At 43.4% G+C, this 69,451-nt stretch overlaps 9 protein-coding genes and 1 pseudogene across 14 annotated transcripts in view; 8 read left to right on the plus strand and 2 right to left on the minus strand.

The window, feature by feature from the left end:
* The window catches only part of LOC127765055 (protein DEEPER ROOTING 1-like), a 1,376-nt gene extending 1,215 nt beyond the window's left edge, over positions 1–161 (plus strand). For both annotated transcript variants that reach the window (XM_052289854.1, XM_052289853.1), the window contains one exon: positions 1–161. This exon is cut by the window's left edge and continues 81 nt beyond it. In XM_052289854.1, coding sequence (XP_052145814.1) covers positions 1–81 — 81 coding nt within the window. In that variant the 3' untranslated portion in view covers positions 82–161.
* LOC127765054 (UDP-glycosyltransferase TURAN-like) lies at positions 79–5,126 on the minus strand. Of its 2 annotated transcripts, none has more exons than XM_052289851.1 (17): positions 4,941–5,126; positions 4,273–4,444; positions 3,654–3,687; positions 3,439–3,494; positions 3,231–3,365; positions 2,637–2,785; positions 2,461–2,550; positions 2,277–2,343; positions 2,145–2,208; positions 1,947–2,055; positions 1,671–1,837; positions 1,482–1,592; positions 1,352–1,413; positions 1,218–1,270; positions 1,041–1,116; positions 797–925; positions 79–634 (listed from the first exon to the last, which is right to left on the minus strand). In XM_052289851.1, the coding sequence occupies exons 2-17, from the start codon at positions 4,381–4,383 to the stop codon at positions 623–625; spliced, it is 1,425 nt and encodes a 474-aa protein (XP_052145811.1). In that variant the 5' UTR covers positions 4,384–4,444; positions 4,941–5,126; the 3' UTR covers positions 79–622. The 2 variants fall into 2 exon arrangements, with proteins under 2 accessions (XP_052145811.1, XP_052145812.1); XM_052289852.1 differs by lacking the exon at positions 79–634 and adding an exon at positions 678–703.
* A 3,526-nt stretch (positions 5,127–8,652) lies between these two features.
* Positions 8,653–9,688, minus strand: LOC127768018 (protein TIFY 11a). Its single transcript, XM_052293519.1, has one exon. It carries the CDS (start codon positions 9,579–9,581, stop codon positions 9,051–9,053), a length of 531 nt encoding a protein of 176 aa, XP_052149479.1. The 5' UTR covers positions 9,582–9,688; the 3' UTR covers positions 8,653–9,050.
* A 3,628-nt stretch (positions 9,689–13,316) lies between these two features.
* Positions 13,317–14,690, plus strand: LOC127768016 (protein TIFY 11c). The gene is made up of 3 exons (XM_052293517.1): positions 13,317–13,711; positions 13,821–13,999; positions 14,116–14,690. Exons 1-3 carry the CDS (start codon positions 13,440–13,442, stop codon positions 14,292–14,294), a joined length of 630 nt encoding a protein of 209 aa, XP_052149477.1. The 5' UTR covers positions 13,317–13,439; the 3' UTR covers positions 14,295–14,690.
* A 7,277-nt stretch (positions 14,691–21,967) lies between these two features.
* LOC127768017 (protein TIFY 11b) lies at positions 21,968–22,923 on the plus strand. Its single transcript, XM_052293518.1, has one exon. The coding sequence runs from the start codon at positions 22,189–22,191 to the stop codon at positions 22,741–22,743; it is 555 nt and encodes a 184-aa protein (XP_052149478.1). The 5' UTR covers positions 21,968–22,188; the 3' UTR covers positions 22,744–22,923.
* A 9,587-nt stretch (positions 22,924–32,510) lies between these two features.
* LOC127766817 (protein WHAT'S THIS FACTOR 1, chloroplastic-like) lies at positions 32,511–33,907 on the plus strand (annotated as a pseudogene).
* Positions 33,908–38,360: 4,453 nt separating this feature from the next.
* Positions 38,361–43,247, plus strand: LOC127766816 (3-ketoacyl-CoA synthase 10). The gene is made up of 2 exons (XM_052291969.1): positions 38,361–38,847; positions 41,771–43,247. The coding sequence occupies exons 1-2, from the start codon at positions 38,437–38,439 to the stop codon at positions 42,986–42,988; spliced, it is 1,629 nt and encodes a 542-aa protein (XP_052147929.1). The 5' UTR covers positions 38,361–38,436; the 3' UTR covers positions 42,989–43,247.
* A 1,071-nt stretch (positions 43,248–44,318) lies between these two features.
* Positions 44,319–50,133, plus strand: LOC127767617 (protein FAR1-RELATED SEQUENCE 5-like). Of its 4 annotated transcripts, XM_052293007.1 has the most exons (8): positions 44,319–44,887; positions 45,701–45,803; positions 45,885–47,753; positions 47,839–47,898; positions 48,417–48,486; positions 48,913–49,007; positions 49,090–49,334; positions 49,500–50,133. In XM_052293007.1, exons 1-6 carry the CDS (start codon positions 44,802–44,804, stop codon positions 48,933–48,935), a joined length of 2,211 nt encoding a protein of 736 aa, XP_052148967.1. In that variant the 5' UTR covers positions 44,319–44,801; the 3' UTR covers positions 48,936–49,007; positions 49,090–49,334; positions 49,500–50,133. The 4 variants fall into 4 exon arrangements, with proteins under 4 accessions (XP_052148967.1, XP_052148969.1, XP_052148966.1 ...); XM_052293009.1 differs by having other exon boundaries at positions 45,693–45,803; positions 49,090–50,133; XM_052293006.1 differs by having other exon boundaries at positions 49,090–50,133.
* A 1,052-nt stretch (positions 50,134–51,185) lies between these two features.
* LOC127765866 (ABC transporter B family member 19-like) lies at positions 51,186–56,599 on the plus strand. Its single transcript, XM_052290831.1, has 9 exons — positions 51,186–51,702; positions 51,796–51,850; positions 51,940–52,115; positions 52,200–52,364; positions 52,457–52,752; positions 52,871–53,187; positions 53,284–53,507; positions 53,598–55,490; positions 55,972–56,599. The coding sequence occupies exons 1-9, from the start codon at positions 51,298–51,300 to the stop codon at positions 56,317–56,319; spliced, it is 3,879 nt and encodes a 1,292-aa protein (XP_052146791.1). The 5' UTR covers positions 51,186–51,297; the 3' UTR covers positions 56,320–56,599.
* A 2,123-nt stretch (positions 56,600–58,722) lies between these two features.
* Positions 58,723–63,238, plus strand: LOC127765049 (uncharacterized). Its single transcript, XM_052289847.1, has 5 exons — positions 58,723–58,851; positions 60,437–61,122; positions 61,403–61,780; positions 61,993–62,084; positions 62,277–63,238. The coding sequence occupies exons 2-5, from the start codon at positions 60,475–60,477 to the stop codon at positions 62,878–62,880; spliced, it is 1,722 nt and encodes a 573-aa protein (XP_052145807.1). The 5' UTR covers positions 58,723–58,851; positions 60,437–60,474; the 3' UTR covers positions 62,881–63,238.
* The last annotated feature ends 6,213 nt before the right edge of the window (positions 63,239–69,451 follow it).

Below are 69,451 nucleotides of genomic sequence, written 5' to 3' on the forward strand. Positions count from 1 at the left end.
GTTCCGACGCCACAGAAGGATAAACAAGAGGGCACCAAATGGATCAGAACAGATTCAGAGTGTAAGTTCATGTTCGTCTGACAGAAAGTGAGAATAGTATATTGTAGCGGTTCTTGCAGGCTAACATATATAGAATCTGATGTTTTACATCCTTGAATTCATTCCCCAGACATTGTGTTGGATCTGGAGATATAGACACCCCCGGTGGCAGTAAAGAGGCAACAAGAACAATTTCCTGGATTTTTTTTTCTTTTCTTGAGAGAGGAGACTAGCGTTTCTTTTTTGTACGACCGTACTTCAGTACATGTACATGTCTGTTTACAAAACGTGTTGTCAACTTCTATTACAAAAAAGGGTTTCCCTTTTGCTTACCAAATAAAATATCAAAGGAGATTCGAGTCAGGTCCTATATCAAACTAAAGGGTCAGTTCTAGTTGTCATACATCCTGCGTTGGTGTAAGCAAACAAAAATATGATATGGTCTCTCCCCAACCTTCAAATGTACATATGCCATATGCTCACTCAAGTGCACAGTGCGCCTATAATCTCTGGAATGAACAGATGTTCAAGCAAGCTGTAACAAATACATGATTTGCCTACCTGTCGAATGTTATCATGCATTTCAACCTATGACCTGCAATTTGAGAAAGGGAAGGTAAGGCTTATAATCTATGGAATGCTGTCATGCATTTCAACCTATGACCTGCAACTGCAAATTTCCTTACGAAAGAAATTGGTAAGGCATACTCAGGTGACTGTAATGACCATATTTAGTCATTTAGGTTCAAGATCCGACCTGGTTCACCAAGGGGAGTGCATAACGTTCCCATTCTGTCGACCATTTGGAAGATGACCCAGTATTCAAGGCACCAACCTTGAGGGATTTCAAGTCATCGCATTCTTCCGGAAACCCCTTAAAGAGCATCTGCATGGATTTGCGATTGCAACAATTAAAATCTAGACACAGCACTTTCAACAAGTATTTAAAAAAAAGATATGAACATAAAATATGGAAATAAATAATTAAAAGTGATCATCACCATAAGTTCATCGGCAAGCTCAGAAGATGTTGAAAAAAGAAGTCCATTATTATTTATTTTTACAAGCTCATCAATGCTGCACATACAAAAAAAAAATTAGGACATACTTTTAATTCAAACGACATGAAGGTCAAAGCCCAAATGTAACAAATCAAACATACGGGAAACATGGATTACCAGGAGAATGAAGCAGCACAAACTGGTAATCCACAACCGAACATATCAACCACCTAAAAGCAAAATCGTCAAGTTACACGCAACAGATAAAAAATGCCTATTTTTTCAACAGAGCGGATGCTTATGAGTTATACCTTCATAGGTAGGTCTAGCCCTGAAGAGGAAGTATGCAATGATACACCTAGATCAGCTGATCCTGTAATTATTCAAAGAATCAGCATTTATGCTACAACATGGAATTCTTTTGGCAATCAACTAGTTTACCAAGCAAAAGAGGGTAGTCCTCTGATGCAAGCCACATAGTCCGGAAGGCAACACGCCTCAGTTTCAACCTCTTTATTTGCTCCTCATACTTCATCCTATCAGGTCCTTTGCCTTCAAAATTGATATTCATGGATATCATAACAATACTCAAAAACTGGTTACTGGAGCTAATTAGCAGAATGCACAAACCAGTGATAATGAATAGCAGTCTTGGGTAGACAAATTGCTTCCCGTTCTTGATATCAATCCAAAGCTTTCCCTCGTCCATTGAATCATCTTCTCCTAAAGTTGCAGCAACACGTCTATCGTACATAAGTGCTGCTTCCAGAAGTATGCTGAAATCTTCATCTGGTGTCCTGAAATATGTGGCAAAGGAAAAGATTCTTAATTTTACTTTCATTTTAACCACATGTGCTGAGTATAAATAATGATACAACTAGGATCACCCAGATCAAGAGAACAGACCAGCTTGTGCTGCTGACAACAAGAGCTGGTCTATTAGGCTTCAAGAAAATTTCACCATCGGCCCAGCTTGTAAATACAGTAGTGTTTTTCCTGTCTTCCACTTCTTTCTCTGTGTTGTAAGAGCAAACAGTAGAAACTATATATCAAAGTGAAATTTTCTTACAGCAATCAAATATTTAGAGTGGCTGGAGAACATACCAACAGAAATGCAATCGTCATTGCCCATAGCACTACAAATGGAGTTCCCCAACCTGCTAAACAACTATTTCATCTAATGGTCAAATAGGCAGTACAGCAAAGATGAGGAAATAAATGAAAACAGATGCTCACCTCATGTTTCTCTGTCAATGAAGCAGGATGGAAAAATTCAGGAGATTGATCGTAAAGAACTGTTGCGCTGAAATCCAACCAGTTAAGTTAATATAAACTGTAGCTAGCGACTTCAAAAATAAAAGTAGTTGTGTGCTAACACAACAGCCTTAAACATGAAAAGTGCCTGAAAGTTTGATCTTACTTGATTCCCCATTTTTGATCAAGCTCGTGTTTCATTGCTTTTGTAACACAGAAGGCACCATCAGCCATCCGTCCAAAATGCTTCTCAAACCTAGAATGCAAAGAACACACCACTATATTAACACACACAATCAGTATGCTACATCTAGCAGATAAACAAACAGGACAAGGAATTACCAGAAGTAGATTTTAACAATGATATGGCTTCTGCCATGAGACAACCCAAGCAGTGTATATCCAAAGTTATGCCAGTCCACAATAAACTTAGCACCTCTTAGCCAGCTAGCCAGTTTTACAGCAGCCAATGTTGGAACAGAGGGTGGATTCTGTTGGACAGAAGATGATCGAATAAAAGAATCAGTTCCATGCTAGTGTGTGAGATTTTCGAATTAACAAATAAATTGTAAGTATCAAATAGAAGGATTTCTAGGTAATAAAAGTCTATGTCAGTTAGTAAGGCCAAAAGATACTATACAAAATGACAAAACTTCGCCTAAGTAAAGGCTGCACTTATCATAGCTGAAATTTTGAATTGAAAATGGTGTAATGAATAGGTACTGCATAAGTATAAGTCTACAGCATGACTTGCTAATTAAGCTGTGCAATACTTTGGTAAGACCATGGATTTACTAGCGTGATTGATAGATGATGAACTATAGAAGAATTCCACACTATTGACTGATAGTAATTGCAGAAAACTATAAATTGTCCATGTAATTCTGAACCATGCATGCGACTAAAGAAGCTCAATGCAATTTTGTGAAAACTGACCTGAACAATGAAGACATCAGGGCGAGGAATCTTGAAACAAAGGTACCAAATCAATATGATAAACTGGATGGCAGCTTTAAGTAGCAGTGTCAGGGCACCGGATATCTTTAATATTCCTGTTAACTGCACTGATTTCTAGAAGGTACAATTCAAAAGTTAATAGTACACAAAATTAGAGAACAGCGTAATGCTTTCAAACAATCAGTACCATTTCGTGGATGTGAATTGATGGATTTTCTCTCAATAATAGATGCGGGTCACTTCCTGCTCATTTACCCAAAGCAGAACATAGGTCAAATTTCAACAAAAGACGCAACAGAAGGTCGAAAGTTGTTGGAAACTCAGCCTGTATGATATGCACTAAGTGGAAGGTATAAATGAATAAAATCCAAAAGTACAATGAAACTGCGAAAAGAATAATACCTCCATTTGCAACAATGTCCACTTCCATACCAGCCTGTCAAGAAAAATAAAGAATGACTAATTAACTAAAACATAGAGACATATGCACATAGAGTTGGTTCTTCCCAACACATAGCATGTCCCAATATCACAATTTTTTTGCCACTTGAAGAAAATATATATGCTTAGTAAATGCAAGGCAATTTTCTTCTCTTCATTTCAAAACCTGTCTTATCTAACAGGACTAATATTTGCACGTGTAATCACACTTTCAGGGAGAAAAAAAAGACACATTTTTAAGGGAGAACCAAAAATCAAGGGCATTAATCAACCCGAAGCTATGTCCGCTCACGCTTTCAGGGGGTGCAAATGACCACCACTGCATTAGTTACTTCATCTGTGCAATCGCACAACTGACACACACCACATCTCCTTTCTTTACTAGTTATTACCCTGCTATCTAACCGAGGACCATATGCTACACTAGAGAAGTGATGAATTAAGTGCAAAATTCATGAAGGAATATTAACTATCACAGCACATCGAAATACACCTACAGCTAGCTGGAGGGACTAAGCTTTCCCAATCAAAACAAAACAGAACTAATATGAGATGATGGGTTTGGGAAGGGGATCAATACCTGGTTGGCGAGGGAGAGGGAGTGGTACTGCATGCGCGGGCTGCGCCCAATGTCTCCCAGAACTACCACCGCCGCTCGCTTCCTCCTCCCTGCCTCTAGCGCCACGGCCATTGCCTACTAGCCTTCCGAGTTTGGAAATTTCAGATTCAACCGCCACCAAGAAGTGAGGTTCCTGAAAAGGCATTTAATTTAGCTAGGTATTAGCTCCAAACATCCAGGAAGGGAGGAGTAGATAAAAAATGGACAACGGTTCTCTTGGTTATTTTTCTGTTCACCGCATTTATGCTCAATTAGAGAATACGTCTGTACTATTTTACATCAATACAACAATGTTCTGTTGACGGAACAAGAATGTAGGGATGCAATATATGCTAGTGAGTTTATACTCATGTAAATTAATTCGTTGTTTCGCATATTGTTGAACGCAACTGGAGATTCATTAGTTTGTACGAATGATTGGCAACCAACACTCGGATAGTATCGGTACTGTGTATTCCACAGTTCTACAAGTAGCAAAGGGGACTAGTCCTAATCATCAGCAATCGCTTAGGAACATACATGAATTTCATTGTCCTAAAGTCAAGTCAGGTTGTTCTGACATTGATCTGGAATGGGCAAAATCGAGCGGAAGAGGGGCGAGTTTCTAGGGTTGGGGTGGGTGGGCATACCTGCTCCGCCGCCGCACTTCGGGTGCGTGGGGGAGAGCGGCGCCGCCTGCTTCCCCACCCGTGCGCTGGATCCGATCGCCGTGCGAGGGGAGGGGGATACAGGGGGGGACGCCGGACGACGGGACGATTCCTCCGGCTGCCTCCGACGGGCGACGGCTCGTCTTCTTGCTCCTCCCCGAGGAGTCCAACCACCGCGACTCTCGTCCTTGTTTGGCAGGCCAGAATTCCGGCCCATTCATTGTAAGTGGGCTGGGATTTTAACTAAAGGAAATCCCGTCCTATATATGCACGTGGACGGGCTGGGATTGAGGCCCATTCAGAAATGGCCTTTGCTGTATTTTTACTTTTTTAGTCAACATGGATGGTCTGGCGTCCTGGCGATATCATCAGAACTTTGTCGCATTCTTTGCACTGTAACTCCCTGACGAACACACCTTCCATCCATGGGAAGTACTTGGGATTTGGGAACAGACGAACGCTGGCAGCAGTCTGACCTTGGGGCAACGGGTTGCACAGCAGATAACTGTGCAGAATCTCATGTAATCGTGGCTATGTGACGGGCTGTGATCGCCAGAGTTTTTATCACGCTTATTGTATTGTTTCCGCAACCGCTAGCAGTAGATGCGGCAGCCAGTTGTCTGGCCGGCTACCCAACGCTTCAAGCCGAAGACGGTGGCCTGAACCTCCCTCGGGGACCGATGGCAGCCGGAAGATGGCAGGAAATACGACGACGAGACGCATCTCGTGCCCGCGATCAATTGGATGCCGGAACGCGTGTTCGCGACCACAGCTGGGTCTCTCCAAGTCCACGGGAACCATGGGGGGCTAGCTTATAGCTCTCGAGTCACGAGTCCAGACTCGATCATCCAACCGAGTATGGAATAGTAGGTAGCAGAGCTGTCCAGAAAAACGGGAGCACATGAACGTCGACGCCTCCTGTTTGGGCCTCACGAGTCGCGTCACGTTCGTTGGGCTCTCAGGTTTTTGGTAAGACGGGACAAACGTTCCGCGAGACACACAGCTAGGTACACACGTACTACGTACGTAGCGTCGTCACACGCAGCACGGTTCCTATTTATGTACGTACCAGCCGCACGGCCGTACAATACGGATCACAGGATGTTTGCCTCGTACTAATGTACTCCGTACTGTTCTTCGGAGGTGCTACCGTTCATAAGGAAAAAAAATGGAGAAAAAATTATGCAACTTGCGGTAGAACCCAGTCAGTGTCTCATACTTTCCCTCGCGAAGAGGGAAATGAGAACCGTACTCATTTGCGAATTGCGATGCGGATTCAACTAGCTGACAGTGACAATGAACACGTACTCAACGCACCACCGCCCACCGGCAGCATATCGAGCAACACATTTTTCTTCGCCCCCTCCTACTACTACCCATCAGCTCGCTCGCTCGCTCGCGCGGTCACACGAACCTTGCGTTGCAACAAACTCCGGCATTAGAGGGGACACGCTTTCTCCCCCCGATCCTGCAGGAGGCAAACGCATCCAAGCATGGTAAAACGAACTAGCCCCTCCTCTCACCGTCTCACCTTTATTCCGGCCGCGTCCGCGTCCCCGTGCACCACCCCAAATTCGCTCCCACCCGCGCAACCGCGTGGAGCTGGAGGCCGCCTCTATCGGTCTCAGCACACCGTTAAAAATCCGCTTGCTAGTTCATTTTCCATATGGTAATATAAAATTTAGAAGAAAAAATAATAAATTAAAAATGAGATAAACAGACTAAAAAAATTCGTTTGCCCGTCCCGTTTGCATCCCTACGCGTGGGTCGGTCTCTCACGGGAAACGCGCCGCGCGAGCTAAAACCCCTCGATCTGCCGCGTGATCGATGAGCGAGATCGACGGCCGGGTCGCGTACTCGCGTCGCGCACGCGGGCCATGTGTGTGTGGATGCGATCGCGCGCGCGCGCGCGCGCGTCGTCGTCTCCTCCCCTCCGTGTGCGGTGCCGTGCCGGGTTGTTAGGCAGCTGCACGGTGGCTTGGCCGCGTCGACGTCGCGGCCGGACGCGGGTCGCGGGGCGAGAGATGCCCAACAATTAGGCGCGCGCGTGACGGAAAGGCAGGGCTGGCACGGGAGGATGCCATATGCAGATATGCTAGCTGCGCGATGATTATTGATGAGTGTTGAGTGGTACGCCCAGCTGGTGCATATCTGCTTTGTCGCATGGGAAACAAAATCTAGCACCGATGGGAACTCGAGAGAGGTGCCGGCCGGCCGGCCGCGCGCACATGTAACATGTTGCCCATGATTTCGCCAGTTGATTAAGTTATTAATTAACTTCCCCTTGTTGATGGATTATTGATTGGTCCCGTACGTCAAGTTGGCAGAGAAAATTAGCGAGCAATACACACTGTCTAGCGCAAGGGGCACTTCCAGGAGTAAGGCTAACTGCTACAATTAAGTGTTAACAATGCAGGAGTATGTATGATTGTTTGGTATTAGCATCTGTTGCCGGCAATGGTCACTAGCAATAATATCAATATAGCAGAACAACTATGAAGTAGTTTTGCTCAACTGATTAGGTTTTTTTGGTAAAACGTATCCAACTATAGGAAACTATTTTAATCCTTGAGGGATGCCCTCTCATTTATCTAAAAACCATTCAAACCGTTATAAAAATTTCTTGAAAAATATGACAACACTTATACAACATATATATATCACTCCACAAAATTTTAACTTAAAACTCAACTCACACATCAATATATAATAAGGACAAATTCAGCGCATGAATAATATTTACGTCCGAATTTATCTTTTTTCCCTCAATGTGTAGGTCGAATTTTAACTTGATTTTTGGTGGAGCGGTAAATATCACTATGCTCTATATTATCATTATTTTTTCAAAAAAAATACAACTATTTATATTGAATTTGAAAGCAAAATTTATGTAACAGAACATCCACTCGAGTTATTAGAATCCATTCCCTATTCAATTGGGCTTAAGTTATAGATTTGGAATGAGGCTCACATTTAATATTTGCTATAAAATTCAGTAGCTATCAAGTACTGTACGTTTTACCTATCAATGTCTTGGAGGTCTCTAGTGCTGGCTCAATCTCTTGAGATGTGCGTTTGTGCGCTTTACGGTCCTTCAAGCAAAATTTATACTATACTATAAAAGTCGGTATCTATCAAGAACGGTAAATTCACCTTTTTCTTTTCGCGTACACTAAAAGAAAAAAGTTAGTTTAAACTCACCTTTTTCAGAAACATATAGTATCTCTAACCTTTAAACTATGTTTATTTACTTATTACTACTATGTTGTTTTAAAGGAAAATCCACAAAGCTCATTCGTATTTTCTTTGCGGGGCATTCATATGACTATATGAGAAACCGATCATACCTTCATACCTAGCAGCAGAAGAATTATAGTGCTCTATAAATCATAGAACAAATCGCCAAGCGTAACGCAGATCTATTTCACACGAGTGCTCTATAAATCGTGGATCAAATTACCATGTGTAAAGCAGAATTTCACAGGAGTGCTATGTAAAGGCTTTGTTTACTTCCTGAAAAAAGTTGGAAGTTTGAGAAAAGTTGAAAGTTTGAAAAAAAAGTTAGAAGATTATGTGTGTAGGAAAGTTTTGGATGTGATGTGATGCGATGGAAAGTTGGAAGTTTGGGATAGTTGGAGGTAAACTAAACACGGCTAAAATCACATAACAAAATCACCATGTGTAAATGCAAGAATTTCAGAACAGTCGAAGGAATTTTATATCATTAATCAATTCAGTCCCCATAGGAATCGAAAAAAAATTCAAACGGGATACAATATACTACAGTACTTGTCAGATCCATACACCCCTCTCTAGTCCTGATCTACCGACTCAAGGCCATTGCGCTTCAGTGACCGTGCTTAATTATACGCCGCGATAACTAGGGTAACTGCTAATCACGAAATCTTCATACTTCCATGGTAATCAACTCAAGGTCAGGCTCGGCGAAATCAACTCAAGGCCGTTAATGCGACGAGAACCATCTTCCAACTCGACCGGCCTTGCAGCATCGGCTACCGGGTGACCACATGGCGATCAATCGATCGAGCTCTCAATTCTCAAATCGCAGACGTGACGTCGTGGCGATGATCATCAGCGCGAGTGCACGTGTCCAAGGCTTCCCAGCGCGAGCCAATCCTCGCGCCTCTCCACGGCCGCCTTCGCTTTCTTCGCCGGCTGCTGCTCCTCCTCCGCCGCCGCAGCACGGACGACGTACGACGACCGCGCGGAGGCGGGGGTGGCCTTGCGCTTCGCCAGGAACCGCTTCAGCGACGCCTTCCTCGCGATCGGCATGTCCACCAGTGCGGGCGGTGCCTCTGGCGCGCCGCCGCCGCCCTGCGCCGCCGACGCGAACCGCATCAGCTCGGCCGCCATGGCCGGCGTGCAGCGGTCGATCACCACCACCTTCCCGGCGTAGAAGATCGTGAACTGCTGCCCCCCGCCGTCCACCTCGCATCCGGGTTCCTGGACCACAGGCGCCGCGGCGGCGGCGGCCATGAGGCCACTCACACCTTGAGCCACCGGCGCCGCCGTCGACGGCTGCGAGGAGTTGGCCTTGACGTACTGGCTGAGCACGCCGCACGCGACGGCGAAGCGGCGGGTCATGGGATCCGTCGACGCCATTGCCGTCTTCTAGCACGGACAACTAAGCACAAGCCACAAAGAGAGACGAGACGTCTAACTTTATTGCGAACGATCTGTACTGTACGTCGCTGATCACATATGGTTGGTTGCGAGGTTGGCTCAACCGCTCTATATAGAGGGCATGCGGGGCGAAACGTGTGGTCGATTGATTAGTGGAGGTTCCGCGCGCGCGCGAGCGTGAGGAAAACGTGGCCGGGCGCGCATGACGCGACGAAGACGCGCGCGCGAGGCCAACCGCCATGCAAACCCAACCCCCTCCTGATCCGGTTTGAAATGGTCTTTCCTCCGTTTCGCGTCGACGTACGGGTAACCGCCTCCTCGTTCCGGGGAGAAACACGTACTACGTACGTACACTCTCTTGCTTTTGGTTGTTACATCGATCGATAAGATCGACGGCCAGCCCACCGTTAGATATCTGTCAACTCGCCCGACAGGTTCGGACCATATCTGTTAACTCGATCGATCTGCATGATTCAGATGACAACGAATATTTCTTTTTAGATTCACAACGGATTAATCAATTAATTAATAATCTGTTGAAAATCGAAATGAGCCACTTCTATATACTCCACATGCGCAAAAGAATTTTTGCGCAACTCGCACGGTGCCATTCTATTCGAGGAACCCAGGAGGCCTAAAACCAAGCCGAACACGGCCTAACCTGCACAACCCAGCACACGGCCTAACTAGATGAGGCTACTACTAGCTACTAGTAGCTACGTTACCTGCCGCTCGCGGCCCGTCCATTCATCCGAGCCTATAAAAGAAAAAAAAAAACTTTGCCGGAAGCAGCAATGCACGTTGTTCCCGTTTGGTTCGTACGCCGCGCCTTGCCGTTCGTTCTGTCGATCGGCCGGGGAGGATGAATGGACGGACGAGTTGGGGAAAAAACGCCTACCCGGCAAAGCAGAACACAGCTGCGCGATGGCGACACGCAACGCCGGGTCGTGAGGGCCTAACCGGCTAAATTCTCTGTTACGTACGTACGAGAACGGATGGGTCGTTCACGCGGCAAAAGCGGTAGAAACCCAACCACTCGATGCCTACGATACGACGTCCCTCGCTTAATCTAATGACGGTTTTTTTTTTATCTAGGACTCGCTTAATCAAACTGATCCTCCCCTGCGCCGCTGGCCGATAGCTTAACATACTAATGGGGACAAACCGATCGCTCGTAAACTATGCTTAGCGTGTGATCAGCTTGCAGCGAGTTGTTTGTTGTTGCAAGATGCTACAGGCCGGTGCATGCGCGACGTGTACGCACTCACTAGCTTAAGCTCGTTTAATTAGTTTTTCTTCTCTGTGTTTCTTTCTAGCAGCCGAAAGCGAGAGCTGGGGGCTGCACGCCAACGCGACGAAACGTCGTCTCGTCCTAGCTAGCAAGGAACTTTCTTGCCCGGTTCGATTGTTGCCGTCATGTGGTCGTTGATCGATAATACTATGCTAGAGAACTATGGTGCGCACTGGTGCGCCATGGCCCCACATGTAAGCGACTGCGGCGCCCGGGACGATCGCCATGTGGGCCCCACATTTCGTACGCTGCTGTCTGTAACCGCGACGACTCTGAAAATTGAACGACCGGATTTTGTGACATGTGTGCCCTTTGGAGCGTGTCGTCTTCGGTAGTGTCGAGTTTTCTTCTTCAAAGTACACAGTTGAGTGCTGGCTAATTAAGCCTCGGGTGCAGTGGCCGAGTGGCGCCACCACCTCTGCACGTCTCGTGCATGGCATTGGCCTTCATGCTGTTTTCCTTTTCGATTTCTAATCGATCGTCACTTGCTTTTTCAGAGACTTTATTTCTTTGATTTACCCTAATATACATCATTCTGAGAATTTTCTGTTGTTAATTAGTTGAAGTATTTTATTAAGAGAACGTGCACTTTGCAACCTTGCAAGTACAAAATATTCATCGAGACGGCTGGTCGTGCACTCATGCATTTCCTAGAAGCTTTACGTCGGGCCAGTTCTCGTCGAAAAATAATCCTTCGCATGCATAGACTCTCTGAGGAATTATAACAGTTTGCCAGTTCTCGTCAAACCTTGGAAAAAATGGAGTACAACTATCAAATAATTTCTTTTTATTCTAAAAACATGACGCATAGCTTAACTGTTTTTCCTAAGGCAACGAGACAACTCTATATTATGCATGTATGACGGCATTGGATTTTTTTTTTCATTTTTTAGTGTCTCTGAACTATGGATTTGCTTGGTTGCGTAGGCTGTTTTTTTTAACGGCTCACATCAAACAGTGCAAAGTTTATATTGATAGAGTAGAAAAAAATATAAAATTATAATCATAGGAGGTCATAACCAGAAAAAAAATGAAGAAAAGAATCATTCATTGTAAACATTCCATCAATGCACCTAGGTGCCACATGCACAGTAACACATGTTATATATAAGTTGGTTTGATGCCAAGAAAAAATATACTACAATCGATTAAAATGCCATCTTCAACCAATCTTCACGTTTTAGTCACAGTCAATATTGTTTAGACGAAAGAAAAAGAGGGTTTCCTGTAGAAAAACGGATAGTCAAAAGAAAATCTTTTTCACCCCCACCTAATTTTGGATCGTGCACAGCCTCCAGCCTCAGACTCAACGTGCACACGGGCGCACTTGCTTGACACGTTTCTTTACACACGATGGAGCATACATGAGGCCCCAAACGGTGCCCAAACCTAACCACCATGTGCGTGCGTGCGTGCGTACGTACTGTACATGCCCCGCTAGCCGTAGCCGGCCAGAGTAAACCAAAAATTAGGCCATGTGTAGTTTTAGGGGTGAAAAATTTTGACGAGTCACATCGGATATACATACGCATATTTAAAAGCATAGACTAATAACAAAAACAAATTACATATTCCGCTTGTAAAGTGCAAGACAAATTTATTAAGTATAATTAATCCGTCATTAATAAATATTTACTGTAGTACAATATTATCAAATCATATAGCAATTATGCTTAAAAGATTTGTCTCGTAATTTACACGTAATCTGTGTAATTTTTTTTATTTAATACTCTATACATATGTCTAAACATTTAACGTGACAAGGTGAAAAGTTTTTGCGTGGGAACTAGATAGGGCCTTTAACCGATAGGAGCAAGATTAATAATATAACCAACTTACTGGCTATAAGGTTCTTTATAGTCTTCTCTCAGCGTACCTTTATAATAGTTAGCTCTTTATCATTAATATTGGGTCCACTTGCCTCTCTCACAAAGTTTCTTGGTTCTGTAAGTTTACAGCTCGCTTCTCCTCTCTCTCCTCTCTTCTCTCCTCCACCTCATCATTTAGCTGGCCTACTATTATATTTGCTCTAACCCAAAACCAACCAGACCATTTTCCCAGCGTTGTCATTTGCCCCATTCGCACGCCACCACCACCGGTGGATTTACACCGCATCGCTGGCGCGGCCGCACGACGCACGTGATCCCCCCCCCACGCAGCCACGCTGCGGAGGCAGAGGTAGCGCGCGCCGCCGCCGAAACAACCCAACCAAACCCAACGTCCCGACCCGATCGAACAACCACCGCGAAAACAGCGAGAGACGTGCGGCGCGTGCCCGCAATTTCTCGTCTTTTTTTCCGCGCGGGCGCCGCGCTTCCCTCCGCTCGCGTTTCACGTGCCGCTTTCCTACCCGAGAAACAAAGATTATACTAGGCGTTTAGGCCTCGTCTTCCTTCCTTCCACCTGTACACCTAGTATATAACAAGATGGAGACAGGCTACAGATTTACGGGAAGGTTTCGTCCTCGTTTCGTTTCTTGCAGCAGGAAGCCAAAGTGTATTTCCCGAGCTTTGATGTGAGCTAGCTGATTTTGCTAGAGCTACAACATGGCCGGTAGTAGCGAGCAGCAGCTGGTCGCCAACGCGGCGGCGACGACGGTGGCCGGGAACGGGAGCAGGTTCGCGGTGACGTGTGGCTTGCTCAGGCAGTACATGAAGGAGCACAGTGGAAGCAACGGCGGCGGTGGCTTCTTGCCGGCGGTGACGGCCATGAGCCTCATGACCGGCGGCGCTGATGCGGAGGAGGAGGCGCCGGAGGTGAGGAAGACCATGGAGCTCTTCCCTCAGCAGGCTGGGACGCTGAAAGATACGCAAGAAAGGTACGCGCAAACAGGCCGGAATACTGGCACCTAGTACGCGAGAGTTCATCGACGAAACTAGTAGCTGGTTCGATGCTAAAGCTGCAAGTGTTTTTTTCTTCTTTGTTAGGAAGGAGATCACCGAGAAGGCGCAGCTGACCATCTTCTACGGCGGGAGCGTGGTGGTGTTCGACGACTTCCCCGCCGAGAAGGCCGGCGAGCTGATGAAACTCGCCGGCTCCCGCGACAGCACGGCGGCGGCGGCCGTCTCAGACGCCGGCGCCGCAGCGGGGCAGCCTTGCCTACCAGGTAGGACTAGTACTCCAAACATACACGTACACATGCATGCACCGGCCAAACTTCACTGACGACCCGATCCACACTGATCACCTCACCAACCAACTGACGTGTCTACGTTTCTGCAGACATGCCCATCGCGAGGAAGGTGTCGCTGCAGAGGTTCCTGGAGAAGAGGAAGAACAGGATCGTCGTGGCGGAGCCACTGCCGGAGTCGGAGAAGAAGGAGGCGGAGTCGAGCAAGCGTGCCAAGAAAGACGATGGTGGCGCGTCGTGGCTCCAGGTGAACCCCACTCTCAGCCTGTGAGCCGAAGAAACTGAAGATAGCTGGATCAAACAAGGAAATATTAATTACTACTACTAGTAGTACTGTATTGATTTACCATTTGATTTCCACGTGTCTGTGGAAAGTGTGAAACCGTGTATTATTGATCGTTTTTCCCCATTTCTTACTATTTTGCAACAGTTGTTGGTTGCTTCCATGGGGAATTACTAGCTAGGTAGCAGCTATGATTGGTTAAATTAATCTGTCAGCTTATCTGTTTGTTTGAGAATTCTTTGATTATTTGAAGAATTCTTTCATGCATGCTGATCTTATATATATGTAAGGATCCATGCACACGGATTGATGCCTGTCGGATCTATGGCTTGTAAATCCGAATAAAATGGTTAACAAATGGTATTATCCTCTTCTCATGATTCATTTTCTCGTGCCATGTTTTCAATATGACCAATCCTTTACTGTCTACCTCTTAAATCTAGACGTCTCACTTGTTCTTAAGTTTAGAGCTATGTTAGAGTTGTTTAGAGCTGTTTTAGTTTGTGGGTTTCCTTCTTAACTGCGTGAGGGCAAATTTTGTTGTAATCGTTTGTCTAGGTTTCCTAGCACACTCCTATGGCTTTTAATATAAGTCGGGTCTTTTGACATTTCTCTAATAAAAAATATGATCAATCCGACTTGTCTCACGAATTTAAAGCTTTGTGCCGCTTTACAATAAGCTCTTTCTTGATGGCTCCTTTTAGCTCCGCCTTTATCCCCTTTTCTTAGTCTTGGTAGCTTAGATAGCTAGATTGATTGTAGTTGTGGTTTATGTCTAGTTTTTTTTAAAATTAATTTTGTATATTGTAAGGTTTGATCTCGTTTTCTTATTTAAAATGAGACACCTTTTTCTTTAGACGATGATCTAACCGTTCAGGAAAAAAAGTATAAACAACACTATGCGTTCATTTCTCCAACAAAACATGGATTAAATTTTGGATACTCGTGGCACGCTTTTCAAACTGCTAAACGGTGTGTTTCGTGCGAAAACTTTCTATACGAAAGTTGCTCTAAAATATCATATTAATCCATTTTTCAAGTTTGTAATAATTAAAACTCAATTAATCACAGTTATTACCATCTCGTTTTGCGTGAAACACTTATTCTCTAGCTTCATCTTAACACAATGCAGCATGGTGTTTGAATCTCCTGAAGATAAAGATGAAGATAGAGAATAAGTGTTTCATACAAAACGAGATGGTAATAAAATAACTGATTTGTGATGCGAATACGGGGAAAAATAGGATTACAATGTTGAAAATTGAAATGAATAGGGTGTTATATAAAATAACTGTTAATCAATCACAGACATGCCGGGCCTTGATGGAAAGTAGGTTCATACGTGTAAAGTTTTCATGTGCCGAGGAGTAGGAAGTAGGAACGAGTAAGAAAGAGGAGACGTGCATGGATGTGTATTATTTGTAGTCGTTACACGTCGTCTTCCCCGAGACTTGGCGTGCGTCTACATGTTTACCATTTCAAAGCTCCGACTAAGCTAATTAAGAAACATGCGTCGTGTTTAATTACGACACCGAACATGGGTCAGTGTAGCGTGCGTGAGATTGTAGTCAACAGTGAGGGGGAGTAAACTAAACGGGAGTTGATCACAAGGGAGAGCCAAATTCAACAAGCCTTCTCTAACCACGATATTCCATATTGCGCGTCTGCAGATTCTGCTGAAGCTGAATATTCGAAAGTTTCAGAGGAAAATGTACACTAAGAATCTTTCCTTTATCGCTGATGTACCAGCATATTACATCGTTAGCGTTAGGAATATATACCACTCCGATATATAGTTTGCATTTTTGAAAATGCATCATTAATTTTGCACCGTATAGTGTAGTATAAAAGGTGGAGAGGTATAAAAAATTGCATTATAATATATATTACCTTGATATCTCTTTAAATAGTTTTTTAGATGTACCTGATATTACAGTGGCAAGGGGTGTGTGGTTTTAGCTCTAAGATCCCGTATTCAATATCCAACATGCTTACAATTTTTTCTTAAAAAATGTTTGGAGCAATGCTTCTTTCTCCTTACAATATTTTTTTATACCTCTTTAGCCAGTATCAAATTCATGATGAAAAAAGGATTGACTATAGCATCCCCAAATATTTCCAACTCAAAGAGGAATTTTACAAATTTATACCTCTTTAAATAGTGTCAAGTTCATCAATGAAAAAGGATTGACCATAGCATCCCCCAAATATTTCTAATTCAAAGAGGAATTTTACAAAGAGGTAACGATCGAGTATTTCTAACTCCAGCAATGAAGTCTTTCTAGAGTCCCCAAATGGCAGCCACCTTAATCCTCCACCAGTCATGTATCAGCTTCCCCCCTGTTTCCTCCTCTGCAACCAGCTGTTGTCATGACTTATGTTCAGAATATCGGTTAAGTAAAACATATCGTTATCTTGCGAATGTTCAAACCCATTTTTTAAATTTTAAAATGTTTTTTGTGGTAACCAACAGTAACCGGTTGGTTGCCAGTATACGAGCAGTACTAGTTGTCGTTAGTTAGCCGGAAGAAAATTTAGGGAAAGACTAAAATGTAATTTTTCATACATCTAATATACATATCCAATATACTAAGAGTATGGTACTTTTTACCGGCATCTATATTCTATATATGCAGTCATTTTAATTTCGAAACTTCGTCTATCATCCAATCAAAAATTCGCTCCTATACAGATTTGAACTCAGAACATTAGATCCTACTCAGGTCACCACAACCACCAGACTATCAGAACACGTGTTCTTTCGCACCCAATATGCTAGTAATGGATCACGATAGTTTGAAAATTCGGCGTGTCTCTATTTTCCTTCCACTGACTCAAAAAAGAAAAAGAAAATCATTCGGTGGATATGCACCATTTCTGTCTGCAAATTAGAAACATGGGTGCTGCTGAATGAGCGACCTGTATAGCTCAACAAATACGACCACGGGCTTAGAAAAAAAAACAATTGAGAGAAAAAAATTGTCTGACTAGTTCAATAATGATCTACTACCTACTGTTGTAGCTGACTGGTTCGTAGCTGCGCTCCTGGAATCATGGAGGCCCTTGCGTGGTGATGATCGATCACACTGCAATTAACATGCGTGGTTGACTCCAATTATTCCCATTTACTTATACTTTTCTATCACAACAATAATACACTCATCCAATGTACTAGTAGTACTAGTATCTGCAAAATTTTCAACACAAAAGTACTACGAAGTCATGTAGCAGACGGCTGTGCTCGACGGATCAAACCAAAATAAAAAAGAACAAATCAAATACGGCCCTACCACGCCTCTACAGCCGAAAGAATCAATCCAACATCGTGTGCGCTAGCTGGTGCGAGAAAGCTAAACTTGCTCAATCTGTCTGCCTCTTTTCCCTTTTCATTTTCCCTATTAATGCAACAAATTTAATTATTTACGACTAATGTTTTTAATAAGTTTGATCATTTATATAGTTTATTAAAAACATACGTATGAATGTTATTTATTTTATTGTGACTCGTTTTATCAATTAAAAATATTTTAACCATTACTTATACTACTAACTTATAACTTGTAGTATCTGTTACACATCTACCCTAAACTTTTAAATGAGAAGAATCATCAAACAGTATATCCAAAAACCAGCAACATCGTCTATAAAAAAGAATAAAGGGAGTAATTTAAAAATTATTACACCGGCCGGCTCACAGTATCTTTTTCCTCTTTTTAATAAAATTCCACGCACGTTGCTAAACACGTGACTAATTTAATCCGGCAGCATGACGCCGACCTCACGCGGCAACTTAATTATTTTCTCCCCTCTCCTTTTTTTTCTTCTCTTCTCTGCAAGTTGGCCAAATGTGCGAACACATGACCCCGTACAAGCAAGCAGTATACCACCGCTCCAAATTAAATTAAATTAGATAAGCTAACACGGCTTAATTTACCAATCAATTAGGCCGGATATGATTATTGTTAGTACAATTAATCAAATCTATTCGATCCCTGTTCGATCGCTATCAAATTAATCGTTCACGTACTTGAGTTCCCTCGTGATTCATAAGTCGAGGCCGTGGAGTACGTGTACAGTGTACAAGAGGAGGTAGCGAGAATAAAGGGATTGAAACGGACTTTGATGGGATGAGATTTATCCCGTGATTCATGAGCAAAGATTTTAAGATTAAGCCATACACATGGACAAGTTGGGGGAGAAAAATGTGAAGGGTTTGTACGGTTTTCACTTGATTTTCGTTTGGGATCTTGACTAAAGCATATGCGCTACGTCCACGTTAATTACGGAGTGCGACGCAACTGTGTGTGCGCTAGCTAGTAGGAGTAATTGCCAAGACATACATAACGCATGCAATGGTGTGTGCAAACATAAGAAAAGAGAAAGAAATAAAGAGAAAATAGATGGACCACTATCCGCGACCAACCTCGTGATAAAAATTAGAAAAGAAAACGATGAATTGAAGAAAAAAAAATCATGTACTCCTACATGCGGTTGTTATGCTCGCCTTTTATTAGTTCTTCTTAACTTTTGGTTAATTACTCCCTCCCTTTTTTTTCGTTCTGGACATTTCTTAAGGAGCGCACTTATGGCGCATGCGCACTATAGAATGATGTGCATGCTTGCTTGTGCGTCATTTATGTAATTGCAAAAATCATGTGCACATATCAGATAATGTTATTTTGTACCATTTGCATTGTATACATCACGCTCTGATGTATAGAAAATTTTGTGTGTATTATCGACGTTTTTTCCTCAGATCCCAGACCGCCTCTATCCCTAATTCTCCACTAATGTTGTATATTTCCACAAGGTTCACCTGTTGGTGGAGAACACAAATACACAATTGTATCTCTATTTATCTTTTTCAGCTTTAATTTATATCTCCATAAATAATACATACTTCCTCCGTTTCACAATGTAAATCATTCTAGCATTTTTCACATTCATATAGATGTTAATGAATCTAGATAGATATATATGTCTAGATTCATTAACATCATTATGAATGTGGGAAATGCTAGAATGATTTACATGGTAAAACGGAGGGAGTATATTGGTAGGTTAAGACTGTTTGCCATTGAGGTGGATTGTGATAATTTGTACAATTTCTTATGATATTTTGGCTTATCCACACAATATTTTTTTATATCTTAGATATAAACCACAATATTATTGCATATATTTTGAAACAATTGGAAGGGCATGATAGATGAATAAAATATTTGGTCTAAACTTAATATGTTTTGTAATACAAACCATAATTATATGTTTCATTTCTACATTAGGTTAAAAATATAACTGTCATGTCTGTGTCCGACTTATACTCAATAAACCCCCCCCCCCCTACACGAAAAAAATATAGATGCATTTCATTTTGAATAAGTTTTTAGATGTTTTTCATAAAAATAGATTTCCTTACAATATATTGAGCCAACATTTTTACAAACCAATATATATTTTTGATTGATAGAATTGTTATATACTCCAATATACTTATAATTTGATTAAGATTAATTTTTGATGAAAATCTATACTTTTTTCTAAAATATAACATACTTCATATATTTCTATGGTGGAAGTACAACTCAACACAACTATAAATTAATCCTATGTGTAACCTAATCCGTGATCGTTCATTCACAAAAAAAAATAGATATCTCATGTGGGATTGAGGGCATTGTTTTGGAGAGCTCAAGTGAGACATGCCAATTGCATTTTAGAGTCTCGTACCATGTGACACGGTCAATGTTCCATAATAAACGGCACGAGTTCCTTTTTTACCATCTCTCTTTTCCATTGTTCTCTCCAATATTATCTAAACATATGTGTCGTAACTTTTTATTGGAGGAAGTATGCACAACTCAACATAAACTATAAACTGCTCCTAATTATAAACTTAACCCATGATCCATTCATAAAAAAATAGATATCTCATGTTGGATTGAGGATATCGTACTAAAAACCCAATCGAGACATGCCGATCACATTTTACATTTCACAGTGATATCGATGTACCGTTTAACATGGTCAATATTACATAATAAACGCCACGATTTCCTCTCTTACCACCCCTCGTTTTTCTGTTGTTCTCCTCTCCAACATTGGTGTAGTGGTAAACAAAATCGTTCTCCTCAATGCAATTGCAGCAGAGACAAAAAAAGAAAAAAGAAAAGAGGCGGTTAAACCACATTCTTAGTCTTATAAAAGAAAATAAAGAGGCAACAATGTTTTACATGAGGTACGAATTAAAAGAGAGGCAAACCAGGGACCGTGAAGTCATGCATATGTGCCTTGCCCCACAATACACACACACAACCCTACCCCTATGAACATCTTCGAAGACTGGGCCGGCAAATTCTGGAGAGATTGACGAAGTCACCACAGGCGCCTCGCTGTCGACGGGTACGTCGCCTACTACGGAAAGCACAACGCCGTTAAATCTTAGAAAATTTGCTCCCATGGGGAGTCGAACCCAGGACCTCAGATGCTACTGAGGCTCTTGTAACCACTAGGCTACATGCTCTTTCGCACACATATATATAATTTGATTAATTTTTTGTTGAAAGAATATTTTTCCCAAATATAAAATACATCGTATTTTTTATGGAGGAAGTACAACTCAATGTGATCCTACACGTGACCTAATCCGTGGTCGTTCGTTCATCTGAAAATAGATACCTTATGTGGGATCGAGTTCATCTTTCTAGAAAGCTCAAATGAGACATGCCAATCGCATTTTACAGTCTTGTACCATGCGAAACGGTCGACATTCCATAATAGATGGCACGAGTTCCTCTTTTACCATCTATCTTTTTCATTGTTCTCCTTTCTAGTATTATCTAAACGTGTGTCATAACTTTTTCATAAAGGAAGCACACACAACTCAATAAAAACTGTAAATGCTCCTAAGCATAACTTAACACATTATCAATTCATCCAAAAATAGACATCTAACACTACTCGATTGAGGGTATCGTTCCAAAAACTCAGTCAAGACACACCAATCATATTTACAGGGTTGTACCGTTTAACGCGATCGATGTTCCATAATAAATTGCATGAGTCTCTCTCTCTTACCGCACCTCTCTTACCACCCCCTCGTTTTTTTTCACTGTTCTCCTCTCCAACAACGGAATAACGGTGAAACAAAACCGCTCTCTGCATTTCTGGAAACAGTACGATTGCTTAAACCGTGGTACCAGCCGTTTTTTAGTCTTGTTAAAAAAAAAACAAAAGAAGCCGTAACGTTTTACATGAGGCGCGAATTGAAAGAGGCGCAAACCAGGGGCCGTGCTGCCGTGCGTGCGTGCGTGCCCTGCCCCCCAACTTGACAAGTGGATGGAGGGAAGGGGGACAACCCCGGTCGACATGCGAGCGGATGGGGAAAGCGGGCCGCACCACCCCCCACCACCCGATCCATGGGCAGACGCAGCAAAAAAACATCACGAATTCACGCACGCACACGCATCCACAGTTCGACCGTTCTCCCAGTCCCCTCCCCCACCCCCACCCCGTCGCTGTCGTCTCTCGCCACCGCATACCGCCCACCCAACCCAACCTCAAAAATCACGTGTTCTTCGTGCCCAACCGCACCGCACGTCGTCCGTCCCCACCCCAACCTGCCCCCCTCCCTCTCCGCTGAAAAAATAACTCGCGAAAACCCCAAGACTCTGCTGCTTCCTCCTCCTTCCCTCCCTTCCCCAACTTGCCTCCAATTCCAAGTTCCAACCCTCCACCTCCCTATATAACACAGCTCTTCCCTCCCCGTCAAATCCCACGACTCAAAACCACCAAAACTCACCAAGCAAAGCACCAGCGAGGAAGAACAAGAAGGAAGGTGAAGAGAAGCCGCGTTTTGTTTTTCGCGAAAGTGTTTGTTGATATGGCGATGGAGGGGAAGAGCAGGAGGTTCGCGGTGGCGTGCGGGGTGCTCAGCCAGTACGTGAGGGCGGAGCAGAAGATGGCGGCGGCGGCGGGGGCGGCACCGGCGAGGGCGGTGACGACGCTGAGCCTGATGCCTGGGGCGGAGGTGGTCGTCGAGGAGGAGGAGCGGAGGGAGGTTGGGGAGGAGGAGGCGGGGCCAGCGACGGCGCCGGCCGCGCCGCTGACCATCTTCTACGGTGGGAGGATGGTCGTCTTCGAGGACTTCCCCGCGGACAAGGCGGCGGAGGTGATGCGCATGGCCTCCTCCGGGATGGCGGCGGCGCCGGCTCAGCGGGAGGGCGCCGCGCTCGCGGACATGCCCATCATGAGGAAGGCGTCGCTGCAGCGGTTCTTCGCCAAGCGCAAGGACCGCCTCGCGGCGACCACCCCCTACGCCCGCCCGTCGCCGGCGGAGACCAAGGCCTCCGAGCCGGAGAAGAAGACGCCCACCTCATGGCTGGACCTCGCCGCCTCCGCCGCCGCGCGCCGCGACAGCCTCACCATCGCGCTGTGATCTGCGCGGCTTTGACCAAAAACGACTTGAGACGCGCGCGCGCTCTCAGCGCGCAAGAGGATTGATTCACTTTGCTCATACCCATGGCGACGTAGAGTTTTTACCGCTTTTGCTATACTTCTTTGTAAAATTCGATAGGGAGATTGAATTGATGGGAAACACCTTGTGCCTGTTCTTTTTTGTCCCACTGTATCAAATATTCTTTCCTGTGCAAATTAAGCCAACTTTTTAGTTGTTACCTCAACAAAAAAAATTATCTCTCTCCCGGTTAATTTTTCAACTAGCAAAATAATTCCAAAAGAATTACCACTGAATTACTCCAGATCAAGCAACACACACCAAAAAAATTAATTAGGCTTGGTATGAAAGTAAAGAAGCCCACACGTGATGAAACGGGGCACAGCATGTGGCGGGAGGATTGCGTACGCGTCAATACACGCGACACTGTGTGGATTGGAATCGGGAGCAAGCTAATCGCTTCTTCTCCTCGTCCACATTTAGGCGTATGGCCCGCCCAATCGCGCGTGCTGAAAATTCACGTGGCCAGATAGCGAGTCGTCTCGACGACCTGCTGCGCGGGGTCGGTTCCGACCACGTTTCTTTCGCCTCGAGATCGACGGATCATCTAACCGATTTGAACGCAATTTTTTTTATAATTTTGGCCTTCTTAGAGCATATACAATAACATACTATAAACCAGCTGTAAATATATTTTAATAAGATAAATGAGGAAAGAGAAAAACAGCGGATTACAGATTTATAGCCAGCTGTAGCACAGACTCCAAGACACACTATGTTTATGATATGTGGGACTAGATATTAATAGTGTAATATGTACCTAGTTAGCTATACTTTGCTCTTATACATACGAATTGCTTTTACTTTCTTGATGTGCTTTGCCGACACGAGTTACGTGCCATCATGTTTGGGATTTTTTTTTATAGTGGGGAAAGATGATTACATGCCGAACTTAATTTAGTACTAGTACAGTAGTACACGTAGGAGTAGGTTAGTTTGAACGTTCTGGCAGGGGCTAATTGATGTTGGATGGGTCATGTTTGGTTTTTTTAGATAAGGAAAGTATTCCTTGAACTTTATACCATTGAACTCTACTTGGACGTATAAATATTTTTATGGATTGTTTGATTCGACTCCAAAACTTGCCCTACCGAATCATTGACAACTACAAAGGTAATAACTCTTATGTATTTGGATTGCAACCAAACATGTGCCAAATAAATATAGTCGAGGAATCTTATCCTACAAAAACGAGAGTACCGATTCCTGCCTCGTGCAAGAAATTTGAACATTCCAACAGGGATAATGGCGCCGCGCACATAAAATCTTCTCATGAATCAATTCTGGTTGAAACGAACCGCTGCTACAATAAAAAAAAAGAAGATTATGGTTTACTAAAGGCATGCAATGATGATTAGTACTTTGTGTCTGATGGATCATTGTCATGATTTATTTCGAAGCAAACGAATTAGCTCTGCCGCCATGAGTAGTACTACTATCAGGTACTGTTAATAGTGGCATTGTCCAATTTCTGCACTGAAAACAACCCATAAAAGGTTAGACAGCGCCACTGATACACACTTAGAAGTCAAGATTGGATCTTGCCTGCCAGAAAAACACGGCGGTTAGGGGGCAAAGAAATCAGAATTAACCCCCAAAAAAAATGTCAAACTAGGCAGCATGCCTAACTAGACACGGTCGCCTGCACGGATTCACTTTAATGATGATCAAAATCTCTCTGCAAATCTTCAGAGATCGATCGAGACATAATAAAAACACAGGTGGTGCATGTTTCGTCCACAAGGAGCACTGTATGGGGAGGAGTAATTAAGTGTGATTTGTTCTTCGTGAAACACAAACCAAAGTCAAACCCATGCGTCCTTAAACAATTAATTAAACTACTCAGACTAATAATACTACTACTAGCAGCCGATGGAGAGCTAGCCAAGGCCAAGGCGACGACTGCAAAGTCAAAACGCTTCTGAAGAATATGTGCAGGCTAATGCTTGCAGCTTGCTTCCTTCCAAGTTCAGATCAGCTTCCTGCAAGAAATATGCATGCATGTGTGCCACCATCTGGACCTGGTCAGTGAGACACAGGCACAGCAGCAGGAGATAGTAGAAACTTAATTCGAGATAGTCGAAACTTAATTTGCTCGTGCTTCCTGCAAGGAAGCAAAGATGTTTTCTTCCTTATTTGAAAGATCAACAGGTGAGAATTCAACGACTGATGTTAGAAAAAACGATGACTTCAGCTAGACAGCTGCTGTACGGTTGTTTATTAATCTGGGCGATGGCCCTGATGAATTTTCGTCTCTGAGAATAGTACTGGTACGTGCTCCATCAATTTCATATTATAAATCATTTTAACTTTTTTTTCTATTTATTCTTTTTAAGTTTAACTAAATTTATAGAATAATATAGCAATATTTTCAACACAAAATAAATATATTATCAAAATATATTCAATGTTATATCTATTGAAACTAATTTTGGTGCTATATATGTTATCAAATTTTCCTATAAACTTAATCAAACCTAAATAAATTTGATTAGTCGAGAAAAGATTAAAATAATTTATTATATAATACGGAGTTAGTAGTATACTGCTCCAAATACGTGACAAAACTGACACTGTAATCCAGTAGGGCCGAGGGAAAATATCTAGCAGCTGAAACACCTCTTGTTGGTTTCGGTACCAGCCTGAGACTGCTAGTTGGGTTGCAAAATTGCAATCAACTTTAGGTGGCGCTAGCTGTGTCATGTGTGCGCGCGAGAGAGAGACTCAGAGACCAATTACAATTACAGCATGTGCAATAGGGAAAGATCGGTATGGCTCGGGTCTGGGTGCTTTCCCTTTCTTCCGACAGATAATTTTCAGCCACAGTTGCAGTTTTTTGCCGAGAGATCGAAGCAACCGGCCGGCCACTATCTCTCCCTCTCCATCTCCCTACCTTTCGTCTGGAAAAGGATGGATTTGCACGGTGACTCGGCCGTGCCGAGCCAGACGAGACGCGAGTACGCGTTACGCCGGTCGCCGCGCTCGCCTCTGCCTCAGCATTTGCCCGTTGCCTCGTTGCTGTTCGCACCAAGGCCAAGTTTAGTTCCAAAATTTTTCTTCCAACTTTTCCATCGCATCAAAACTTTTCTACACATAAACTTCTAACTTTTCCGTCACATTATTTCAATTTCAACCAAACTTTCAATTTTAACGTAAACTAAACATACCCCAGTACTACCCTTTCACCGGTCAAAAACAAGCATCGCACGGTGATGACGGGAAACGGCGGCAGGTTTCCTTGGACGATAGGTTGCTGGCACACCGCGATGTACTTCTTCTGTCTTAAAAAAGACAATTTTTATACACGAATTCAGAGAAACAAGTGGTAGGAGAGTAGCGTGGCAAAGCACAGCGAAATATTAAAGCTAGCGAGAGCTCAAAACAAACGTTTCTGTTCGAAGTCACAGTTGTACGCACATGTTTTAATTTAGCACGGATGAGGGGAGTCCCTTTAACATGTCTTGATCATCTCGGCATCTTCTGCTACATGATGAACAATAGTGTCGTTGTCCATGGGTCACAAGGGTCATATGTATGTGATATGTCCCCCACAAAAAGAAAATTGAAGGAATGGTGGAATTTGGTTATATTACGGGTCTCATGATTATCGATATTACCTAATAAGTCCAAACGGCTTATTCGGAATAAAAACTAATATATAGGTAAAACTTTTATATATTTGTTCGTATCGATTTAAAAAAGCCAAAAAAATATGCTAAAAATATCTTAAAATTAACTCAAAAATTTAAGTTAAAAAAAATGGCTTTTCCTTTGACTTATTAGGCCAACTGACGGGACTCTACGCTTCAATAGAAATTATAGAAATTATAGGTTTATTTGACTGTACTTCCTATGGCTCTATTCGTATGTCAAGGTTCTCAACTCCTACTTCTCGTTTTTCGTGCGCACGTTTTTCAAACTGTTAAACGGTGTGTTTTTTGCAAAAAAAAATTTATACAAAAGTTGCTTAAAAAATCATATTGAACTATTTTCTTTTAAAAAAGAAAATAATTAATTAATCATATACTAATGAACTGCTATGTTTTCCGTGCCGGAGGGATGGGTGCTCAACCCAGGCAAACGAACAGAGCCATGCCTGCAACTCAACTAGCCCATACAGTGACTTGTGTCAGCAACAACGGCTGCATTGGCTGCGGAACAACGGCCATCATGTAGCCGAACACGGGTTAGGGTACATTTGGTTTTGTGTTAGAATAGATCTTACCAAATGTTTTGGTATTAGTGTGAAGAGAGACATGGTGCGAATGCTTTTGGAGCTACTGAATTTTGGAATGGTTGTTCGTTTGTGTTTCTTTGCAGCTGGCTGTGGGTGCGGCCGTGCGGGTGTGCTGTATTACAGTGCAGGCAGTAAAAATTATGTTGGGTTTGGTGTTGTTGTTGCGGCTGCACAGTTGCAGCAATCTCTTCGGATCAACCCCAAAGTGTTTAAGCAATATTTAGTTTGTTTCTTTACTAATTATTTTTGCTAGGAATTTCTTTACTAAAGTTTGATAATACTGAAATATTACACCGATACTCTCTTTCAGACAAAGGCATGATCCAGAATTAACGTCTAGCTACTGATGTAGGTAGACATGGCTCTTCTAGCTACTGATATTGCTTTGGTAAAACTGCACAGAGGAACAATTATCAATTATTGGGCTATGTTTTCTTTCCTTTTCAGAAGTCACAGACCATTCTTGTATCGAAATGGCAGCCCAAAATAAGACTGGGCTAGATTTGTAGGGAAACGGAAATCTCTTCCTGTTACCAGTAATAGGTTATATTTTAAACACAAATATAAACTTTTAACTGAAAAATTTTAAGCAAGAGATAGAAACTCTTTTTTTTATTACACGGTACACACATAGGAGCACTCAACATTACACACACAACATCACGCTCACACCCCACGAATGTGCTCCATAACGCACTCTAATAGACGGAAACTAACGACATATCTCTAATCTCGCTAAAATTCTCGGCCTCGTCTTTTCGTTTATGCTTATGCTTATCAGCCAAAATTTGAATTTTCGATCTTAAATCTGGAGTTGATTTTGGGGTTTTTTTCATAAGTATTTACTTTTAGATCGCTAAGAACACGTATATAAATGTTTTATCCATAAATTATTTTTGTTTGCAAATATGGCATTTCGCACGTCTATTGAAAACTCATCTGCGTATGCGTAATATTAATTGTTTGGTAAATGGAATCATGCACCTATGACTTTATGACTTCAGTACCACATCACTTGTGCTTTCCTAGAAACTTAATCTGCAAGTGCTTTCTGCGAGGAATCAAAGATGTTTTCATCCTTATTTGAAATACCAAGGCCTGGTTTAGTTTCTCACTTTTTCTTCAAACTTCCAATTTTTCTATCACATCAAAACTTTTCTATACACATATAAACTTCCAACTTTTTTCTTCAAACTTTTAATTTTAGTCAAAATTCTAATTTTGGCTTGGAACTAAACACACCCCAAGTTAACTTACACGAATATGCATGGATAGTGAACGACCTCAGCCAACTGATGTATGGTTTGTTTAATACTATATGCGATAACCTGAGTGCAAGTTTTATAGTAGAGATAGCTTCTACCACCTTTAATCTCATGCACGTTATATATAATAAATTAAGAGGTAATATGTACTACCAATAGCTATAATACTCTTATGTTTTTATCGAAGTTTTATGTAGAGATTGACCCTTATATAAGGAGTAGCTTTCTCTCTCCTCCACTTCACCATTTTTTAGTCTTACGTGACATTTTGAGACGTGTGATTAGCTGCTCATTTACTTGCTTTGATGAATTTTCGTCTCCGATAATAGCACACTCGTAATCTAGTACTAGTACTGAAGGAATATCTAGCAGCTGAAACGTAGGAGTACATTCTGTACCAACCTGACCATAAGTGTCTTCTCAAATATACTTTCCCAACTTGTACTTACTAGTATTTCTTTACAACCTTTTGCACGTTTCCTAAACTGAACAATATATTTTTAAAATAAAGTTCTATAGGAAAGATGCTTTAAAAAAAATCAAATTAATCCCTTTTTAAGTTTTTTAGCTAATGCTTAACTAATACTTCCTCCGTTTCATATTATAAGACTTTTTAGCATTGCTCACATTTATATATACTAGAAAAGATGCCCGTGTGTTGCAACGGATGAAGTCTATTTTAATCTTATTATTGTTATAGCAAATATGCTCGTGCGCTGCAATGGAAAAAAATAAAATTATAATAATTACTATATGATTAGATATCGTTTTTATAATATCAGCTCTTTAAGAAAAATATATTCTTCAAATAGACCTAGTAATCTTATGTGCAATTCATAATAATAATAATAATAAAAAAAAACAGTCTTTACCCTAAAAATTGGAAGAAAAATCATAAGATGGAACCAAGAATTGAGGACAATCTCATAACGGAAAACGAATAGGAGTAGAGAATTATTGTTTTTAGGGTAACTGGAGTCTAGTTTAATTTATTATTATGAGGACGATATACAAAAATCGTGCATAACGTTTAACGAAAGCACTTCGGTTTTTAGTAGTGTGTGATCTCCAACTGCTCTTTGTTAGACGAAACCAGGCATGGTCGGGACGGTTACTTCAATCCTGAGACCAGTCATTAAATCAAAAGAGTTATCAAGGTCCAAGAATAAAAAAGACGTTTTCTCAAATATTTTATTTAGTGGGATATAGGATTAGAAATATTAATATTAACGTTAACAGAAAGTCGAGTCAATCTCCTGTTAGTTATTAATTTCTCTAGCGAACAACTGTGTATGATATCACAGAAGCATGAGGTCTCCTTGAAAGCCAGGCATTAGTTTGTGCGTTAAAATATTTCCTGTTAATTATCCGCCTCACACCCTCAATGATTAGTTTTTTTTTACGGACCTCGCTGATTAGTTGCTCTGGACGGAAACGGATTCGATTTACATGGCGGGGTTGTTTGATGCGGGAAACGCTTTGCAGACGATATCAGTACGAATCGAAAACGGACGACATACGAAAACTTGTGGCAAAAACATCTTAAACTTTTATATTTGTGGTAGTATGTGCTAATCCTTCACTTTGTTCCTCGTGCCGCCGGGGAGGGGGGGGGGGTGTTTCTAATCCCTCCAAATAGCTAGTCGGGTTTCAATCAACTTTAGGTGGCGCTAGCTGTGGGAGAGAGACAGGCAGCATGTGCATCGACATTCTCCGTGTTCTTTGCTTTCCCTTTCGTCCTTCCAAGAGATAGCTATGAACCACGGTTGCATTTTTGTCGAAGCAACTGGCCATTTTTGTCACACACTCACACACCCTTTCGGCTGGAAAATGATTGGTGGCACGTACGGCTGCACGGTGGATCGGCGAACCACACGAGTGTCGCTGCTATTCTGTTCGCACCACGCGTTGGATAAATTGGATTATGGCTTTTATTATCTGGTCCAAACAAACACCACTCGCACGCCTGAAGATGACCGGAAGAGGCAGGTTTCTTGGACGATAGGTTTCACTACAGTATACCGCCATACCGGCACACCAGCAAACGTACGGTCCCATCGTTAGCTTATTCGTGGAATAAGCCAAACAATATTTGTAAACGAAAAATAATTTATGAATAAAATTTTTATGTATGTGTTCTTAGCAATCTAAAAACAAAGACTGGAAAATAAACTTCGATAAAAAACTCAAAATTAGCTTCAAATTTAATGTTTATTTAATGTTAAAAATTTAAATTTTAGCTACTAAACATAAACATAAACGAAAAGATGAGACCTGTAGACACGTAGTGCAATAGCAAGACCTATTGTTGATTATGTGTTAGCAATAAAAAATAATTTAACGATAATTTTTTTATATATGTTCTTAGGTATTTAAAAATAAATATTTTAAGATAAACTATGATTAAAAATCACAATAATCAACTAGAAAATTTACTTTTAAAATATATTTATTTTATTAAAAAATAAATTTAAATTTAGAATTATAAGTATAATCAAAACAACGAGCTGATACTATAGTAGTAGCATAGCACTAGTAACATCCGAAGCACAACGAGAAATAATTTAAAGGGGTAGAGATAAATCTGGTGAGAGCTCAAATCGGCGTCCCCATTTGACGCACAGTTAAAACGCACATGTTTGAATTCAACACTTGCCGAGTTGATTCCCCTGCACATCACGTCATCTCGGCATCTTCTACTGCTACATGGTGAACGAAAGCGTTGTTGTCCATGGGCCATGGCACAGGGGCGTCTGTGATATGGGATATTTCCCCCAGGAAAAGGTACCCTGTACGAAATGAAGACATTGGTTTTGTACAGTGGTAACAAGGGTATGCTTGGTTTCGTGCTAAAATAAGTCTAACCATAATTTAGGAGTGGTATTTAAGTGTGAATGGTTCTGGAGTTACTGAACTTTAGAATGGTCGAATTGTTTAAGTTTTGTTTAGTTTGTTTTAGTATTTACTAAGAAGTTTGATATTACCGAAATTTGATAACGTTACAAGCTTACAAATGGCAATGAATCAAAGGCGCTATTACTATTTTTTTATATATGGCGTAGGCTTTTGTACAATTGTGCGGGATACTAGTTAGCTATTCAGTCATGGCTTATTTTTGAGAAAATCTAAGTTTTGGCATCCACAAGTGTCAACCTCTTCTTCTTCTTTTTTTCTATTAACGAGTGTAATATCTACAAAAGTACAAAGTTTGTCTATAAAATGCCACTACCGTCATATTTGTCGTCTTTCCATCCATACTTCCATAGCGTCTTATTAGCCCATGTGGAAAGATCATTTTGCTTTTGTGCTTGGACTCACCTTGCCACTCGGCTTTATGGTGGAGCTGCGCATCCGACGATTCGATTGTGTTGATCCCATCTAGATTCGCGCGGTCATGGTAACTGAGGGCAACGGAAACCTTATGGTTTGTCAATATGCGAGGACATATAGGCAGCTGGTGGCCTAAGGGGAATTGAACCAGTGGCAATGCCTTGGGTAAGGATGAGCCGATTGCCCAAGAAGGATGAGGTGGAGGTGGGAGTGCGCATTGAGGATAAGCCACTGATGACATCTTATGCGAGGTTGAGCTTGTCGTGGCGGCCAGAGAAAGGACGCAACGGAGGTGTCTGGTGAAGGAATCGAGGACAAGCCGGCGGTGGGCAAGGAGACGCGGCACCACTAAAATAAAATCGTTTGTATGATGGTATTTGGTAAAACTCGATGGTGAAATGTAGAATTAGTAGATGTTTCTGGATAGCAAAATGTTACAGGCTTCAATGAAAGGGAGACCCAAAATAAGATCGGGCTAGATTTGTGGTACAACGAGAAGTCCCACAAAGCTGAATTCATCAAGGAATGGGTTGGATTTTAAACAGCAATATTATAGGCTTTTGGATTGAAAATATTTCTTGGATTAGCCCAAACCTAACAAGCCCAATAAGGCTGTGGGCTAGATTTTCTATCCAAACACATGGGCTAGTTTTAAGCATCGCCATTGCTGTCCTTTCAGTTGTAAAGGCTCGTGCTCCACTTGATTCCCCCTTCCTCTTTCCGGCCATCCCACCGCCCCTTCCCGGCCTCCTCCTCCTCCTCCTCCTCCTCTCGCCGCCGGCTAGAAGCGCCGATAGCTACCGTCCTCCGTCACTTCCTGCTCCGGTCGCGTTCGTACCATTGTGTTACTCCCGTGTATGCCCGTTCCAGCCGTTCGGGACACCATGCGCACCACCTGTTTGCGGGACTATCTAGCCGAGCTGTTGCGCCGCGGGGGCCAGCGCCAGGGCCAGGGCTGATTCTGCTGCCCCGCACAGTTATCTTTCGCGCGGGGGATGACGCGGAGCCGCAACGTGAGGCAACGGAGCAAGAAAAAGCGGGTGCACGCGCTCGAGGTGGCCACGGAGCGGTGGAAGGTGCTCACCAAGGTGCTCGCCGTCGTCGACGCGCTCAAGAAGGAGGAGGAGCACGTCACCCCGCTCAAGCGCCTCGAGATCCTGCGCCCGCAGCTTGGGCTCACCAAGCCCAACAAGGTCGCCCACTTCGTGAGCCGCTCGCCGCAGCTCTTCGAGGTCTGCCGCGACAGCCGCGGCGTCATGTGGGCAGGCCTCTCGCCGCAGGCCGAGGCGCTCGTCGAGGAGGAGGCGCGCCTGCTGGAGGATCACTCGCGCACGGCCGCCGAGTACGTCACCAGGCTGCTGATGATGTCGGTGGACCGTCGTCTGGCTATCGACAAGATTGCACATTTCAGGCGCGGCTTCCTCATGATTTCAAGACACGATGGGGCACATGTTCCCCGAGCAGTTCAGGGTGGTCAGGTTGGAGGATGGCGATTACCTGGAGCTTGTCTCTTGGAACCCAAACTGGGCAGTCACCGAGCTCGAGAAAAAGACAGCAGCATTGACTGGTGATGCAAATGCTAACGGCATTGGCAGTCCACCAGGAGAGCTCTCACTATCATTCCCCATGAAGTTCCCACCAAATTTTACAAGTTACTACAAATTCTACGGAAAAGTTCATCATTATGTGAAAAAAGGGAATACCGAGCAGTTTCAGAAGACAACATACCTATCTCCTTATTCAGAGGCAAGAGGATTGACTCCTGGCTCGCCTGAATTTGATAAGAGGGCAGTTGCTGTGATGCACGAGGTACTGAACTTCACGTTGGAAAAGAGGCTGGTGATTGATCACCTCACATATTTCTGTCGTGAGTTTGTTATGCCGCAGAAGTTGATGAGGCTGCTTCTGAAGCATTATGGCATCTTTTATGTGTATGAGAGGGGGAAGCGGTTTAGCGTGTTCTTGACGAAGTCTTATGATGGGACAAAATTGATAGAGAAGTGCCCACTGGTGAGGTGGAAGGAAAAAGTTTCTTCAACTTACCAGCTATAGAGGGAGGATCAAGAATCTTGGTAAATTTGCCGAGTTGTTTGATTCAGAGGACTATTTGTTTGGTAAGGATGATAGTAGCAGTGCTACTGATTCTATATTGGATGTCAAAAGTGAAGATTCAGATGATATCATGGATGATGGCGCTCTTGCAGATGATACTGAGATGGATGTAGGGGATCTAAGTGATTGTTGCATAGAGTGAATAAGTGACATCCATTAATTTAAAGAGCAGTTTTTGATATTTGTTCCCTAACAATCAAGCTCCAAAAGTAAATTCTTGTGATCCTAGGGCAATGGTTATATTCTCTTACTCCCTCGCTCATGGCATATTTGGATTCTTTATATTAACCCGGGGCTTAAATAGAAACTCTTGCTGATTGGATATGTACTTCTTGCTTATTGCTAAAAATATAAACCATGCGTACTTTATGTTTATGTAGATCAGTTGGTTCTTCCTTTTTTATTCACAGAAGATGATATTTGCAAAAAATTGTGCCAAAGCATTATATATTGAAGTTATGAAACAGTCAAGCAAGATTTGTTTTAACAGTAATCGCTATGTCTGAATTCAGTTTTCTAGCCTTCCAGTTGGTGATGGATTCAATATTCAGATAAGTACATCGCTACTATTTGTCATCGGCTATTTGAAAGCTTTATTTACACATAGTTAACTGTGTGCTGTAAGAAGGGAATATTTTTGTTTATGGTGTCATAATAAGACTTCCAAAAGGGTTTTGAAGAAGCTGAACAGCCGGCCAACGTGGAAGTGTGGAACTTGAACTCTAGTGCTCGGTAAGAAATTCTGTTTGGATAATTTCTAGAGACTCAAAAGAGATCATACTGTAGTACGGAGTACATAATTTTATTGACAGAGATTTTGTAGATGTTGCCACTTTTTTTTTTAAACTTGGTCAAACTTTAAAAAGTTTGACTCTAAGATAAACCAAAATTACGTTATAATATGAAATGGAGGGAGTAGTTACTCCAGTAAATTAGTTATTTGCTCTAGGTGCTATTAATTTTCGTATGTGCTTTATTAAGTGTTCTTTGTGGCTGCTGTTTTTTTTAAGAAAAGAACATTCCGTAGCCCATTAGATGTGTTTCAGGAGTAACTGGATTGTCTATGTTTGTCTTGTTCTTTTATAAGGTATAAGGTTTGTACCGAGGTAAAAAAGGATAAAGTACAAGTCTTCCTGCTGACATAAGTGATAATACCTGATAATGCTCTGTTTTGTCTTCCTGCTAACATAATCCATTCTTACATTGGCCAGCAATTCTACTGATGACTTTAAAATAGTGTCAGAATTTTTAACGTACTGTATGTCTGTACTGCTCATTTCTTGCCAAAAACTTGAAAATCTAGCAACTTGTGTATATGATGAAACTAGGTCCCAGTTACATTCCTTCATGTATTATTTGGTGGTGGTGGTGCTTCTGCTGCTGTATGCAGTAGAAAAGAAATATACCATCTACCTGGTCGTCTTTTGATAACAACATTAAGGAAGGCGAATAATATTCCTTGCAGCATGTACTCCATTTTTAATATGCTATTTTAGAAGATTTTACTAGAGGGAATATTGTTTATTTATCTTAACACTAGCTTCAAGATGACAAATTGCTGTAGAATGCATTCTGCTTATTTCCACTGATGATTTACAGATTTAACATTGAAAAATTCATTCCTGTTCACAAACAGTTACGCCGTGTTTAGTTCCAAAATAATTCTTCAAACTTCCAACTTTTCCATCACATCAAAACTTTCCTACACACACAAATTTCCAACTTTTCCGTCACATCGTTCTAATTTCAACTAAACTTTCAATTTTAATGTGAACTAAACACAATCTTAATATTTCACTTGAGCGTTCAGTGACCAAAAGTGACCAGTCTATTGGGAGATCCATCACCTCTGCTACAAACAAGCTCACATGGCTATCAGAGGAAGGGCTTAATGCTACCACATGGGGGCATGGTGTCACATTTATTTCCTGGATGGTTGCAACCATGAATGTTCTTACTGCACTAGAGATCTCCCATACATCCAACCGGCCATACGAGATTCTCTCTCATTTTTTGGTCGAAAAATATGGGATGCTCATTTGGACGGAGCCATGTTCCTTATTTAAGGCTTAACACGGCCATGCATTATGACTATCATTATACTCTATATTATCATTTTTTTTTAGAATTTTTCACAACTATTTACATTAAATTTGAAAGAAAAAGGTATATGAGGGGATATCCCGATATCCCCTCGAGAAATTAGAATCCACTCCCATACTATTGCAGGTTTATCAGATTGCCAGTGGGACATCATCGGCACGATCCATATATTCTCTCATTGTTCAGATTCGATACATCATGCTATGGTGGCCATCACTCATATGAATGATCATCTTCGCATGGTTATATTATCAAGATGATGAAGAAGTGTTTTATATCTCTAGTTTCTGCATCCTCGTGCATACAGGCCAAAAGGTCCAGTATTCTTTTTCATTAAAACAAATCTCAGGTTTGGCATTTATTTTTAAAACCATTTTCTTAGCTTAGCATTTGGCTTTTGCTTAATGCCGCAACCTTAGCCTTTTGATCTATCATCGTCAATTCTTCTCTCCGTAGAGACTGTGTGACAGCACGGCCATCATGGCTTAACATTTGCTGCGCCAATTTAAAGCAGGCTGGAAGTAGTTGAAGGCCATTGCCAGAAATTGCTGATCAAACCATTAATTTTGTCTGTATCATTCTCGTTATCATAAGCAAGTCGCACTAGTGTTATATATGCATCTGACCAACCCAAAAAGACCCATTGGCTGACTATTGTTGGTGCCACTATATGATCGCTATCCTGCTGATCGTGACCAATGTTTCTTGAAGAGTGTGGTACATACCTGTAACGAAATGCAGATCAATCCGGTCTCTAGTGGGTGATGGTTAAGTTAGAACTCCCAACTGCACATATGCACCACCATAAATAAATGTGCTCGAAGATTAATCCATGTCACTGTTGCTTCGAATATACGAGCTGAAGGTCTTGATCATGTATTTGTGTTGGATGCTTAGATCATTGTGTATATCTGGAATTTGTCTTCTTGAAGACCTATTGACGGTTGTCTTCTTTAGTCAGGGAAGTGGCTCTCAGAGTTGCTTTCACGCTCAGGAGGTTTTAACCAAAAGTTCCTTCAAGGTGCCTATGGTAATTTTACTACTACAAATTCCTCTAGAACTCACCAGCTTTGAGGAAATTCATGTGTAAAACTGTGTTCTATACAAGGCAAAACTCTGAAGTCTGAAGAAACAAAGCAGCAGCTCGGTGAAGAAATGAATTGTGTTAGCAGGAAGTAACATCACATGGCGGACCGTGTATTCAATCAGTCAAGTGCTACTATCGGCGCAGCTGGTGGTTACTGGTTAGCAGTTGAACCGATGGATGGATGATATGACGAATTCTGGATTGTACAGTCGTACAGATGAACTGCATGTCCATTGGCTTGGGGAGAACTAACCGAAAAGGGCCTCATGCTAAACCGAACAGTAAGTGCTGGGGATATTTTTGGATCCTTTTTCCTTTGCAGCTTGCTGCAGCACTCTCATCGAATGGTTAATTAAGCCCTTGTTTAGTTATAAATTTTTTCTTCAAACTTACAATTTTTCCATCACATCAAAACTTTCCTACACATACAAACTTTCAGCTTTTCCGTCACATCGTTCCAATTTCAACCAAACTTCTAATTTTAGCGTGAACTATACCCACCCTAAGACTCTTACAGTTGCAGGACTGGCACCAAGTCACCAGAGATTTTTTTTTTTTTAAGCAGAGAACAGCATGAAAGCTGAACAGGTTTTCGCCGCTACCTAATAAAGAGGCCCTCCATGAAATCTCCTCCGCCTCTTCCTTCTACCACTGCGCGGTCAATCAATAAGGGCCAGCTAGCTGATCAAGAATGCCAGATCAGTGTCCAAGCAGCAGTGCAGGTGCAGCACTCTGTACATGTACATCCTCCTCCCATCAACACAGTTATTGATTCACAGCTTTGTAGCAGTAACAGGATTGATTCCACATGTGTAGTACATCGCAATAATAAACGTGTTTAATGTCAAAATAAGCATATGGAGTTGAATCTTTGAGCTCTGTTTGATTCTATTATTGAGTAGATCATCGATTTGATTATAGGGATAATCAAATATTTTGAGTAATAGATTTAACAAATGAATTAAAATAAGTGGTCTAAATAATACAGTATTTGTTTTCAGTGAACTTTTTTTTTAAATGTGGAGTTAAAGAATTCATTTTAATAATTCAGTGAATAGGCTGAAAAGAACAGAGAGAGTACAGCGTATCCATGCACATTTTTTCTTTATAGACAGTGCTGGTGTTTGCACATGTTCTGTAGTAGTAGTTATTACTGCTACAAAGTCAGTGATCAGTTAAGCCAAAGCTGTGGCCATGAATTTGCTATGCTAGCAGTATGATTCCAGTACTTGCAGTTACAACATGGTGCACAGGCTCACAGCAAACAGATGCATGTATATGCAAGAACACCATGCATTGAGGCAGACCTTTCCTGGCTTGCTCTCTAAATGGCATTAACTGCCATCTACCCACCCACCCACCACCATCTCCTCCCCCAACCCCTGCACTGCTCTCCCTATATCTAAAGTCTCCGAGATCATCTCATCACTTCACTGCCTTCTCATTTGCTGCAGAAGGTGAAGGTGAAGGAGGAGGCGGCCATGGCGAGGGAGCAGGCGCTGCTGTCGACGGAGATCGTGAACCGCGGCGTGGAGCCGTCGGGGCCGGACGCCGGGTCGCCGACGTTCTCGGTGCGGGTGCGGCGGCGGCTGCCGGACTTCCTCCAGTCGGTGAACCTCAAGTACGTGCGGCTCGGGTACCACTACCTCATCAGCCACGGCGTGTACCTGGCCACCATCCCGGTCATCGTGCTCGTCTGCGGCGCCGAGGTCGGCAGCCTCAGCCGCGACGAGCTGTGGCGCAAGGTCTGGGGCGAGGCCACCTACGACCTCGCCACCGTCCTCGCCTTCCTCGCCGTCCTCGCCTTCACCATCTCCGTCTACATCATGTCCAGGCCTAGGCCCGTCTACCTCATCGACTTCGCCTGCTACAAACCAGCCGACGAACTCAAGGTAATACTACTTACTTAATTCCATGCTTAATCACGTATACACATATTCGGTAGTTCATCGGAGTAGATTAGTATTATATTACTAGTATTATGTTTAAATGAAAGCATATTATGCCAATGTGTGAAGCTCCTAGGATCTATGATTTGTTACTGCGCAAGAAACTTGTTCGTTCTAACATTTCAGATCTCACGTAAATTGAATCGGCCAAGGTTTTTATTCTGAAACAACAAAAGCATATTTCTGGTGCAAAAGGATAGATCGGATAAAACATATATATTGACGTTATACAAAGTACTCAAGGACTAAATGAAGGTCTCATATGGAGCTAGCATAGGATCGAATTTCATGATTCATGGAATCCACATGGTCCTTCAGTGATCTAGCCAACTGTTTTTCAAACAGAGCCATTCTTTTTTTTTTGAGACGAATCAAACAACGCAAATTAAAACTGCAAATATACTTTTGGATTTACCGGACGTAGTAGCTGAAATCTCAAAACTGTGAAAGCTATTCAAGGTGAAGTGTGAAGAGAAAACTCTTGGAACGTGTAAGCCTTGGGCCTCCTTTAATGGTTGAGCTAGCTAATGCTTGTCCACCTCATATAAGAGATAGCAAAAAGTCTACATCTCCAATAGATTGTCTCATAGCATATTGTTTAAAATGTTTTGGGTTTTACAATTCCTCTCACAATTTCTTTAGGAGCTTAGCTCTTGAAGAAGAGATAGTGCATTCTCTTTCCTTATCTTCTCTCTCTTCCACATCATACAAAAGCTGATGTGGAGATTTATGGGCTAGCTGACTCACCTTTGTTGGAGGAGGGCTTAGTATTAACTGCTGGATGAACTTGCATTGACAGCAACAAAAAAAAAAACTCATCATCAGTTGGGCTTTTAGTTGTGAATAACTATTGGTATAGTGGTGTCTATAGCTAGTACTACTCCGCATGGTCCTTTAATACGGTCATAATCCTTGCCAGCTACTACCAACTCAAATGCTTTTAATGTAGCACACATCCACTATTTGAGCACTGACAAATCTGCCCGGCACTGACTGAAATACCCGAGCCACGCTCATACGATTACTACCTCCATTTTACTTGACAGCCCTAGATAGAACCGGTGTGATTCGTCTTTTTTTTTCCTGAGATTTCACCACATTGGCATATTTGAAATCATCTTGAATTAAATTTTTAGAAATTATATCATTAGATCCATCATAAAAAAATACTTCCATACTTAGTATACGCTTGTTATTACTCCCTCCGTTTCAGATTATAAAATATTTTAACTTTGGTCAAAGTCAAACTTTTAAGTTTGACCAAGTTTATATAAAAAAATAGTAATATTTTTGATAAAAGATAAATTTATTATAAAAATATATTTAATAAAATATATTTAATTATTAATTTAATAAAACTAATTTGGTAATTTAAATATTACCATATTTGTCATATTTGTCTATAAACTTAGTTAAATTTGAAGCAGTTTGACTTTGACCAAAGTCAAAACATTTTATAACATGAAACGGAGGGATTATATCCTAACACAACGTTGTAAAATGTGCAATGGTCAAAGCAATATCTTAGAAATTGCAAAAAAAAAAAAAGAAGAACGGAGGTAGTGCTATTTTGTATGAATCAAATTCATTTATCATATATTGATTCTACACCTAATAAGTTTACACTAGATAGATGCTTTTCCTTGTGCCCGAGTGCCTCTGTTATCTTGTACTGTATGTTACTTTTAGTATAAATACTGCCATCATTCTCAAGTAAACAGTCTTTGACCACTGCTTTTTTTCCCTGATTACTCTATGTTGACTAAAGGAATGGTAATAAAATATTAACTGAATATTATAAAGTATTTACATGATATATTAGATCCAAAATTGATAAGAAGCTCCTCCTTAGTAGATACTCCAAAAGAAACTCTAGTTATATCTTTGCAGACTTAGGCCTGGTTTAGTTCTCCAATTTTTTTTCCCTAAAACATAACATTGAATCTTTAGACACATGCATGGAACATTAAATATAAATTACAAAAACTAATTGCATAGTTAGGGGGGAAATCACGAGATGAATCTTTTGAGCCTAATTAGTCCATAATTAGCCATATGTGCTACAGTAATCCACATGTGCTAATGATGGATTAATTAGGCTCAAAAGATTTGTCTCGCGGTTTCCAAACGAATTATGAAATTAGTTTTTTCATTCGTATCCGAAAACCCCTTCGACATCCGATGAAATATCTGATATGACATATAAAAAATTTCTTTTCACGAAACCGCGTTATGAAATTAGTTTTTTCATTCGTATCTGAAAACCCCTTTCGACATCCGGTGAAATATCTGATGTGACATATAAAAATTTTCTTTTCACGAACTAAATAGGGCCTTATATGCCACACATCACTAAGTTTTGGAAAACAGTTTGTTGGCTACCATTATTTTGTTGGAGTCTTGAATGCAAGTTAGGAGGCACCTTTGGTTGGGCCCCAGTCCTTGGAAGTGAATGGGCAGGGCAGGGTCGAAGTTATGACGAGCTGGTAGGATGCTTTCGGTTATGGCCAGGCCAGCCGGTGACTCGATCAGTCGATCGCTCTCACTTGCTCGTGTCATCAAATACGGTTGGGCGATTGGGCACACACATTCAATGAGCCGAACCGTATTATTAAACCGTAAATGTTTTGCGTGAGCACACATTTTCTTTTCGAAAAATGTTTTGCGTGAGCACACAAACCACAACCTGCACTATCCATGCATGCACGATGGATTTGAGTCAAACAACCAAGTTTACCCGGTTCGCATGCATGAAATTTCTTCGATTTCACTTGTTACTTACAGTTTGTAATCAGTTTGATGCATTATGGTACTAGCTGGTGATTTGTAAGCAAGGATGTGATTTTGCATGGACAATTGCTTGCAGGTGTCGAAGGCGGAGTTCATCGATCTGGCGAGGAAGTCGGGCAAGTTCGACGAGGATAGCCTGGCGTTCCAGTCGCGGCTGCTGGCCAAGTCTGGCATCGGCGACGAGTCCTACATGCCGCGCTGCGTGTTCGAGCCGGGCACCAACTGCGCCACCATGAAGGAAGGCCGCGCCGAGGCGTCCGCCGCCATGTTCGCCGCGCTGGACGAGCTGTTCGACAAGTGCCGCGTCCGCCCCAAGGACGTCGGCGTGCTCGTCGTCAACTGCAGCCTCTTCAACCCGACGCCGTCGCTGTCCGCCATGATCGTCAACCACTACAAGATGCGCGGGAACATCCTCAGCTACAACCTCGGCGGCATGGGGTGCAGCGCCGGCGTCATCGCGGTGGACCTCGCCCGCGACATGCTCCAGGCCAGCGGCGCCGGGCTCGCCGTCGTCGTGAGCACGGAGGCCGTCTCCTTCACCTGGTACGCCGGGAAGCGCCGCTCCATGCTCATCCCCAACGCCTTCTTCCGCGCCGGCTGCGCCGCCGTGCTGCTCTCCAACCGCCGCAGGGACTTCCACCGCGCCAAGTACCAGCTCGAGCACATCGTGCGCACCCACAAGGGCGCCGACGACCGCAGCTTCCGGTCGGTGTACCAGGAGGAGGACGAGCAGCGGATCAAGGGCCTGTCCATCAGCCGCGACCTCGTGGAGGTCGGCGGCCACGCGCTCAAGACCAACATCACCACCCTGGGCCCGCTCGTGCTCCCGTTCTCGGAGCAGATCCTCTTCTTCGCCGGCGTGCTCTTCCGCCACCTGTTCCCGTCCAAGACCTCCGCCCCGCCGCCGCCGTCCGCCGACGGCGACGCCTCCGCCGCCGCTCCCTACATCCCGGACTTCAAGCGCGCGTTCGAGCACTTCTGCATGCACGCGGCGAGCCGCGACGTGCTGGAGCACCTGCAGGGCAACCTGGGCCTCCGCGACGGCGACCTGGAGGCGTCGCGCGCCGCGCTCCACCGCTTCGGCAACACGTCGAGCAGCAGCATCTGGTACGAGCTGGCGTACCTGGAGGCCAAGGGCCGCGTCCGCCGCGGCGACCGCGTGTGGCAGCTCGCCTTCGGCTCCGGGTTCAAGTGCAACAGCGCCGTGTGGCGCGCCGTCCGCCGCGTGCGCCGCCCGGCGCGCAGCCCGTGGCTGGACTGCGTCGAGCAGTACCCGGCTCGCATGAACGCTTAAGCTGCAGTGGTAAGTATGCAGAGGCTAATGAACGGAAAATTACTGCAACGTCAAAAGACGGGATCGGCATGCGATGCCGGTTAAGGTTCAAGCTTGATTAATTTGTGTTGGTGTATTAGCAAGTCGGTTTATGAGCCATAGACTACCATAAAAGTTGTGCGAGACATGTGTACTGAACCAGTGTACGCGAGTTCGGTGATATGTGAACTTATCTACGTTTGATTCTATTATTTATACTGTCATATGCTACTTGAATTAACCTGGTGGCTGTTTATTAAGTGTTGCTGCAATGGACTGATAGTTGTTCAAGTATATGTGTTGTATTTGGTCCCTGGACTAGCAAGATAGGGAGCATAGCAAACATTTCCTTTTTTTAATAGAGTAATTTTTACAAAACTAAATATATTTTTATCAAACTATCACAAAACTTCACATTTAAGATGTTGTATTATTAAATTGTAGATTTAACACTGAATTTATCACAAAACTATAGATTTAAGATTAAGTATTACAAAACCACATATTTAACAATAAAATTATCATAAAACTATAATGTTTATAGTTAAAATTCTTAGCACCAATGTTATGATCAAGCTATAAACGTCCAAGTTACAAGTTTATAGCTCCTTGTCCCATATGCCTATAAGAATTAAAAGTAAGCTAAAAATGTTAAAATGGAAACGAGACGACTTACCATAATACCATATGGCCCTAGCATATTTCCGTTCCAACCCCAAAATATTTTGAAACTGATGGACTTTCAAGTTTTAATAAAATTTTAGGATGTCTCGCTAGTTTCTGCCTCATTGAACATGGGTGTATGAGTACGATGTTATGTATGTAGTGACGTGTGTATATACGTTACCACGCAATAAAAGAAAGACAACGTTGCATCACCAACTTTACTAAGTTTTCGGCTATTTTTACAGGTAATTTGCCTTGGCACACAATCCGAATTTTCCTCCAAAGAAAATCGCACACACAATCCACTCACTCCGTCTCCATTTTAAAATATCTGTCACTGTAAATATTCATATTTAAACTCTAAGCATTTTTTTCTAAAAAAAAGTACAAATGTTTAAAGGATTATATATTTTGAAAGTACATGATACTGACAGTTGAGATCGGACTAGAAACTTAGACTTTATCCGCCAGCTCATCAGACCCATAAGCCCACCAACGGCTTTCTGGCCCATAATCCCTCTTGGACGGCATAGACAGCTTTTGCTCTTTACGGCCCAACTACCCGAGTTGAGCCCAAGCGGCCCACCAAGCTGCCTCGCCCCACAACGAGGGGAGGCGGCTCTCGTGGCAAGCGGAGAGCGTTCGTCACTCGCATCTCCTCCGCCTCCGGTATCCAACCTCCCGCACCAAATCCCAATCCGGATCCCCCACGCTAAACCCTAGCTTTAAACCCCCGAATCCAACCAATCCCCGCGCCGATTCCCGCCATTTCGCGCACCTCGTGCCAGGATCTGCTCCTGGGCGGCGCTCTTTTAGAAAAAAACCTGGCAGATTTCGACTTCTGCAATGGAGCCCGTCGATTTCGGTGGGGGCAAAGGTTATGGAAGGAATCTCTGTCTGAGCAACGATCTGATCCTTCTGGAGTAAGGTTTTGTGCTGGGTGGATTTGGGATTCGATGTGGCTGGAGTTGAGCTCATCTCGGGGAGAAGGGATTCGGACGGTGTTTGATCTTTCTGTCGTGATTGCTTTGCTTCGGGTTTGCTCAGCGCTAGAAGATTTGCTCGCAGAATCCCGCGCGGAGTTTTGAAGAAAGCTTGGTATTTCCTGGTTCGTTGTGGTTTGTAAGCGATGCAGTTCGAGGACGGGGGAGATGTTCATGTTGGTGCCGGTGAGGGTGAAGATGGTGGCAGGGTCACAGTGGATGAGCTTACCAGGTGAAGAATTTTTCTTTCTTTTTTATTTTTACCGTATCCTACATTCAGCAGTTCAGCATCGAGATTTCATATGTGCAATGTTTGGGTGAAAAGCTAACGTGCCAAGCTAGTTATAACTGTAGCTAGGGCCTACCCTCCATAATATAGTTTTTTTTTTTTTGAAACCGTCCCTCCATAATATAGTGACCTAGTAACGGACGAGACATTTTATAGTACAATAAATCTAACATGCTCTTGTCTAGATTTATTGTACTATGAAATATTGAAATGTCTCATCCAGTACTAAGTTGCTATATTATTAGACGGAGGGAGTACGAGATATCACGAGAGAAGAGAGCTCTGGATGTTAGTACTATTTAGTACCCTTTTGCAGTTCTTTTCTTTTCCCAATTCTAGTCTTCTGTAGTTATGGTTAAGCGAGACCGGATTCAAATTTAGAAGAGTAACACTTCCTCGAGTCAGTATTACTTGTCGTTTCAGACAGGGAAATACTACTAAGTGCAAATCAATTCCACTACCTGAAACATCATATATTTCCGTCCGGAGGGAGTAGTAGCTGATCATCAATGCCTTTTCTCAGATCGGGTTATGAAAGCAATAAAATTATCAAAGGCTGTCTGTCGGTCCATGCATATGGTGGAATGTTAGTATTGCACACTGACTACTTAGCATGTTGGTGACTACTATACTACTCAGTACTATCAACATTCAGCAGCATGCTGGAAATTGATACAGATCATTTTCTCTTGAATCAAGGACTCAATTATTCATGGTAGTGAGACGATTCCTAACTTTTATGTTATAGTTTTTCAGATGCCTACGTTGTGGCATCAGTGCAAATGCGACGCCTCATATGCGCCGTGGACCAGAGGGACGGAGAACTTTATGCAATGCTTGTGGTATAGCATGGGCAAAGGTATTCTAATTGTTCTCCACCACTTATTGTCTATACTCGCTCCAATTCCAAATGTAAGTCGTTTTGGTTTTCTACATGCAGGGAAAAGTGCGAAAAGTTATTGATTCTGATACCCCCATGGATAATGCCATGTTTGCACAAATGGTTCCAGAACTTAGCATGGAATTCGATGACGAAGATAAAGCATATGAGTTCTACAACAGGTACGCTGGACATGTGGGATTCAGTGTTCGTAAAAGTTCATCGGACAAATCAGCTGAAAACATCACAAGGTCAAGAACCTTTGTATGCTCGAGAGAAGGTTTTCGTAAGGACAAGAAAGGAGCTAAGGAAGTTAAAAGACCACGGCCAGAAACAAGAATAGGGTGTCCTGCACGAATGTCAATTAAGATTACATCTGATGGTAAATATCGTATATCTGAATTCGTACCAGATCATAACCATCAGCCAGCACCCCCATCAACCATGCATATGCTGAGGTCTCAGAGAGTACTCACTGAGCTGCAAACAACTGAAGCAGACTCCTCAGAAGATTCAGCGACACCATCAAGGTTTTCTAGTTGCTCTTTGGTGAAGCAAGCAGAAGTAATTAGACATACCAATTTTCTCCCTGCTGAATACAGGTGCTCTCTTCGTTCAAAGCGCAAGAAAAATATGCAACCTGGTGATGCAGGAGTAACTGTAAAGTACCTGCAAAGCATGCAGCTAAGCAACCCTTCTTTCTTTTATGCTGTCCAGCTTGATGAGGATGACAAACTGACAAACATTTTCTGGGCCGATTCCAAATCTAGAACCGACTTCAGCTACTACAGTGACGTGGTTTGTTTGGACACAACCTACAAGATAAATGAACATAGCAGACCATTAACACTATTCCTTGGAGTGAACCACCACAAGCAAATCTCCATATTTGGTGCTGCCTTGCTTTATGATGAATCAGAAGAGTCTTTCAAGTGGCTATTTGATACATTCAAGATTGCTGCAAATGGAAAGCAACCAAAAACAATCTTGACAGATTGGTCTATGGCAGCAACTACGGCTTCTGCGATAACAGCAGCATGGCCTGGAACAGTTCATCGCCTTTGTCCATGGCAAGTGTACCAAAACTCTGTCAAGCACCTTAATCACACCTTTCAAGGCTCCAAAACATTTGCAAAGGATTTCGGAAAATGTGTTTATGACTACGATGACGAAGAGAACTTCTTGCTTGGATGGAATACTATGCTAGAGAAGTATGATCTACGAAACAATGAGTGGATTAAAAAAATATTTGATGATCGTGATAAATGGTCTCCAGTATACAATCGCCATGTATTCACTGCAGATATAAAAAGTTCTTTGCAGTCGGAAAGTGTTAGAAATGCCTTGAAGAAGTCCTTGAGTCCACAATTTGACCTGTTATCTTTCTTTAAGCACTATGAAAGAATGCTTGATGAGTATCGTTATGCAGAGTTACAAGCTGATTTTCATGCAAGCCAAAGCTTCCCTAGAATTCCTCCATCCAAAATGCTGAGACAGGCTGCTAACATGTACACACCAGTGGTCTTTGAAATTTTTCGCAGGGAGTTTGAGATGTTTGTCGATTCCGTGATTTATAGCTGTGGGGAGGATGGAAATGCATTCGAATATAGAGTAGCAGTAACAGATAGGCCTGGGGAACACTATGTTAGGTTTGACTCTGGCGACTTATCTGTTGTATGCAGTTGTAAAAAATTTGAAGCAATGGGTATCCAGTGTTGCCATGTGTTGAAAGTTCTAGATTTCAGAAATATAAAGGAGTTACCACAAAAATATTTCATGAAAAGATGGAAGAAGGATGTCAAGTCTGCAAGTACAGGCAATCAAGAACTTCTGAATGGAGGAGTTTCACAAATTCCCAGCTCTTATTTGAATGTTCCCGTGCCATTTATAGATCCACAACATGTGCAATCAAATAACGAGCTTAACCATGTAAGTTGATCAAATATAACTATTCATTAAGTTTATTTTTTATCCTTAGTAAAGGTTGAGGTTCAATATGCGTGATCAACTACAGGACACTTCTGTTTCTAACTCCCACCAGCAGGCCCTTCATGGAGGTGCACAGGGAAGTCAGGTAAGACCCCTTGGTAGAACTGAACTCACTTGTGCAATACTTAATTTCTAAAAGCAATATTGGTGCTTTTTCTCTTCTCATAGTATTTTGTATGCACCGCCTTCTGAGGCAAGCAATCCATTAAGTTTGTATGCACTCAAATTTTGTTAGAAAAATATTCTCAAGATCGCCACATTCCATGGTTGTATACGATTTGAGACCACTGGTGACAAAAGAATACGCTCACATCTTTTTGTGCATTTCTGGCTTTTAGATATACAGAAGATTAGTACTCCCTCCGTTTCACAATGTAAGTCATTCTAGCATTTCCCACATTCATATTGATGTTAATGAATCTAGACATATATATCTATCTAGATTCATTAACATCAATATGTATGTGGGAAATGCTAGAATGACTTACATTGTGGAACGGAGGAAGTATCTATTAATTGGAACACTCAATATAAGTAAATTAGACTCATGATTATATGGAAGATTTTTTTAATTTGCCTTTCTGACTTTTGGTTGTTTTACAGGGTTATGCTCCCTTAGCAGGGATTCAGCAGCAGCAGTTTATTGGAAATTTTCGCCTGAACCATGAAACAGGTTTCTTATGAAAAACAGAACTGGCGCTTTTGCCCTGTTCTTGTCTTCCAAAAACTTTTTTGCTCTGTTATTCCAAAGACAATGACACAAGACATCGAAACAGTCTCTAGTCTCTACCTTTACATCTCCCTTGTAAATTCTAATTCATATTTCGTAGCATCACAAATATACAAGCTCAATAGTTTTCAGGAAACTACGTTTAGAGTTTAAACGCTGTTGGACCTTGGAGGAAGTACCCGCTAAGACATAAGTCTGATTATTGGCCTAAAATAAGGTTGTATTATTAGCATATGTGATGTAGTATATACAGACATACAGTTCGTAGTTCTGGTGATTTTGCAGAAGCTTTCAATTGCTTCGCTGCCAAATGGCCACTTCAACCATGCCCTCTTTTAATCTAATGCTCTCACTGTTTCCAATTTTCAGTGTTGGCGTGGTGGATTATTTGAATTTCCTTATTAGGATCTTCTATTACTCTCATAGTAGTACCACTGCTAGAAAATGTCTTCTTAAAGAAAAAGGTACTTTCAGAATGCTACATGTTTTGGATAGCCATATTTCCACAACCTGACTGACGTCTGTGGTTACTGATTACCTAACCAGATAATCAAATCCATGTGCCTGCATTACTCAAAGGAAGACGATTTCCCACTGCGATGAACTATGTTGTCTCCTTGCCATTTGGAACAAGTTCAGTACAGAAGACAATCAAACTATTTTGCAGTCAGGTTTCAGCGTTGACGAGCGTACCATTGTCTGAATTACTCCACGTCTGCAAAAACATAATATGAAAAAGAGAAGCACAACCACAACCACCTGACGAAACAAAACTGAAATTTGAAGTACAGGTACTAGCAAATACTTCTACTTCTCCTGTCCAAATCATCGTATTACGCACTATCACACACACACACACACACGATCTACAGTACGCGGTAGAGATCAAGAAATGAGACGGCGTCAAAATGGGAACAAAAGATAGGAATAAGATAAGAAAATGATGTGTTGTTCAGTTCTTCGGTGAAGCTCTGAAGGATGTTCTTGGATTGCTCTCCTGGTCTGTCATGGGTGTTTCTGACGAATTTGATGATCGCTGTTCCTGAGACAATCAAACAAATTGCAGCCGATGGAAAAGATGGCCTTAATAAGCTGTTAATTCGTTGGCGTTGACAGCTTTGGTCACATCAAAATACCATTTCATCCCTTCCAGACTCTACATGTTTACTGATGAATCCACATCACAAAAATACACAAACGCTACCTCCAAACCAAATACATGAAGCCTAACAAGTTTCTACCTCCATTTGTCGAAGGTGTCGTTCTTTCTCTGTGTATATTTAGTTTAGACTAGGTATGCAATGACTCAAAAATTGCCATAGATTTACTCCTGCAGAGATGAACTGTAAAGAGAGTACAGCACATAATTATCAGTTCAGAAAAAAAGAAGAGTGAATAATCAAATCAAGTTTTTTTTTCTCTGAAAGCAATGTCAGATTTATACCTCAAAGACACGAGCAGATTGTCAGATTTAATACATAACGTCATTAACTTTCTTGACAAACATTTGGTCATTTGTCTTATTCAAAATTTCCATGCAAATATAAAAGTATTTAAGTCACGCTTAAATAATATTTGATGATAAATCAATTCACCACAAAATAAATAATAATTAAATATTTTTTTTAGTAAATTTCAGAATATTACAACTTTAGTGATAAAATTATCAGTTTGCTGCAACATTAACGATATTTTTTTAGTTTGCTATAACAACCGTGTGTAAAATTATCATAAAACTGTAACTTTTACGTTATATGCTGCTACAGTTGTCATCTATATATACTGTAGTAGCATATAATGTAAACATTGTAGTATTGTGATAAGTTCTTACGTTATTATTGTAGCAAATTGATAGTTTTGTAACTAAAATTGTAGTTTTCTGAAATTTAATCTATTTTTTAAAATAAGACGAATGATCAAATGTATAAAAAAAATCAGCAATGTCACACATTAAAACCTGAAAGAAGTACTAGGAATCCATCATAAAAAATCTTCACAAAGTCGAGAGGCTCAGAGCTCGCCCGGACACGGTCGGGCTGGCTATCTCGCGCGAAACGATCCAACGAAACAGCGCGCAGTGTCGAATCCGAGGGCCGCCTCCCGCCGGTGCCGTCCAAAGCCGCGCGCATCAGAAGCTACACCCTTTTTTATCGAACACCACGCCCACCAGGTGCTCGCCACCGTGCGTGCATGGACGACTTCTCCTTCTCCCACTCCGGCCCGCAAGGCGGCGGCCGCCACCGCCGGCGAGGTAGCCCCTACTCTGTCCCGGACAGCTCCACCTCCTTCGCCGCCGGGCTCCCCCCCTCCCCGCGCGGCGGCCCGCGGCGCCGGGATGTGGTCGTCGACGACATGTCGTGGCAGAGCTCAGTGTCCTGGCAGCCGGACACGTCGTGGGCGCAGCCCCACGGCCTCGGCGCCGCCGTCGGGCCCTGGGCGCCCGCCAGGATGGGGAGCGCCGGCCGCCGTGGCCCCGCGCTGTTCCGGCGGACGGCGAGGGAGTACTACGTGTCGAGGCGGTCCGCCCGCCCGCGCTACCGCGACGTCTCCTCGTCGGCGCACAGGCCCGTCGCCGCCGCCGCCGGCGGCGGTGGCGGCAGGCGGCTGGAGCTGCAGAGCGTGGTGACCGACGCGAGCCGCGCCATCGTCGTGGTGCCGAACACCTCCTTCGCCAGCAACGACGACAGCGTCGTCGTCGCCGACTCCGCCGTCTACTCCGCGCCCGGCCATGACGCCGGCGGAGGAGGACGAGCCATGGTGAGGTACAGCGACACCAACGCCGCCGCCGCCGCCTCCCGCGAGGTCTCCTTCTCGCGCGACAACCACGACCAGCTCTACGTCTCCGCGGCGCGGCGTGACCCGCCCAGCTTCGGCTACGACATCAGCGTCGCGTCCTTCAGCGGCCAGAGCCGGTACGAGGACGCCGTCGGCGACTACGACGATGACGACGACGAGATCGACGTGAGGGTCGGGAAGCCCGTCGGCGTCGCGGGGCTTTTCAAGTACTCGACGGCCATGGACATCGTCCTCCTCGTGCTCGGGTGCGTCGGCGCCATGATCAACGGCGGCTCGCTGCCATGGTACTCCTACCTGTTCGGTAACTTCGTCAACAAGATCGTCAACGTCGACAAGACGCAGATGATGAAGGACGTCAAGCAGGTCTCGCCGCGTGCATCGCCATGATCATTTCTTCGATTTCTCAGCTTCGATTCAAATCCGATCTTCTCATCTTCGTTTCTTGTTCGATGCCAGATTAGTGTGTACATGGCGTTCCTTGCTGCAGTTGTCGTCGTAGGAGCCTATCTTGGTGAGCATTTTTGCAAATTAATCATGAAAAAGTTCAATTCCTGGGAATCTCTTGAATCGAATTATGAGTTTCTAATTATGTGCGATCAGAGATCACCTGCTGGAGGATCATCGGCGAGAGGTCGGCGCTGCGGATGCGGCGAGAGTACCTGAAGGCGGTGCTGAGGCAGGAGATCGGATTCTTCGACACGGAGGTGAGCACCGGCGAGGTGATGCACAGCATCTCCGGCGATGTCGCCCAAATCCAAGAAGTCATGGGAGAGAAGGTAGAGCGCACACACAAAATTTACCCCCAAACACATATGTTCAAAGCTGACACATGACTAAAATCTTGTGCACATTTTGTAAAGATGCCAGGATTCGTGCACCACGTCTTCACCTTCGTCTTCGGCTACGTGGTCGGCTTCGCCAAATCGTGGAGGATCGCTCTCGCCGTCTTCGCCGTCACGCCTGCCATGATGGCGTGCGGCATGGCCTACAAGGCCATCTATGGCGGCCTCACCGCCAAGGAAGAGGTTTAGCAGCCGGCCACTCACTCTCTCGCTCTTGTACTGAAACCAAATTTGATGAATTGAAAGTTTGAAACCAATTTGATGGAATTTGGTAGGCATCGTACCAGCGTGCCGGCGACGTGGCGCAGCAGGCGATCAGCTCGATCAGGACGGTGATGTCGTTCGTCATGGAGGAGCGGCTCGCCGGCGAGTACGCCGAGTGGCTGGACAAATGGGCGCCGATCGGCGTCAAGATGGGGTTCGCCAAGGGCGCCGGCATGGGGGTGATCTACCTGGTGACCTACTCCCAGTGGGCGCTGGCGCTCTGGTACGGCTCCAGGCTCGTCGCCAACGGCGAGATCAAGGGCGGCGACGCCATCGCCTGCTTCTTCGGCGTCATGGTCGGAGGAAGGCACGCACATCAACCTCCTCGCACCGCTTCTTGTTGTCGTCAATGGCGCCGGTCGCCGGAGTTTCGTGGTTGGTGTGGTGGTGATCTCTGATCTCGGAATGGTTGTGTGTGTGTGCAGGGGCTTGGCGCTGACGCTGTCGTACATGGCGCAGTTCGCGCAGGGCACGGTGGCGGCGGGGCGGGTGTTCGAGGTCATCGACCGGGTGCCGGAGATCGACGCGTACGGCGCCGGCGGGCGGGCGCTGCCGGCGGTGAAGGGGCTGATGGAGTTCAAGGACGTGGAGTTCGCGTACCCGTCGCGGCCGGACGCCATGGTGCTGTACAACCTCAACCTGGTCATCCCCGCCGCCAAGACGCTGGCGCTCGTCGGCGTCAGCGGCGGCGGCAAGTCCACCATGTTCGCGCTCATCGAGCGCTTCTACGACCCGACTCGAGGTGAGAGGGAATGGCCATTGACGCGCACCCAGAGCACGACCATGGCGAGATCGTCGGTGATCGATGACGAAGCTTTTGCGTCCGTGGGGTGTGCAGGGTCGATCACGTTGGACGGCCATGACCTCGCGTCGCTGAACCTCCGGTGGCTCCGGTCGCAGATCGGGCTCGTCGGGCAGGAGCCCGTCCTCTTCTCCACCTCCATCATCGAGAACGTCATGATGGGGAAGGAGAACGCCACGCGCCACGACGCCATCTCGGCGTGCGCCATGGCCAACGTCCACACCTTCGTCCTCGCCCTCCCCGACGGCTACGACACTCAGGTCACACTGACACACACAAACTAATCAACCATTAATCTCACGGATTATCTGTTAATTAATCATAGATAATATAATATGTGTGTTAATTAGGTTGGGGACCGTGGGGCCCAGCTGTCGGGGGGACAGAAGCAGCGGATCGCGCTGGCGCGCGCCATCATCCGCGACCCGCGTATCCTGCTGCTGGACGAGCCAACCAGCGCGCTGGACACCGAGTCGGAGGCCGTGGTGCAGCAGTCCATCGACCGCCTCGCCGCCGGCCGCACCGTCGTCGTCATCGCGCACCGCCTCGCCACCGTCCGCAACGCCGACACCATCGCGGTGCTCGACCGCGGCGCCGTCGTCGAGTCCGGCCGCCACGCCGACCTCATGGCCCGCCGCGGGCCCTACTCCGCGCTGGTCAGCCTCGCCTCCGACAGCGGCGGCGCCAGGCCAGACCTCGCCGGCGCTGCAGCGGCGTACACCAGCTTCACCGACGAGTCGGGGTACGACGTGTCGGTGTCCAAGTCGAGGTACGGCTTCCAGACGATTCGAGAAGAGGAGGAGAAGAAGGATTCGCAGGACGCCAAGGTGAGGGTCTCCGAGATATGGAGGCTGCAGCGGCGGGAAGGTCCATTGCTGATTTTGGGGTTCTTGATGGGCATACACGCCGGTGCGGTGTTCTCGGTGTTCCCGCTGCTGCTGGGCCAGGCGGTGGAGGTGTACTTCGACGCCGACACGGCGAGGATGAAGCGGCAGGTGGAGTACCTGGCCATGGCGGTGGTCGGCCTCGGCGTGGCCTGCATCCTGACCATGACGGGGCAGCAGGGGCTGTGCGGCTGGGCGGGCGCCCGGCTCACCATGCGCGTCCGGGACCGCCTCTTCCGCGCCATCATGCGGCAGGAGCCCGCGTGGTTCGATGAGGAGGACAACGCGATGGGCGTCCTGGTGACGCGGCTCGCGCGGGACGCCGTCGCGTTCCGCTCCATGTTCGGCGACCGCTACGCCGTGCTGCTCATGGCCGTCGGCTCGGCCGGCGTGGGGCTCGGCATTTGCTTCGGGCTGGACTGGCGGCTCACGCTGGTGGCCACGGCGTGCACGCCGCTGACGCTCGGCGCCAGCTACCTCAACCTGCTCATCAACGTGGGCGCCAGGTCCGACGACGGCGCGTACGCCCGCGCCAGCGGCATCGCCGCCGGCGCCGTGTCGAACGTGCGCACCGTCGCGGCGCTCTGCGCCCAGGGCAGCGTCGTCGGCACGTTCAACCGCGCGCTGGACGGGCCGGCGGCCAAGGCCAGCCGGAGATCGCAGCTCATGGGCGTCATCCTCGGGCTCTCCCAGGGCGCCATGTACGGCGCCTACACGGCGACGCTCTGCGCCGGCGCCCACTTCATCAACAATGGCGTGTCCACCTTCGGCGACGTGTCCAAGATCTTCCTCATCCTCGTCCTCAGCTCCTTCTCCGTCGGCCAGCTCGCCGGCCTCGCCCCTGACACCTCCGGCGCCCCGGCGGCCATCGCCGGCATACTAACCATCCTCAAGCGACGTCCGGCGATCACCGGAGACTCCACCAAGCGAAGGATCACGATCAAGGACGGGAAGCCCATCGACGTGGAGCTCCGGAAGGTGACGTTCGCGTACCCGTCGCGGCCGGAGGTGACGGTGCTGAGCGGCTTCTCGCTGCGGGTGAAGGCCGGCACGACGGTGGCGGTGGTCGGCGCGAGCGGGAGCGGGAAGTCGACGGTGGTGTGGCTGGTGCAGCGGTTCTACGACCCGGGCGACGGGAAGGTGGTGGTCGGCGGCGTGGACGCGCGGGAGCTTGACCTCAAGTGGCTCCGCGGCGAGTGCGCCATGGTGGGCCAGGAGCCGGCCCTCTTCAGCGGGTCCATCCGAGACAACATCGGGTTCGGCAACCCAAAGGCCTCGTGGGCCGAAATCGAGGAGGCCGCCAAGGAGGCCAACATCCACAAGTTCATCTCCGCCCTCCCCCAAGGCTACGAAACCCAGGTTAACTACTAAAAATTTCAAATCTAAGCATTCAAATATCTTCATAAATTATAGAGTACATTCCATAAAACATCCAAGTTACGTAAAAAAAATAAATTATCCAAGTTATATAAAACCGTAAATATTTTGACACGTGACACATAACCCTAAATACTATGGTACTAATATTTGATAAAACCACACCGTTAACCATTTCTGATACAATCCTATATCAAAATTTTAAAATGCAGGTGTAATATTTATATGATGGATAGAATCCTTATAAAATTGATATGTGATTGTAGAATTAAATAGTGTGGTTTTATGAAACTTAATCATGATACGTGAAGTTCTATGCCATATGCCAAAATCTATGAAGTTTTGTGTAATTTGGACCATAATACGTGTGGTTTGTAAAATTTACTCTAAACTACCATTTTGAAATGATTATTGGGTGAATTTCAGTTGAATTGTTGAACTGAAATTTCTTTGTTTTGCTTAGGTTGGGGAGAGTGGGGTGCAGTTGTCAGGTGGGCAGAAGCAGAGGATCGCGATCGCGCGGGCGATCGTGAAGCAGGCGAGGATACTGCTGCTGGACGAGGCGAGCAGCGCGCTGGACCTGGAGTCCGAGCGGCACGTGCAGGAGGCCCTGAGGAGGGCCTCGCGGCGCGCCACGGCGATCACCGTGGCGCACCGCCTCTCCACCGTGCGCGACGCCGACCGCATCGCCGTCGTCAGCGCCGGCAGGGTCGTCGAGTTCGGCGGCCACGACGCCCTCCTCGCCGGCCACGGCGACGGCCTCTACGCTGCCATGGTGAAGGCGGAGACGGAGGCACAAGCGTTCAAGTAAAAAAAAAAAAAAAGGTTATCTCGTTGCGGGGGGATTTGCAATTATGACACTGCAAATATTAATCTTTATTATAATGATACTAGACCTATATTTCATAGATACATATGGGCCCATTTATCATCCACTCGAAGTGTCAAAACAGCGAAGCCCCAATGTTTGCAGTGTGCTAAGTAATTTGGATACTGTGACATATTTTTTTGGTTTTAATTAGTGACTTGGGATATGCTGATTAAGTGATGATTGTTCCACTATATGTGTCAATATATAAATGACGGATATTATGCCGTATTTTTTTGGAATGATTTCTTAATTAGGTTGCTTGGGATATGCTGATTAAGTGATGATTGTTCCACTATATGTGTGTCAATATATAATTTTTCCGGTGATGTTACCAAGACCACGACATTAATAAAAATATGCAGAAGTATACGAATTAGATGGAATGTCCATGTTGACCATATATGAACTCTCGATACCTGACAATGATGCGGCAAAATGGGGAGAAAATATTATGAGGGGGAGAGATTGCAGCGAAGTAAGATGAGAGATCCTCTCTGATAAGACCTGCGAGCTGCTGTTTTGATGGCATTAGTTAAGCGAATTGATTTGGTCATGCCATCACCTTGAGATGGATTTGTTGAGCAACCTGGGTTGTGGATGACTGGATGGTGGAGCTGTTCCAATAATTGGGTGGTTTGCTCACACTCACAGTATTTTTTAAAAAAAATTTCACGGTAGTGCTTAGCATTATGAGGAACCAAAAGCAGATTGCATTAGCCAATTCAACAAACATCTTGCATAAGCACGATAAAAATGTCTTTGTCTTGAACAGAGATTATGATATTTCATTTGAAGTGGGGTTCATGCTGCTAGTAGTACTTGTTGAGGTCCAAGGGAGATTATTGCATTAATTAATTGTCTGATGCAATCCATTTTAACTAGAAATATATGGAGTACCAACTGTCTTTAATAGCATATATAAATCTGTAGATTATACAATATATATGTGATATTATCTCCAAGCTGACTAATGCTGTAACAAAACGGTTTAACCCTTAAACAAGCAACCTGTTCGTCCGCTGCAGAAATGAGAGTAGGGAATAAAGTGTCGTTTTCTCTAGAGGCTGACATTTCGTCACAGCACGATTGCTGATTCAACCCCTCTGGGCCTCTCAATTTTGTGAGGTCAGAGGTTTAGATCCTCCTTTATCCGTGAAAATAATTGCCCCTTATTGCAGGGTGCCAGGGTCCAATTTCTTCAGCTTTAGCCTGAATATAAGTACAGCCCATAATTCTTGGTGAAGCCAATTGCCCCTTATTGCAGGGTCCAATTTCTTCAGCTTTAGGCTGAATATAAGCACCTACAGCTCATAATTCTTGGTGAAGCCGTTAATGGAGTGATGCCGTTAAACACTTATCCTAACCTGCTACGGCATGATGGACAAATATATAGTATACAGTACCATCTCCATTTATTATCTACCAAATGCTCCCTACGCCTAACGGCCTAAGTACCAAGCCAACAACTGTTAGACGGTAGTTACTATTTCGGTAGTAGAACAGATATTTGTTTGTATACCCAATTATCGGCAGTTCGGTACTACTACTACTACTACTACTACTACTACTGGGTTCTGGCGTGATTACTCCCTTAATCTCGTTGCAAAATTCAAGCAGCTGTCCGGCACGAGCTTTTGCACTGAAAAATCTTTTCCCGTCACGTCGATCGCCATGAAAACCCCCCGTGGCCTCCACTAAAACAAAGCGAAACGATCGGTAGAAGAAGGCGCGCCGCGAACATGCGCGGATGAACTCGCGTCGTCGCAGCCACCCACCAACCAACCCAACCCGAGCCGAGCCCGGGTCAACCTGTCGACCGCGCAGCCCCGCGCGCGCTTGGGGGGGGGGAGGGGGGGGGGGGGCACACGCAAACGCAATCGGATATGCGCGCGCGCGTGCACGCGACCTCGCGGAAGACGGTGGAAGTGGGCACGCGCGGGCGCGAAGGCGAAGCGGCCGTGGACGCATGCGAGCCTTGACGCGCCCGGCGGTATGGCCTAATAACTGGCTGCCTCTGCCGCCGGCCGCGGCGAGGGATGGCATTGGCGTGGCGCGCGCGGTGGCGGGCTGACCGCCCATCGGCTGCGACGCGGACGCCGCACCGGTTCTGCGTTTGGTTCCGAGCTCGCCCCGGGGATCGGGACCTCCCTCCCACCCCACACGTTGTCCCCACTGACATGTGGGCCCGAGGTCCGTGGGGTCCACGTGTGAGTGACCAGCACAAAGTCGGGCCCGCGCGTCAGTGCGAGGTAGCAGCAACGTGCGGCCGCCACGCGGAGAGCCGGGGGATCTGACCCGAGGTGTCAGAGACAGTTATACGGGCAGTTGGTCGCCTCGTGTCGTCTACTACCTCGTCGCCCCCTTTTTATTCCTCCTCGGGAGAGCACAACCGCCGCTTGCCGACTCCGTCCTCCTCTCGTCTCCTCTCGACCTCTCCTCTGCTCCGAGCATCCGACTCCGCGCGGCCGAAAGGTATACTAATCGTCTCCCTCCTCCCCTCCCCACCCCACCACCTGTTCGATGGAATGCCGCAGCCAAAACAGCTGCCTCCCTGTATCGATTTTCGCTGCACGAATTTGATGCCGGGTTTCTCCTCCTGTGGCCGAGAAAGAAGTGTTCTTGTTCAATTGAGGGATTATTAGGCTGTTTCTTGATGGTTCTGTTGGTGCGCCCTGGTTCTTGTTCTCGGACCAAAGGGCGGAAAACCACGCGGATTGGGTAAATGGAAGTTCTTAGAGAAGGCTGTGGATAGATTATTTTAAGTTCTCTTGCGTCTTGCTTTCGTAATTTTTCTTTTCTGGGATAATCCTTCGGTTAAGAAATTCTTTCCTCAACAAGGAGGTGTAACTTAGTCCTTTGCTTTTTTTTCGGTTTCTTGTTTCGCGTACTAGGATTGCTTTCCTTCTTGGTAACCTCAAGGTACTATGTCAATCAACGCCTTCACTTAGTTTGGAGACCAAAGACCTCCGACAAGGACAATTTTGCTGGAGAATTTTTTTCTCATGGAAATTTTCGTGCAAGTGACTGTATGAGACATTAAATATCGTTTCTGTGCCAAATAACTAACAGAAGTTGGTTTAAGAGCCCCTCTACAAATGTTGGGCGTTGTAGATTTAGGAGTTGTATTCTGACCAAAATGCTCATCCCTCCCAAGAATTGCCGTTTCTTGGCTTGTTAGGTCTCTCCTTTCCTAGTAGCCATTAAGTCAAGAAATGAAGAAACCCATATAGGATGGTGTCTTCTTCCATGAATTAGGCAGTACATTTCTCACAGCCTCTCCCTAAGGAATTGAGGCATGGGAAATGGGAAAGTTGGTAGCTTTTGGCCTTTTAGGTGTCCACGTACCTGGCCATGAAGAGCTTCATAAGAATTATTAGTTGCGTTTTTAGTTGATGGGCCCTACAAAGCTTTGCTGGAAAGCTAAGAAACATTCATAAAGTCAATTTCTTTTCTTCTAATGCTTTCGCTTGTTCAGTTAAGGTCTCTCTGTGATGTGCATTGGAAGATATGTGATTGGACTTCTCTAGTTGGATATGCTGCTGTTGCAGGCGACTGTTCGGAAGGACATGTGTGGGATTTCTAATTGAATATGGAGTACATCACCAAAAAGAACAAACTTTGCTTCAGGCCTCCTTGTGATTTGGGTTCTACGTGTCCTTTTGGTGTTTGTCTTGTTGCGTTCTTCTTCAGACATGTGGCGAAATCTAGATTGCAAATGTTCTTGTCTTGGGACTCTAGAATTCTGGTCTAGAGTATATCTCTGTACGGTGTCCTTTCGTGGTTCTGATGCTTTGTCAAAGACTATTTTGTTTCTTTTCCTTTTTCCTTTAGAGTGGTCAAACTGTGTTGTGAAGCAGTAGATTACATGTTTCTCGGCCTCTTTTAACATATGTGATTTATTATTCGCTAACTTTTTTCAAAACAATAAATATCTGTATGGTTTCCTTTCGTAGTTCTGATGCTTTGTGAGTGGTCAAACTGTGTTGTTAAGCAGTATTACATGTTTTTTTTTCCCTTTTTTAACATATGTGATTTATTATTCGGTACCTTTTTTCAGAAAAAAGAAGAAGAAGAAGAATAAGCTGGCTTGAAGATATGGCATCTCTTACTCCAGGGGTACTGTTAAAAGTACTAAAAAATATAAATTCTGATGTGAAAGTATGTGGAGAATATCGGTCCATTCTTCTCCAAGTTATAAGCATAGTTCCTGCAATCACTGGTTCAGAACTTTGGCCAGACCATGGTTTCTTTATAAAAGTTTCAGACTCGTCGCACTCAACGTATGTTTCTTTATCGAAGGAGGATAATGAACTCATCTTATCAAACAAACTTCAACTTGGACAGTTCATATATGTTGAAAAGGTCCAATCTAGTATCCCTGTCCCAGTTCTTGTTGGGGTTCGACCTGTTCCAGGAAGGAACCCTTGCATTGGAAATCCAAAGGATTTGATGCAGATGTCAACTCCCACTGGGATTTCAGAAGCATTGGCTCATCAACGGAAGGCTACAAAGTCAGCTGAACTGTCTGAAAGTGAAAAGGAGAACTCTCAGAGGAAGGTAGTCATCAAAGAGCAGAAGGCAGTTGTAGCTTCACGTTACATGCTTGGGATATCTAGCAACAATAGCAAAATTACCAATCTAAACTCCAGCATAGATAGTGACAAAAGTAATGGAGGAAGTAGCATATGTTCTGCAAATCAGAAGTCAGCTCCGACAAAATTCAAACAAGAATCAAAACCTCAGGTACGTTTAAGTGCGTAGGTTTAATTTACATTTGAACTAAGATGCTACTATCAGCCAAAACATGGCCTTTACTATATATTGTCTTTGACAATCCCCGTGCATTTCCATAGTGATGAATCATTCCATTTACTATGGGTCTTTGAGATGAGCAAAATTGTACTAATGGTATTTGAATGACATCTGCTATATTCGAGTTCTTTTATTCTAAAATGAACAAAGATAGGAAGCACAAAAGCATCTCTAGGATGGTTACTGATTTCATTTGCTGCTAATATTGCAGGAACGGCCAAATACTCCATCTCGCAGTCCTGCTAAGATAGTTTCTGCAAAACAAGAAATTAACAAGGACACACGCAAGACTAGCGCTTCTTCACCCAGTCAGAATGGCTCAGCTGTAGTGAAGAAGCAAATGTCAAAGGACAGCAAAAAGGAGTCTGCATCTGAAAAAAACTCACCACCAAAGCTTTATAAGACTTCACCACCAACACCAACACCAACACCACCACCGCCTGCAATGACTTCACCACCAAAGCTCAATTTGGCAGCAAAGCCTAATGGTACTTCCGGTACAGTTACTTCTACGCCGACTGTTAAACGAAGAGTTACTGAAACTGTCTCCTGGGACTCTCTTCCAACAAGTCTAATCAAGTCAGTAAAGGTATATTAACCCATTATATTTTTTAGGCCATCTTCGTTTAAAAAATCGAGCATAAATCATGACTTGATTATATACCGTCTACATGACTGTATTACATGGGCATGCATGAAGCCATGAACTGCAAACTATTATTTGAACCATTCCATGTAAATACGAAAAGAGGCTTCACGAAGTTCTAATCCATGCTGCATACATTTCTTTTGTGTGAATAGGTTGTTGCAAGGAGGAAGACTATTGCTCTTGTAGTAGCAGCTGAGGCTCAAAGGGAGGCTACTGCAGCGGCCTCACTTCTTAAAGGCCTTGGGTAAGTAGTTCTATGCTGAATTCCTGTTAGCTCAGGTGTTTCTTTTACAGCTATTCCAGCTGGTGTAGTTGGTGTCCCCCTGTTCCCTTTTTGTGCAAATCCTTTCCAAAGTGTCAAACACCTTTTACTTGAAACTATATACTGTACTCTTGCTACTGAACGTAAGAACTAATGTCTGTGTCTGTTTTTCAGAATATTCGCTGAGATCAGAAAGTCCGCTGAGGAGGATCCACATGCTGCAATTACCAAGTTTTTTCAGCTAAACCGGCTTATCATTCAGCAAAGTGTTTTTTGGAAAGATTACTCATCAGAGCCTGTCAAAGAATCTCGGCCAGAGAAGGAAAAGCCATCAAGGAAAGCCTCTGCATCTCAGAACAAAGCTGTTGCAGGTAGTACGGCAAAGAACTCTGACGATGCTTACACAAGTGAAAAGATTGACTGGGCCAGAGAGGATGGTTTCAAGGAGATCTCCAGATCATGGATTATTCTAAAGAAAGAATCACAGTCATGGTTTCTCAGTTTCTTGGAAGATGCTCTTGAAGCTGGATTCAAGTTCGAGGGCCAAAACAAGAACACCAGAGAACGAGTAAGAGGGCACTCCAAGGGCGGAGACGGGCAAATCGCGGTTCGGTTGTCGCAACTGAAGGAGACGAGTAACTGGCTCGACCAGTTGCATAGTGAGGTTGATAAATCTCAAGATGCTTTGGTTGAAACCATTGAGCAGCTGAAGCAGAAGGTGTACACCTGCTTACTTGGGACTGTCGAGACTGCGGCATCAGCACTTGAAGCCAGGTAGATGCTGTCACAGGGGCTCAGGGCTGGTTGTGTTTATTTTTTGGCTTGGAACCAGCTGAAGGGAGTACTCTGCTGTAACAGAACTGCAACACACAATATGATCGATCCTGATGCCAAGGAGAGTGAAGGAATCGATCATCTAAGTTATTTATTCCACTTGTACAAGATGACGTAGGGAGTGATTGAGGTGTAAATAGCCGCTGTGTGTGTGTGTGTCCATTTTAAGTTATGCATTAATTTATTCATTTTGGGCAGTGGTCATGTTGCTGTTGCGTGTTGGCAAATCTCCGATACTCTTCATGTTTGCTCAATACGAAGTACAAATCTGAAAGCTTTGCAATTTTCACCTTGCATCAAAATGGATAAACTGTGTGTGTTGGTATCAAGTCATGCTGGGTTTGCAGAACATATCAGCCTCCCTTTTGCTGTCAGCGTCACTTGATCCGTATTATGTTGTATGCAAGTTTGTCAGAACGGGTGACATATTTGAGAGGAGTATCCGTGCTCATGGTCAATAACAGTATAACATAACGACAGTTTAGCAAGAGTGCAGAAACTTAACAGAGGTAATTAGGTGGAGGCTGTTCTTTGGTCCTGCGTGACATCCAGACCTTTTTTGTCGATGAAGCTTTCGGCTGGACGGACCACCGCGTGAGCTTGCAAGGCACAGAGATGGTGGGCTCGGATCGGATGGATGCAGCAGTGACATCCTGATGTGTGTGCAGCTGGAAAGCTCCGGGGGGGAAGCTGCTTTCGAGCTGTGAAAGCTAAGCCAGTGGCCGCTGCGCGTGTATCTCGCCGAGGAATGCACGCACGAAAGCGATCGAGACCCGGGCCGCACGACGCGGCGACGGCAGAACAAATATGGGCCTCCGAGCTGGAGAGGCCGGCCCATCAGCATGGAGGCCAGGTACGGCCTGGTCCACTTTGGCTTAGAATTCAGCCCGAAAGGCGGGGCTCGGAGAGACAAGGGCCTGGCCCAGCTGGCCGGTGTGCGTGCACGTGCAGTAACAAAAGCGGAAAAAAAAAGGAGGATACGGTCACATGGCCAACCGCGTGCCTGAATCTCCTATATGCAACAATATCGTGACACATAGGAAGGATGGGGCCAATTAAACTTGGACAGACTCGACGGTGTACCGTACCATGTTGACGACTTGTTCAATTCACCGATCGATCGATCTGCGGGCGGCGCGCTCGCGAAGACCCATGCACGCACCGGCCAGGAAGATGGACAGCTAGCTAGCTCGATCGATCGATCGGCGGATTACTGTACGAGAGATATTAGACAGCCGCGCGCGCGCATGCGCCACCGATACGGTGCATGCGCGTTTTCATGCAGGCACAGCTAGCGCGATTCCGGACTTCACTTGTCGGTGCGGTGCTGCATATGCATGCGCCGTACGTACGTACGCTCGCCAGATCAGAGCTAGTGGTCGACCGCAGTATACAAGCACAGACAGGGGCGGATCCAACGTGGATACCCCCTAAGCCCCCTTCAATTTTTTCATCATAGTTGATAAGATAGGAGATGCTAAAGGTCTTATAGTAGCATTTTAGCATAGTTTAACACTGAGATTATATGTTTATATCAGTGTCTCAGTATGTTGAGTCTCCGAACTTTTTATTTCTGGATCCGCCACAGAGAGATGCATGGCATGCGTACGTCAGGGCCCGCGCGCCCGGGTCAGCTGCTGGATGCATTCTGCCGCGCGCGGCCGTTGAACACCGGCCATATATGCCAAACGTCAAGTTTTCCATTTTCTATACTACCTTAATTTGGCCAGGCCACGTACTAGCTGTATTTATCGTGCATATGATTAGGGGTGTCAATTTCCCGGTGAGGGGCGTATATGTTACTGTTCAGTTACTACACTAATATATATATACGTACATATACTATGTGTACATATGGGTAATATATATTAATCTATACTCCCTCTGTCTTAAAATTTAAGCATTTTTTATCTCGACACGGTCCTTGAGATGCTACTTTGACCAACAATATCTATAAAAGTAAGATGTCGTTTTAAATAAAAAGAGTTACATATTATGATAGTTTGTTTAATAATAAATCCAATAACATCAATTTTACATGATTGATCTTTTTTATTTTTTCTATTAACAGCCAAAGTTTAAAATGTTTAACTTGACACTATGCTAAAAATGCTTATATTTTAGGACGGAGGAAGTATATACTTTGAATACGTACATGCATGTACTGGTAGCTGTCAGAGAGAATTGCTAGATTTCAGTCACCTCAAAAGAAATTTTTAGTCATTTAAAAGAAGGGGGTATTTAATTTTTTGTCATTTTTAAGATGTGGTAATTAATAATTTGCCACCCGTAATCTATGACATGTGGGCCCTCGTATGTCTATGGCATACGGGCTTAGTGATAAATTTTTAATTGTCACTTGTAAGAGTGGAAAATAGTTAATTATTCCTCTAAAGATATTGCACACTCTGCCTAAATTTGCAGTGATGTGCAACAAACGATTTTGTTTTTTACTGCAGTTTGATGTTATGTATGGTTTTTCTTTATTTTTTTTCTATGTTGGAGTCTTTCTCATTTAATTTTGTAAATCTTTATGTGTTATAGGTTTACTTCATTTTATTTTATATATATATATATATATAAAATAATATTGTACGATTATTGGGCACTGGTAATTAATACTAATTAAGTAATATGGAAGTGATGAGAATAGTTTATCATCCGAAGAATACGAAAAGTAGTGACTGAAAATTTTAGGCACCTGAAATCTAGACAGACACTCTCGTATTACGATATTAATCCTGGTCCTATATATATCGCTTATATACCATTCATAATCAGTACTCCTTCCGTTTTTCGTTTTAGGTTATAATATGTTTTGACTTTGGCCAAATTCAAACTGCTTTAAATTTGACCAAGTTTATAGAAAAAAATAATATTTTCGACTAAGATAAATTTATTATAAAAATATATTTAATTATTAATTTAATAAAACTAATTTGGTATAAAATTACTATATTAATATTTGTCTATAAACTTAGTCAAACTTTAAACAATTTGACTTTGACCAAAGTTAAAACTTCTTATAACTTGAAATGGAGAGGGTTATTTTTTTTTTAGTGTTGAGCATGTAGTATGATCATCGACCTCTCACCGTGTATGACTAAATTGACTACACATGCATTGATACGTATGTATCGTGCATATATGCTCCATACTCGTCTGAGTCGTTTGATCATGTAGTTATTGACATGGTCTGGTCTGGTTACGTCTACTGGTCTGCTGGTTTAGTAAAGTCCCAGATTAAGTCGATCCTACATTTCATACCGGCCGGTCCACAAGTCAAGCACATGGCTAACCGTGCATACATACCACTTCCATCATGTAGTATGCAACAATCATGGAGTATAATATTTCATCCCAAACTATGCAAGTGTATGTTAATTAGTATATATTAACCACCAAAAGCAATCATTAATTTAGAATTAATTAGTTTCGGAAGACCTAGCTATGATCTCTAGCCACAAGCCCCACAAGGCAATGAACGGACACTGGACTTAATTAGCACCCAAATTAAATAATATTGTCATCGTCTTGGTCAAGCCATCCTAACGCTGCTGATACAGCTTGACCACCTCAAAGGCTCAAAACCTTGTGCGCTTGCAAGAGCAATCTAGCTAGCTGTTTTCAGTATTAGTCTCTTGACAGAAAGGGAACACCTAATTAATTATTTTATCACTGCCATGGAAGGTCTTTTAAGCTAGCTATTAGCTGCTACTTGCAAACTTCTACATATTACTGTCTAGTTCGATCTCTTTCTGCAGAATCTAATTGGATATTGGAGCAGTATGCTTGATCTGCTTGTGTATAGTTAATTAATACGTTAAATCATTGGAGAGAAATTAATTAATTGCAATATTAGAGTACGTATATATGGTATATATAGTATACATGCATATGGTCTTCAGACAAATGAAGAAGAAATACTAGGAAAGGACGGGAAAATATGAACAAGCATATTAGTCAGCTGAAAGTACTTTTACTTAATTATCTGTCTTCGCGTTCCCTTCAGTTATACGGTCAAGTAGTTGGTCTCCAACAATTCAAAGTTTTCTACCACATTCGTTAATTCGTATTAATATTCAAATGTCCCAAGTTGAAAAATCATGAGCTGGCTAGCTATCTCCCATTCTCCCTTGAATCTTGACGAGTGATGACTGAAGAGTATATATGCACACACTGAGCATTATTTTTTCTTTGATTTGTTATGTCTCATACGTACAAGAAATGTAAGCGAAATTTGCCACAAACTTAGTGGCAATTTCTATAGCATTAACTAGTGCGTGCATCCTTGCTCAAATACTCCACTTAATTATTTTGTTATGTTTACATACCGCGAGTATTATCACAGCCAAATACTCCATCCGTATTTTAATGTATGACGCCATTGACTTTTTAGCCAACATTTAACCATTCGTTTTATTTAAAAATTTTGTGCAAATATAAAAATATATATATCATGCTTAAAGAACATGATGATGAATCAATGCACAATAAAATGAATGATAATTACATAAATTTTTTGAATAAGACGAATGGTCAAACGTTGTAAAAAAGTCAACGGCGTTATACATTAAAATATGGAAGGTAGTATAATGGTAGTGAATCGTCTAGCTAGCTACCTCTAGATCGATCATCCGGCCGCGCATGGGTATCAGCATATATATATATATATATATATATATATATATATATATATATATATATATATATATATTAAATTTGTTTGGTGCTCCATGGTGTCCGGGCTCTATGATTCAAATTGAGTATATACTCAATTCAAATGAGTTTGAAATTTTTTCAAATGTTTAGGTATTAACATTAACTACTTTACTAACTAGTTCATAACAAGTTCAAACTGAATTTAAACATGTTTTTATTAGAATTTGATTCTAGGTATATAACATCCAAACATATAATTAGTTAGGTATGTAATATTGGATTGTGAAATAAAGTTAAATTTTAGTTGTTTTGTTGCTAGGTATTGGTATGAATTGAATACTTATAACTAGGTATATACTCACAATTTGAAAATTTTGAAAAAATTGGGCGAATTTGTGTATTTCATACCATGGTGCCCCATATGAGTGTCCTATATAGTAAATTTGTTTATATATATATATATATATATATATATATATATATATATATATATATATATATATATATATATATATATATATATATATATATATATATATATATATATATATATATATGCTTGATTTTATATTTCTATCATAGCACTTAATTACTTTATTTGTTGTTGAAAACTCAAGGTCAAAATGAGTTTCAATCAGGTCGTCATTGCTAATTTGTCTAGAACTCCTTTGAATAAATGCAGGTAATATATAGTTAATTTATTATTTTCTATCAAGTTCTATTGCAACGTTTGTTAATTTGTGTCTTTGGGAATAAAAGAAAGTTAGCTATATATATAGACATATAGTCAATAAAACCATACGTGTGCATGCATGTTTCTTTAGTTTATTTTCACATTCCAAAAATGGACCAGTAACTAAACTACGTTCACATGCTAATATATCATGTCGCAAAAGTCAAAAGCATTACTAGTACAGTAGAGTAGTAAAAGCAGCTGACCATTTTCTCCGACATTTCTGAGTGCATCAATTATTTTCAATCTTACATTTGCAACTCTACGTGCTGATCGATATAATGTGCCATGCATCCATATACTCAGCCTAATTACTTTGCAGTTCCTTACTTTTCCCGTTTAGGACTCCTAGCACATGTCGAAATTAAACTGATCAAATTTTACCATTTTCACTAGCACACGTACGTACATATAAATATGTTTATCCACATTTTATATGTATATTATTTAATATGCAATTCATCTCCATATGAGAAAGTGCCAAGAAAATTAGATCAAACTTCGTGGTAAATGTAAGGAATAATCAAGAGCTAGCTAGCTTGCGTATGCAGGATGGATAGCTAGCTAAATTTGTGGTACCTGTACAATCATCAGTACCAAATACACTCAATTAATTAATATATTGCTAAATATTATTGAACAACTAGACCAATGGAATCAGATCCATGTGGAGGATGTTGGTTAATCTGCGCCATGTGGCGCAGAATAATCGATCATATATACTTTGTTATAATGCATCGATCTAATTAAGAGATGTGCTTAGTATTTTTTTTCTAGTTAAGAGATCTAGCTACTTAGTTATTAATGCGATGTATACGGTCCACACAGAGGTCAAAGCTAATATCCATTATAATCTGGGTCTTCAGAGGAAGTTCAGATGAAAAATACACTTGCTATGTTTGTTGATGCTGATGATCAACCTAATTATTCTTGGTTTTTGGTACGGCGAGTGCATGTTCAAGGTCAGCCTTCTTCCAAGCAGCTACCTAGTCTTGGTTTCTTGAGTTCATAGTGCACACACATACACATTGTGTACTACTCCAGTTCGATACAGTGGTCTAATTAATTATTAACAAATTAATTAAGTATTCGCAAAAAGAAAAATTGAGCTGGTACTGTT

The sequence above is a fragment of the Oryza glaberrima genome, chromosome 3, assembly GCF_000147395.1.
Source record: "Oryza glaberrima chromosome 3, OglaRS2, whole genome shotgun sequence".
Classification (NCBI taxonomy): domain Eukaryota; kingdom Viridiplantae; phylum Streptophyta; class Magnoliopsida; order Poales; family Poaceae; genus Oryza; species Oryza glaberrima.

Coding starts and splice junctions, on each gene's coding strand:
- LOC127765054 (XM_052289851.1), bottom strand. CDS start 4,383: ATGGCCGTGGCGCTAGAGGCAGGGAGGAGGAAGCGAGCGGCGGTGGTA. Junction 2,551..2,636: donor ATTGTTAAAATCTACTTCTG/GTAATTCCTTGT, acceptor TTTGCATTCTAG/GTTTGAGAAGCATTTTGGAC. Junction 926..1,040: donor AGCTTGCCGATGAACTTATG/GTGATGATCACT, acceptor AAATCCATGCAG/ATGCTCTTTAAGGGGTTTCC.
- LOC127768018 (XM_052293519.1), bottom strand. CDS start 9,581: ATGGCGTCGACGGATCCCATGACCCGCCGCTTCGCCGTCGCGTGCGGC.
- LOC127768016 (XM_052293517.1), top strand. CDS start 13,440: ATGGCCGGTAGTAGCGAGCAGCAGCTGGTCGCCAACGCGGCGGCGACG. Junction 13,712..13,820: donor CTGAAAGATACGCAAGAAAG/GTACGCGCAAAC, acceptor CTTCTTTGTTAG/GAAGGAGATCACCGAGAAGG. Junction 14,000..14,115: donor GGGGCAGCCTTGCCTACCAG/GTAGGACTAGTA, acceptor ACGTTTCTGCAG/ACATGCCCATCGCGAGGAAG.
- LOC127768017 (XM_052293518.1), top strand. CDS start 22,189: ATGGCGATGGAGGGGAAGAGCAGGAGGTTCGCGGTGGCGTGCGGGGTG.
- LOC127766816 (XM_052291969.1), top strand. CDS start 38,437: ATGGCGAGGGAGCAGGCGCTGCTGTCGACGGAGATCGTGAACCGCGGC. Junction 38,848..41,770: donor AACCAGCCGACGAACTCAAG/GTAATACTACTT, acceptor AATTGCTTGCAG/GTGTCGAAGGCGGAGTTCAT.
- LOC127767617 (XM_052293006.1), top strand. CDS start 44,802: ATGCAGTTCGAGGACGGGGGAGATGTTCATGTTGGTGCCGGTGAGGGT. Junction 44,888..45,700: donor ACAGTGGATGAGCTTACCAG/GTGAAGAATTTT, acceptor ATAGTTTTTCAG/ATGCCTACGTTGTGGCATCA. Junction 47,754..47,838: donor CAAATAACGAGCTTAACCAT/GTAAGTTGATCA, acceptor GATCAACTACAG/GACACTTCTGTTTCTAACTC.
- LOC127765866 (XM_052290831.1), top strand. CDS start 51,298: ATGGTGAGGTACAGCGACACCAACGCCGCCGCCGCCGCCTCCCGCGAG. Junction 51,851..51,939: donor CGTCGTAGGAGCCTATCTTG/GTGAGCATTTTT, acceptor ATGTGCGATCAG/AGATCACCTGCTGGAGGATC. Junction 52,753..52,870: donor GGCGTCATGGTCGGAGGAAG/GCACGCACATCA, acceptor GTGTGTGTGCAG/GGGCTTGGCGCTGACGCTGT.
- LOC127765049 (XM_052289847.1), top strand. CDS start 60,475: ATGGCATCTCTTACTCCAGGGGTACTGTTAAAAGTACTAAAAAATATA. Junction 61,781..61,992: donor GTCTAATCAAGTCAGTAAAG/GTATATTAACCC, acceptor TTGTGTGAATAG/GTTGTTGCAAGGAGGAAGAC. Junction 62,085..62,276: donor TCACTTCTTAAAGGCCTTGG/GTAAGTAGTTCT, acceptor TCTGTTTTTCAG/AATATTCGCTGAGATCAGAA.